At 44.0% G+C, this 60,948-nt stretch overlaps 1 long non-coding RNA gene across 1 annotated transcript; it reads left to right on the top strand.

The window, feature by feature from the left end:
- Positions 1–21,363: 21,363 nt before the first annotated feature.
- LOC308457917 lies at positions 21,364–24,746 on the top strand. The gene is made up of 3 exons (XR_013977136.1): positions 21,364–21,418; positions 21,568–21,689; positions 24,485–24,746. It is a non-coding gene; the product is annotated as an uncharacterized lncRNA (long non-coding RNA).
- Positions 24,747–60,948: the final 36,202 nt, after the last annotated feature.

Here is a 60,948-nt window from a genome sequence, read left to right as displayed (position 1 = left end):
AAGGATGGGGGCAAAATCCCTGGAGAGAAGGAGCTAAAGTCTGATGGTTATGATTGCCATTATTGTTGTAGATTTGTTCATCACCTTCTAAGCCACCATTTCAAGGCAATGTTACACACAAAACAATTAGAAAAATAGCAGATGCATTTGAGCCAAAACTAGAACCTTAACAAATGGACACTTGTAGTAAAAACCCACTTATCCTGCTGGAAAAGTCTGTTTGAACAAAAATATCTCCAGCTGCTCTGTTAAGTGCCGATCGTGGGCACCTGTTGAATCTCAAGGGGGATGCTATTCCACAGAACAGGGGCAGCCACACTGAAAGCCCCAATCTGAGTTACTGTGGAGCAGGCTTCTGATATGTTTGGAACTTGCAGGACCACAGCAATCTACTGGGTGTGTAACAGATAGGGAGGGTATCTTAAGTAACCTGGTCCTGAGCTGTATAGTGACTTATAAGTTAGTGCCAACACCTTCAACTTGGCTCAGTAGCAAATTAGGAGCCAGAGCAAATCCTGCAAGCAAGGTGTTAGGGAGTGAGTCTTACAAGGATCCTGATGACCATGAAAAGAGACACGTGTGTGATTCTATGACTGCTGTGTGTAGTGTAGGGACAGAGGAGAATGCAGTTCTCCAGCCAAATAACGTGTAAAAGCATGCATATATTAGGCTAAAGTGTGCATAAAAATGCATACATTTGTGAAAATGACATACAAATATGCATTCAATTAGGGGAAATTGCTTTGCAAAAATGTGCATATTAGGCAAAAATACATACAAAAGTGTGTATAGAATATAAGATGTAAGTCACACTAAAATGTTGATGAATTTTCATGACGACTTAAAGAAATCACAAACTGATATAGCAACGTGGAGAACTGAACTCAAGACTCAAAAAATCAGAACTTGAGAGAAACTGAAAACGACAAATTTGTCAATCCCTAGCATAGCAAGGTGGGGTAAGGTTTCACCAGCAGTTCAGTTGCAATCAGGAGAAGCTAATGGTGCAAAGCTGTAGGATTAATTGATAGGTATCTCTCTGGTGACATATTACATGTCTACATGTTGGGTGCCTTCTTGTGTGTATATTTGTACAAATGATACTTGACTGTTCTTGTGTTTCTTGGGAAGCTGGTAGACAGTGAATCCTTATCTCTATAATTTGCTTGTTGTGTGCTGCCTGTGCCTTGATAATGGGACCAAACAGATACAGTTGAGCCTGTGTCCGATACATCATTTGTCACGCAACGGAGAAATTGGATAGATGCATGGGACAAGTGTCTGGTGATGGATGGACGATCTGAGATTCATCACTGCAAAGACAGCTTGTGGCTGATTTGACAACGACCAAATCATAGCTAAATGTTTCATGTAATCTGACCTTAACATATCGCTATATCATCCATAACCAAATGGTTCCTTGAGCAGAGTGCTGTGCCTTTTCAATGTGAGGTAACTGGGGGATGCCTGGGGGTGGGATCTGGGACAGAACAATTATTGGCTGCAGGTAAGAGATGAGTGACAACCCCAGGTGAGAGCTGGGAGGGTAAAGAGTGGGTAAACCCAGGTTAGGAGTGAGGGTGAGTGTAGGAGAGAGAGCATGGATGTGTGAGCAAGAGGTATTTTGTGTGAGATAGGGTGGGTGTTTATGTTGGGCTCTGTTTTGTGTTCCAAGTTGGTGGATATGTTACCCTGAGTTTGTTTATTATTTCAATGATTGATATACTAGTTTTCCTAAGAAAAGATTGAAAAGTGGTTTACGTACAAAGGAAATCAGAAAAAATGCAGTCTATAAACCAATAACCAATGGATACTGTAGTAATGATAAAACAGACGAAAACATCAAAATCCATGAAAGAGGATTGCACTGGCTCAATACCCATACAAATTCCACACAGGTTAACACACTCAAATCGCATCATCCTCCACCTACACACCTAAGGTGAGGTTGGGATGGGCTGCTTCTTGAAATCCTGGACAGCCAGATGGTATCAATAGTATTGAGCTGGACGGACCAATGGTTGCCTTTTACCTGATTCAGTACAGGTAACTCACAACTTAGGCACATTTAACTTGTGCACATTCAGCTTTAAGTGCTTGGCCATTAAAATAAAAATTAAAAAGGGGCAAAAAGAGAATGGGTGTCCAGGAGGAAAAAACTCTGACCATCCCACCTGCCATTTCACCCAAGGTGTTTTGACTATATGCAGTTTTGGCTTTACGTGTGTTTTCTGGAACGTAACCCCCCCATAAGTTGAGCATCGCCTATATGAAACAACTTCCTATTTAACTATTTTGTGGTAGTGAAGGAAACTTAGTTCGCAAATTTGACTGCATCCTCAGCCAGCTGTCTGGCAGAAAAGTAGTGAGAGTTTTCTTGCAATTTTTTCAGCAAATGGGATGTTTGAACCTCTGGAAGCTTGCTTTGAATGCCATAGTTGTGACAGGTCTGAATGAGGTGCCTGATTGTGCCCAGCCTTACCCACCAAATTGGATCTTAGCAGATGCATGGGAAATTCAAAGAGAGATTTTCCTACTGTGGACTTTTGGAGATTCGCCATGCTTGTTTAAGTTGCATTCTCTATCAAAAATTCAGACTAAAAAAAAAAAAACTCTGAAAAATTAGCAACATCCCCCACCTCACCCTTCTCCCATAAAGATGTACAGCCTTTCTGGGTGGTTAGTAAGATTCCTTGTCATGAGTGCAAAAATTATTTTATAACATGACAGCATTATTAGTGCAGGAAGGCACTAATTTCAATTAGCTAAAAGCAAACTCTCGCTGAATGCTAAAAATGAGCAAGAAAATGACTTCATTCTGAAAATAAACACTCTTTAGTGCAAAAGGGAGGGGAAGAGAGATTTATACATCATTTCTTGAAGCCAACAACAGGGAAGGTTACAATCTGACAGATGCAGCGGTTAGGTGTGAATATACATCACCTTACAGTAGTAACTGAAAAATAGCTTTCAAGTCCATTATCACTATGCTCCAAAATTTGTGTCTGAACTGGAACTTACTAATGAATCAGCAGTGTTCTGTCAGTCACACAGACTTTCTATTACAGAAGCAGATTGTGGAGGGGGAAACCATTAGCTAGAATGTCATTATTAAAAAATAGATACAATAAGGGAGCACAGAGGGAACAGGGACACGGCTGTTATTATCTCATTATAGAAATATATGAGGTATTTTGACACCCATTCAGCAAATAGATAAGCTTTGTGTTTGGCTTCCACAATACTCTCATGTTATTACACCTAGAAAATCTAATCAAGTGGAAGTGAAGATGTCATAACCCTCACTCATGTAGACATCTAAAGCCTCTTTTAAGGGTGCAGCCGGCTTAAGACATCCTTGCGTGTGGTGATATGCTAGTAATGACATCCTTTGCAGTGTGGTGCTGGTTTATGCTCATGGCGTCTTGCAGTAGCCACAAATGCAGTTCTTTCTTCAAACTGGGCTTTGAAACTAAAGATACTGACTTGGTAGAACATCTCTGAAATGTCAGTGAATCTCATCTGTGGATGAGGAAAGGAGTTCAACTGAACTTACTTTTGAACTTCTTGTTTTAAAATGTTACTGAACTATTGGCTTGTTTTCAGAGAAAGAAATGTAAGACAGGAGAGAGAGAAAAAACTTTCTGAGACATGTATTTATTCTGTAGGGCATGCAAAATTACAGGGGAGCCCTTCCCAATGGTAGCTTTCTTTAAATTATTGCTATCATGGGAATGATTGCAAATTTGATACAATAAATATATGAACCGGGGTAAAATGCACATCACTTGACAGTTATAGTCTTTTGTGAAGGCTAGAAAATAAAAAGGCAGAGCACACACAGGAAATAATCCAAAACCAACAAAATCAATGGGATTTCTGCCATTGGCTTCTTTGGGGTATGGATTCCACTTTAATATGCTGGGTGTTAAATCATCCATTATCATTTAAATCAGGAAGAAACACATCCACACTATAGGCACTGAATTTATATAATAACAATGTCAAGATATGCCAGAATGCAAATCTGGGCTGAATCAACACAGATATAAAAAATGGTGTGAAGATGCTTTTAAAAAAAAAGTTTTAAAATGTATATGGAATATGCCATTAGCTCATCAGTGCAATCTAGGGTCACATTTGAATAACACACTTAAAATGTTATATCTGCAGCTGTATAGCTGAGTCCCTGGAGTGTATTCCTATGAATTTGTCATTCACCTGCAGTTCACTACATAGAAACAACCAGAATATCCATTGCAGGAATTTCCACCAGGAAACACAGGCTAGATCTGTGTAGAATGTTGACAGCTGTGCAACAAAACAATGGAGATGTTTTGTAATGCCAGAGTGATGCAAAAAGAATAGATGCACAGAAGTATTTTATTCCATCATGAGCTGAAAGTATGCAAATAAAACTAGGCAAATAAAAAGAGTCTGGTCATCTATTCAAATCAAAATTCTAGCTGTGTCATTCTGTTAAATTGCTTTGCTTGGTTGACTATGGTTTGGGGGGTTTTTTGTCAAAAGATGTAGAGATATTGTTAGAGAGTCACAGGCTCATGGGCGAGGAAGGACTACTGACACAGGTGATCAAATCCAACTTTGTCCTTCACGGTAGGATTAGCTGCATCAGCACTGACTCTGAAGCTGTTTGAAGAGGTCAATAATAGGAAACCTATGCCAAAAGCTCTGCTTCACATAAGGGAGCCTGCAATGAAAGATAATCCCCGTATGCAGGAAAATCTCATTACAAAATGCTGCATTATTTCAATACGATCTGCTGCTTCCAATGAAAGGTGTCAGAAAAATTGTAATTGCCAACATATAGTGAAAGGCAAACCTGGCAGATGCTTATGGATGCACACCACTAGTTTGCCACGAGGTTGGATATTGATTCCCCGCCTCCAACATCTTTACTGAAAGTTCAAAAAGTACATAATTATATGTGCCCTAAATATGGTGAGTCGTAAATAAAAGAAAGAAAGAAAGAAAGAAAGAAAGAAAGAAGAAACAGCACCTGTTTAGAAGGGAAAATAAAGGGGGGAGGGGAAACCCCCCCCAACCTGTATACTTTACAAAGTTGCTATTGTACTTCACCAGATATTACGGTAACTTATTACAGTATTTGTAAGAATGGATTCCAAATATTATTGATTTTGTCCATGGCAAATCTGTGTTTATATGCAAGTTGTTCATATATTGTGAGTCTGTATAGGTTTTCAATCCAATCATAGAAGGGAGCCACGTTTTTTATTTTTCCAGTTCATTAGTATCAGTCTTTTTGCTGTGGTAAAGGCATGGAGAGTCTACTCGTATTGTCCTTTTGTAAGGTTCCATGTGCTGGGAATATAATTCAAGAGGATATTTTGCTCTGAGGTTGGATATTGATTTGATTTAATATCTGTCTGCCACTTTTCCTACAACCAAGTGGCTTGCAACACTAAACTAAGCATGTTTTCAGCTACAAATGAGCACAAATCTATGCAAATTTATTCAGGACAACCACTGTGTAGTGATTTGTAGCTGCTTCAACGCAATCTGGATAGGGTACAAATCAGCACAAATCAGCCTGATTTAGTTTGGGATTCAGCCCAATCCTATGCACAGCCCTAGCATGAACACACAGTCCTCCTCTCTCTCACCTTGGGGCAGAAACCACTTTTCTTTTCGGTCCCACTGCAGCCCACAAGCCGGCATTATCCCTATGTTATAAGAAACAGAACCTGGAGAAAAAAGAAGAAAATATTACAAACCTAGCATACAACACATGCCCATCTACTGCCTCCTTCTCAGGACGAGAAGCAAAATCAACAACATGGAACACCTTCTCTCTCTGCTACTGGCCCAGGAACAGATAAGAAACATCCCATACAACTCTGCCTAAGAACTTAGCTTACACACACACACGTCAACAAAATAAAATGAAAAAAGGAGGAGGTGATCCCAAGGGGCAACCCCCACATGACCAGCTCCTTTGGTGTTTGCTGTTCAGGATTTACCCACCAAGGTCAGTCCACCACACTGTACCAGCTAGATGGTTTATACATCCCAGTACTGACAAACCTCACAACAGTCCAGAGTGGCTTCATTGTCTTTCCAATACTTTGCTTCTGGTGTTTGTCTACAAGCCAAGCAAGGACACAGGGAGCTGGAATCAGAGCAACTGTTTTTAATAGCAAATCTTCACCTTATAGCCAGCAAGCCTAAACCGGGCACAGGCTTTCCAGAAAACCACCACATGCCCAGATGAGCAGGTCTATTGTGTTCACAGGAAGAAGCCATCGACCTCCAGGCCTTAATGGCTGGTCTCACAAAATATTATCAGCTTTTTATTTGTAGCGGCTTTCACAAATGTTGGCAAGTGAGGGAAGAGCATCAGCGGGGAAATGCTAAGAAACAAAAATCCTTGGGCTTCTGCCCTAGGAAAGAAATGCTGAGAGGAACACAAAGATCTTTCTGCAACTGTAGCTCTTCTGTCTCAAGGGAACTATTATCGAGTAATTTGACTAAACTGTAATAGTAAAAGGTATTAAGGAATGAAAATGCTTCTTTAATCTCTCTAGACTTCAGAATTCTCTTTTAAATAATATTTAAAAAACACTTTACCTAATGTTCACAAGGAAGTCAAAAGCAATAAGCAAGGAAGATCATGGAGCCTGAAACTTGGCAGATTTCAAAGGCTGATAACAGCTATTGCAGCAGCATCTGTGAGCAAAAATTTCCACTTTATTTGTGGACAGAGAAGAGTGGGGTGGAGAACCATTTAACCATATTTCTTAGGCCAGGAGAAATTATCCCAATAGTTCTTCACAGGTAAAGATCACCATTAACAGCAGTAGCAAAACTTTTTCCTTTTTTTCGAACTTTGTTGGCTGTCTGACCACCATTTTTACATCCTCCATAATGCCTCAGGCATAGTGTTATTCCAGGACCTTAGTGTGGAATGTAGGAAAGGGAATATGAGTCAAGACAAAATAATAATAATAATAATAATAATAATAATAATAATAATAATAATAAATTTATTATTTATACCCCACCCATCTGACTGGGTTTCCCCAGCCACTCTGGGCGGCTTCCAACAGAATATTTAAATACAATAGTCTATTAAACATTAAAAGCTTCCCTAAAATAATTGGTGGGGAAATTTCTGAGAATATTCTGCAAAGGGAAGGTAGAAAAAAGAAAATCTCAGAATAATGTTTGGGAAATTTGGGTCACCTCAAAAATTTCTTCCAATGTCACATGATGTCATGTATCTGAGGTTGGCTTTGAGATTTGTTCTGTTTTTCGCATTTCTGCATATGCATCATGAGGTTTCCTTGGAGTGTCTCCTCTCAGCGGCGTAGCTGGCCGCTTGGGTGCCAGGTGAGGCGTGCGTGTCCTACAGCCAGGGGCAGGGCAAGCCCACCCATGGGGGTGGGGCGCGCTGCATGGAGCCTCTCCGCCGTCTCCCCCTCAGCTGTGGGGCAGCTGAGGGAGAGGCAATGGGCAGACGCAAGTCCCATGCTGCTGTTTCAGGCAGCACGGAGCCTGCAGGCACCCAAGCCACCACGTTATTCCCACCCAGGAGAGATGCGTGGTTCGGGCATGCTGCAGGCCCAGTGCCAGCCACGTGTCGTTACGTTTGTTGACTGAACTAAAAAGTTTCGTGAACTTTTTAAAAAAACACACCCTCATATTTATGTCATTTTGTCACCCCACTCAGTGATGGCACCTGGGGCAGCCTGCACCCCCTTCCCCCGCCACTGTTTCCTCTGAGGAATCTGCCACTTAGACTCCTTTTGGGATCATTTCTGGTGCAAAGACAGTGTTGCAACATAAAGTAGTTCTAAGACTACTAGGTATATTGAATCAGTATCAGCTCAGACAGATATACAGGCTGCTGAGTTAGATTAGATAACCATTTACAGGACCTATCCTTCATCTGGATTCTCCAAGGCAAATAAAAGGGGTATATCTGTGAGCCCAGGAGCCAAAAATATCTTAGTAGTGCTTATGCCTGAAGTTTTGATCTAAGGCTTTGCTGCGGGTCCCAAAGGCATTGCTGTTTTCTTCTAATCTTTGCCTAATCTTTCACAATTCAGACCATCTTTTCTTTTCCAGTCTCGAAAGTTTACTGGCTATTGAGCAAGAGACAAACTTTTAGACCGTGATCTTCCTTTTGAGAAAAATGCATTACCAGTCTCCCAACAGAATGCTGTCAGCTTAACTTAGACATTCTGTCTAGTTCCTTTCTTGTAAACAGGAAATGTAGATGCAATAAAGAAGCCATAGGAAGTTCACGTGAACAGTATCTAAAGCCAAGGATTTAAGGAACTTTATTTATTTTAAAGCATTTCTAAACTATTTAATACTTCAGAACTCTCTAAGCAGTAGAAGAAAAAAAACACAACATCCATTAAAACAACACTGGGAACTAATTCTTTGAGAGGAATAGAGTCTCCTAACTACTCTCAGCACCTTTAACAAACTGCTGTTCCTAAGATTCTTTGGGAAAAGTCATGACTGTTTACAAATAGTATACAGTGGTACCTTGGGTTAAGAACTCAATTTGTTTTGGTGGTCCGTTCTTAACCTGAAACTGTTCTTAACCTGAGGTACCACTTTAGCTAATGGGGCTTCCTGCTGCCACCGCGCGATTTCTATTCTCATCCTGAAGCAAAGTTCTTAACCCGAGGTACTATTTCTGGGTTAGCAAAGTCTGTAACCTGAAGCGTCTGTAATACCTGAGGTACCACTGTAATACTATACCCCGCATGAGTCCCGGAAAAATCAGGACTTCCTGTTTTCCCCCATGAGAGCATGATGGCCTTTTTGGTCGCCATAATGTCATGCAATTTTGCACCTAGATCTCACTTTCTTTAAGGCCATGATCTCATGCGGCATCCCAAAATGCAAGCTTTTGGGTACCGTGGGAGAATGGCCCCCTAAAAGTGCATCTTTGGGGCTCTGTGATCTTGTGTGGGTCATGTGATTTGCACGGGAGCACGGACGGGAAGATGTGTGTCCCAGTTTTGGGACTCAGCATGTCGGAGGGTATGTAATACTGCTTTAAATGTATGCCACAGTTGGGGTTTTATAGCCCTTCCTCTACCAACATCACTGAGCTCTGATGTTGGTAAGGTCAAAAAAGGCATGTTATGGGGCAGATGGAGTACCTCCTGGGAAGGATCTACAAAATATGCCAACCTTGGAGCTCTATGTTTTTAAACCTGCATATTATCACAAGATACCTATTTAAATACATATCCTATAGCAAAATATAGTAAGGTGCCTATTCTAAAATAAAATATGCCCAAAAATTCATACCTTGAGATGTTCATTTAACCAGAACTATAGAATAAATTTTGGGAAATTGTGAAACCAGACCAAATGAAATTCTTAGCCATCTCGAGATCTGAGAAAAGAACATTAGTGTTTCTTATTGGCTGAGGCTCTTCATGAATGAAAAAAATAAATTCATCTGAGGGAATGGAACAAAGTCCACTGACCATGAGGGGAGATAGTGTGCCATGGACTGGTTGGATTCCAAGGAATGGTGGGAAGAACCATCTTGGGAACCACCAATGGAAGAAGGTTCAGAGCCCAGGGAGTGGTGGCGTGAGGGAGAAGAGGGAGAAGTGGGAGAAGAGGGAGGAGTGAGCAGAGGGAGAAGAAGGACAAAACTAGGAAGAGGACGTGTCAGAAGCTGAGGAGATAACAGGGCTTAGTGAGCTGTGAGAGTCTGTGGCAGACAGAAGTCCAGAATCAGAGGCAGAATCTGAAGTCAGAGGAGGGAAGCCAAGAGGAAGAGATGAGTCAGGCTGGTGAAGAGTCACAGGTGTCTCTCCACCCCCCCCCCACTGCAGGAAGCTCCCCTCTCTCCTTTTCTCCCAGAACCAGAAAATGTATGAAGAGGTTGGCTACATGCAGGAGCTTTCTCCAATTGCTTGGGGAAAACTCTGGAGAGGAGGGGGCTTAGACGGCTGTGGGGACTTTCAGTCTCGGCAACTGACCCATGGGACAAGACCTACCTAGTACTGTGCTCATTAGATCTGACACTCCACTAAGTCTGTGCAGATTGTGTTTTTCCTAATACAGTCGTTCCGGAAGTCCAGTTGACCTCCAAAGCATTCGAAAACCAAAGCACAGCTTCTAACTGGCTGCAGGAAGGTCCTGCAGCCAATTGGAAGCCATGGAAGCCCCATCAGATGTTCGGCTTCCAAAAGAACGTTTGAAAATCGGAACAGTCACTTCTGGGTTTCGATCGTTCAGAAGCCAAAATGTTTGAGAACTAGGCTGTTTGAAAACCAAGGTATGACTGTAAAGAGTTAACTCCAGCTTGCACAGTTTGATTTACTTCTGGCTCCCTCCTGACATAGTGTGTTGGTAGGAGCTGGCAGTTTTAAGGACAAGCTGCAAGTTGATTTGGGGGTGTGAGGCTTACTTGACGTCAACACAAAACAGAGCTTTTAGTGTCATTGGCCCAGTCCTGTGCTTTGTTTGTAGAGACTCAACAGTCTTGTTTCAAACTTTAAATCTTACATTGGCAATTAATAATACATATTTCCATAATGGTTAGCTGATAGTCTCTGTTCTCAAAATTTCATCTGTTTTTATATATAGATATAATTTCAAACCCCTTTCATATGTTAAATGATATAGCAGCATGTATATATTGTTATAATTAAATACATAATAAACAAATAAATTAAAATATTTGTAAATAAGGCAAGCATTAGAAAGGTGCCACAAGTTGCCGGTGCTCTTTCACCAAAGGGATGCTGAACCCAGAATGCCTCCCAGGACAGGGAAATGGGAGCTGGGCATGCAACAATTTCCCTTCAAAGGCTTTGAGTTCTCTGCATTTCCCCAACCCAGTAGGAAAGCAGCATGACAATTCTAGGCTTCTAGTCAACTTACAACATCAAAGCCAGTCTGTTCAGCTTTAATTGGCAGGTAAAACCTTAGGCAGGTGACAACACCTTTGAAGATAAAGATGAAAATCACATATTTCTGGATTCATGCAGAGCTCCCCCTCTTCACCTCAGAAGAATCATAGAATTGTAGGATTGTAAGGTTGTCTGGTCCAACCTCCTTCAATGCAGGGATCTTTTTGCACAATGTGGGGCTCAAACCCACAACCCTGAGATGAAGAGTTGCGTGCTGTACCAACTGAGCTAGCTTGCATTGGAACTGGAACTGTGTCAGCTTGGAGGAGCTTTCTGATGGCTGCAGGATTGAAGGCACACCATGAACCCCCCATGCTCCCTGTTCTGCAACAACAAACACATTTTTTCATATGTATTTGTATTTCACTGTGCTCTGTGCTAAAGCTGAAAATGCTTCTAGATTTGGGTAGGTAGCCATGTTGGTATGACGCAGTTGAAATATATGAAAAAATAAAAAAAATGTTCAGTAGCACATGTGTGCTCTAAGACCCAAGTAGGACTAAGAGGACCATACTCCAATCAAAACATGGCAAGACAAAACCTACAACAGTTGCCTTTATCACTGCTGGACTGTGATGGAAGATACCAGTGTGGTGTAGTGGTTAAGAGAGCCAGTGTGGTGTAGTGGTTAAGAGCAGTAGACTCGTAATCTGGTGAACCGGGTTTGCGTCTCCGCTCCTCCACATGCAGCTGCTAAATGACCTTGGGCCAGTCACACTTCTCTGAAGTCTCTCAGCCCCACTCACCTCACAGAGTGTTGTTGTGGGGGAGGAAGGGAAAGGAGAATGTTAGCCGCTTTGAGACTCCTTTGGGTAGTGATAAAGCGGGATATCAAATCCAAACTACTCTTCTTCTTCTTCTTCTTCTTCTTCTTCTTCTTCTTCTTCTTCTTCTTCAATACCAGTACAGTCCGCCTCAAAAGATGCAAGAAGTGCCATCTTCAGTTGCAGGTATAGATACATGGAGGTGGGGAGGGGCGTGTAAGATTGTAAGAGGGAATGACCTCACTGCAGCTGAGAATAACACTTCAAGCATCTGATGAAGCAGACTCCCAATAAAATTTATCGTTGTTGTTTCTTAAATTTGTACGCCAACCTTCACCCACAGATTTCAGGACGGTTCACAACATAAAAATACAACATAAAAGCACAAAATACATGAAAAAAGCAGGAACAAAAAACCCTACAAATCAGTAACTTCTCTTCCCGCCACACCCTGCCACGGACACATTTAAAAGGGGTATAAGTTGTTAATTAGCCAAAGGCCTGGTTGAAGAGGAATGTTTTCGCATGGCACCTAAAGGTGTATAATGAAGGTGCCGGCCCGACTTCCCTGGGGAGAGCATTCCACAGATGGGGAGTCACTGCAGAAAAGGCCCGTCTCATGTTGCCACCTTCTAGATCTCTTGTGGAGGAGGCACACAAAGAAGGGCCTCAGAAGATGATATCAGGGTCTAAGCTGGTTCCTATGGATAGAGGTAGTGTCCTAAGACAGGGTCCTAACACTGTGCCTAAGTCTGTGCTGCAGTAAAAACAACAAACATGTCTGGCCCTCTGGAAATCATATCTGTTAGCTGACACATTAACAGAGGCACACAGCACAAGTCGGTGCTTATTAGCCTAATGATTTCACTATTCAGAAAAAGATTGTACAATATTTTTCTAAGATGGTGTATGCATGTTTTAAACCCAGTGGTTTAGCGCAGCATGCGGGGACTTGCCGAGCAGGCATCTCGGTTTGGGGGCTGCCCTTGGGCCAGTTAAACAACCCCCATGGGCTGCTTGTGGCCCATGGGCCTTAGGTTGCTGACCCCCGTGCTATGTGTTTGAAGTCCAGTTCTACAGCCATATGGTAAACATGAGCACAGATGGCACTTACTGCTGTCCTATAACCAGCAGACAGCCACCATAGTGATTATTGACAAGTTGGCATCAGTATTTGTGGTGGGCCCCCTGGACATGCAACCCAAACCACATAGCAAGTGGAGGTTTGCTATTATCCAGAATTGGGGTATCCACAATTATGGGAACCCGTATTCAATTATCACTTTGGTGCTGCAATTTGAGTATCAACCTTCACTTAAGAGACATCTTCCATCTATCAAACTGTCTTCAAACCCCAAGGGGAAAAGATATAGATAGAACTCTGGAGTGTCTCTTTATAATCTGCTGTTTTCAGAATTCTCCTTTGAAAGAAGGTCATTAATATCACTGATACAATTAGCCATTGACTTCAAGAGAATTAATAATCAATAAGGGGAAGGGAAGCCTTTAAAGTTAATGCTTGTTATTTACTGCACGTTTCATCTTTGCTCTTGAAAGTTCACTAGACGTTCTTGGGCCCTGTGTAAGTATTCAGTTTCAGCTTTCCTTGGCAGTCTAGACTGTTATGACTGGCAGAGAAGTTTTCAATCACAACTGCACACCTTAATCAAGGCTAATCCCCTGAAGTAGACTTGTTTCAGTAACTAGAACAGCTTATCATGAAAAGAGACATCAGAGAGAAAGGGACAGGTATCCAAGTGTCCCAGCTTAACTAGTGGTACTTAAAAAACAAACAGATCTATGGATATATATATATATACTATTACATGCTTGCATCATTCTCCAAAGATACTTTTTTTGATTCAGGATTGCATAGATGTATTCAATTTCATCATTGCTAATGCATTGTTGGTGGGTGAATGAGCTGGTTGTAAATTATGTTCAATGCTGTTTGTCTTGTGACAAGTGGATGGCTGGGGATTAACTGTTATGGGCATGGTTGGGGGGAATAGTTATGGGAGAGGTCTGTATGTAGAAGGACCGCTAAGGATGTGCTTTGGAAATGTTACTGTGGAAGTAAGTGCAAAGCTGCTAATGATGCTTTAACATGTGGGATTTCTATTGTACTTTTGTGTTCGATTTTTATTTGTAATGTCTTTGATGTTTCTGTTTTTGCAGCTAATTATGCTGCTTTGAAATGTGGGTTTTTATTTCTGTATTTTATTCTATTCTCTAATATTCAGTTCTGATATGTTGCAATGTTGCATTTGTATTTTGTGGTGTTTTAAGATATGCTGTAAACCTCTTAGATTTTTATTTTTTTTAATGTAATAGAATTTTAAAGTTGGAAGGGAACCCAAGGGTCAGGAATGTCAACTAGATCACCTATGATAACCTCTGCTTAAAAGCTTCCAATGAAGGATAGTCCACTGCTTTCTGAGGGATTCAGTTCCACTGTTGAACAGCTCTTACTGTCAGAAAGTTCTTCCTGGTGTTTAGTTGGAATCTACTTTCTTGTAACTTAAAGCAATTGGTTTGGGTCCTGTCCTCGAAAACAATCTTGCTTCACCCTCCATGTAAACAGCCTGTTAGATATTTGAAGATGGTCATCATATTTCCGCTCAGTCTCCTCTTTACCAGGCTAAACATACCCAATTCCTTCAACTGTTCCTCATAAGGCTTGGTTTCCAGACCCTTGATCATCTTGGTCACCCTCCTCTGCACACGTTCCAGCTTATCCTTCTTAAATTGTGTTGCCCAAAACTGAACACAGAAATCCAGTGCTGCACTTCTGGGGGAACAAGCTCCTCTTGAGATGTAATGCTCCGAAGTTTCTACAAAGTAGACCCAGGTGTAAATATGTGTTAATAAGCCATTCTTAAAGACACAACAGTCTCTGCTGCATCCTGATTCCCTATGGAAACACAACCCCGGTAAGCTCCTGGAACCCCCTGGAAACTTGCTGCCGCTCAGCAGAGATTGTAACTTGTGTGCAACCTTCATAACAATATTAAAGATGGCCTTCCCTCATATGGTTCTTTCACACTTCCTTCAGTCACCGTAAAAGGCACCTTGCCTGAGGATTTTGTGTTGGTAATAAATATTGTAATTGATTAATCAGCTAAAAGGTCTTTTATCACAGACAATGGCAAGGAAAGCTGCAGTCCCAAACAGATTTGCTAGGAAGTCCCACTGGACTCAAATGGCCCCATCGTTCAGAGTAAACATCCTAAGGATTGCAGTTCAAGTCCTCTGTATACTTTAAAGGCAGGCAGAGCAATCCTAACCTCTGATATCCCTTGCTGGAGGGAGTTTGGACCTGGCAAATGTTTTCGGCTGCTTGGATGCACAGGTAGCGGGGAGGTGGCTGTCGCTGCAAACATCCCCACTGCACCTGCCAGTGGTGTGGTCTGTTAACAGGCTACCACCAACGGTATGTGGCATAAGGTCCCAGAACAGGGTGGGGGCAGCCAAGGATCCACTGGATCCTAAACTTGTCCAGCAGCTGGAAAGGGACTTGCTGCAATAGTCTGGAGGTGGCACACCAAACATTCAGAAAAACACTGCCCCCCAGCTTCTACCCCAGCTGGCATGAACAGCAGGGCTCTGATTCAGAAGCAGTAGTGGTGGTCCTGCTGCTGCGTTCACCCTTACTTACTCCTCCCAAACTGGGAGCTGGGATTGTTCTCCCACTGACACCTTTACAGAGATTGTGGGAAACATACCTACAAGATCTCTCTGTTGGTTTGAAAGAAATTCTCATAAGCCACCTGATCAACAAACGGATGGAATTGTCCATGGCTTCTATACCCAAGTCTGCACAAAGTTGCGCCCATGAACTTGTCTTTTTCAGCTAGTAATTTCCACAGTCCAATCCTCTGCATGTTTACTCATAATCTGTTTTCCCACTGGCAAAACATACCAGTACCATGGCGGGCAGGCAGGTCTAGCATCCCCAACCTTCATTTATTGCACCTTATTAACATGGCCTCAGCGTGGAAACTTGTTGCTGTGACATTAGCTTTCTTTGGTGGAAATCCCTTACTTTTCACATTTATTTGGTTTCTGATCTACTAGTACAATAGAACAGGCTATAGATAGTATCTGCCCTCAAGGTGGCCTAGAGCAAGGGAATCAAGAGGGAGTCAGCAGGATCCTGGCAGAAACTCATCCGAGACCAATTATCGTGAAACTTGATTGGTCCTGCTGGAGACACAGTGACTCATACCCTGCCTTGCTTCCTCTCATAACTCTGCAAACTTCATAAATGTCAGTTAGCCCTGCAGATGTTTGCCTGTGGCTGTGGTCCTTACTTGGGAATAGCTTCCCCTGAAATCAGTGGAACATTTTCTTCTAAGCATGCGTTATATATTGCTTTGCAACAAAGGTAGTAGCTATATAGTAGTGCTGGCTTACCTGGTAATACTGGGTGCCTGCATCCACCATTTTAACTTCCCACAATGCACCTACACACTGTTATTACTGTTATTATTATTATTGACTAGATTTATATACAGTACTGCTGTTCATCAAAAGATCTCAGAGTGGTTCACAAGAGAAAAATACAGCACCATAGCACAAATAAATAGTTAAAACAGAAACAACAAGACAATAGCCCTGCCTCCCACAAATACATTTAAAAGGTTACAGAATATTAATCAGCCAAATGCCTGGAGGCATTGTGGGAAATTAAGTGTTGGTTTCCCAGACCCAGCTGCCCTGCATTAAGGGGAACAGGGCAGGTCTTAGCAGTGAGTCCTGTGGGGTCCCTAGCACCTGTCTGAGAATGCTGCCTTTTTTGCTTAAATTGATTTAAGCAAAGAAATGTATCTGAAAGAGGGCATGAATGGAATTTTTAAAGCTTTGAGAACATCTAGGAGAAAGAAACAAGTTTTACTGCGAGAGCTGTTTTTGCAACATTTGCTAATGTAGCTGCTACCAGCATGACTGTAATAATGCTTCTTTATGCAACCTTGCAATTTCTACAAATCCTTTTGAATTTCCACTGAAAGGGGAGAAAAGGGAGGGTTGAACACTGAAAAGGTAGAGTTGGTGGAAATCACCCCCTCCCCTCACACGAATGGAGCAGCAATTAGGACCCAAGCTGCTATTTCTACATGTTTTGTTTGACTCAGTCAAGAGTTAAGTGGTACACAACTGTTCACCCAGGATGCAAAGACAATCAGTAAATATGAGACAAAACTATTTTCCGTTTTTAAAAAGTAAGATATGCAAAGCGGAAAGCTGTTCCACTCCCCAACCCCCTTCCCCTGCCTGACTCGATGAAAGCCATTCTGGTAAAAATATAGCAGGAAGAAGTCAATCTTATTAGTTGAGTGGCTTTGGGTCTCCATTAAGATGACAGTCCTCTCTTTAAAGACCTCAGTTTTAAAGTGTTGTTCATTTGAAGTGCTGCCTGGTCCCAGTCTGCTTTAAAGGAAAAGAGCCATGAGAAGGGGAGGCCTTGAAGTTGCCCATCAATGGTCAGAAGCACATGGGCACCCAACTGAGAAGCCACATCTGATCACCATCTCCCCCACTTGGGTGAGATGTAGTTCTATTTAAATTATAGCAATTATTTCTAAATTTGAATCTATACACATAATTAACACATTCAATTTTTATGCAAATCTGCCAACTCTTTTGTCCACTTTCATGGCAATGCCTAAGTGGCCATTCTACTTATTAGATATTCAGGAAGGTGTAATTTGCGGGGAGACCATGCAATGTGCAGATGGCAGCTGGAAGGGCCCTGCCATACAAACTATTATTATTATTTAGTGGACTTTTCAGTTGCTTTTTAATGAACAGTAAACTCAAAGTGACTAGCAATATAATACAAAAAAATTAAAATACAAAGCAAAAACAAAGTAAAAGTGAAAAGCACTGATATACATTTTTTAAAAAAACAATTCTGACATATTCCATCCACTAAAAGAGGGCACAATATCTAACACTCTCCAAATTAAAAACCTAGTTGAAAAGAAATCTGTTGTTAGTAACTCAGTGAAGGTTTGGGAACCTTCAAGCTTCCAAGAGATCCCAAGTTTAACCACAGAGGATGCTGAGCCATGGTTAGATGCCATGAAGGCTGAACTTGATTCCTTAGAGAGGAACAAGACATGGGAACTAGTTCCAGGCCTGCTCAGGCCACAAAAGGTTTACTAAGTTCAGTTATTGCATAAGTTTTTCAGTGTTGATTTTATGCATTTTAAAAAACCACCATGGTATTTAACAATAATATCTCATGTCGTTTAGGGAGAAATTGTGAATTGTAGAATTTTAAATACCCGTCATCATCCTTGGCTTCACTCAATTTTGTTTATAACACTCTTCCATTTTCTTCTAGTCGTGAGGGTGGGGGATGGGGAGGGGCCTCACAAGTGGAGTAGCCTAGGGCCTCTCTTCATCTAAATCCGGCCCTAGTCTAGCCTCTCTAGGAAGGGAGTTCCAAAGCCTGGGAGCAGCTACTGAAAAGGCCCTCTCCCATGTCCCCATCAAACATGCCTGTGAGGGTGGTGGACCGAGAAAAGGGCCTCCCCTGAAGATCTCAGAAACCAGGCAGATTCATATGGGAGAATATGGTCCTTCAAATTGCCTGTACCTGAACCGTATTGGGCTTTATAGGTGATAACCAGTTTCTGCCCAGAAACAGACCGGTAGGCAGTGGAGCTGCTGTAACATGGGAGTTGTGTTGTTTAAAGAGCTGGCTTTCTACCCAGTTAAAGTATTAGCCAACCTTCATTTTTGAATTGGTGGATATCTGTAGGGCTGTGTCCAGGTTTTTTCCCCCTTTTTGAAATATGGCAACCCGTAATATCTGTCATGCATGTGTTGTTAAAACTAAAGCAACAGGCTGTCTTTGTGAGAACAATAGCAGCAGATGGATAAAACAAAGTCTGGATTTCTTGTTTTTTGATGGTTTGAATTTATTTTATTTGTTTGGCCATAAGCCATACAATGCAACACCAAACACATGGCAAATAAAAACAATAAAAGCACAGCATTAGAAATCCAATTATCATTCAATTAAACTCCATAATATTTGTATTTATGTATAAACACAAAAACAGATCTTCTCATCCCGACAACAGTCAGTACAACAGTTTCAAAATACAATTGATTCTCACTGAACGTCATAAAGGCAATAATGCCTGCTTGGAGTGTTAAATTCTTATTATCACAGTTAGCAAGCAGGTTTGGGGTTTTGCAAATTATACCATTGTCCCCACTCTTTGAATAAGAGAAGAATATATTTTCAAATGATGAGACAATTAATTGTGGATCTTCCAGTCCTCCCACGCTGAAGCTAGACAGGAGACTGCGGAACCTTCAAAGAGCATCTGATGCTGCTATCATATATGATGCAGAAATAAACTCCACTAAACCCTGTGGGACTTCCTGCCAGGTATGTGCGTGTAGGATTGTAGCTTTAAAAATAGCTCCTCCAGATTTGCTGGAAGGGGAGTTATGAAACTCATCCCTGGTTGTGTCTCAAAAGATGCCTGGTAGATGCAGGGCTTTTTTCAGCCAGAACTCACCAGAATTTAGTTTCTCTACCTCTTTGGTGAGTTCTGGCACCTCTCTGTTTTTTGTTTTATTGTTGTTAGCCAACCTGAGCCTGGCTTCGGCTGGGGAGGGTGGGATATAAATAAAATGTATTATTATTATAATTTGTAGTGTACCAGCCGCTGTAAAGTGGCATGGCACCCAGAGCTGCGTGTTGGCTTGCATGCTGCTTGTGGCTTTGTGTTGGAGGCTGTGAGGCAGCAAACATTGCAGAGAAGCATTTTCCTCCTCAAAATTATTTTCAACAACTTGGGCTTTGTTTGGGGAAGAACAGCAAAATACTACTGTGTATGATTCTACACGGACTAGTGCTGGACTAGGACCTGGGAGAGCAGGGTTCAAATCCCAATCTGTCAAGAAGCCCGGAGAATGACTTTGGGCCAGTCTTCCAGCCTAGCCTACCTCACAGGGTTGTTGTGATGATACAATGGAGATGGGGAGAAGTTTGCACACCACCAACTCTGGGGAGAAAAGGTGGAATCTAAATCTATTAAAAATAAAATAAAAAATAAATGGGTGTTTTTCAACATACAACATACAGCCAGGCAATCCCACAGGTAGGAAAAAAAGTTTTAAAATTGAACACTGATCAAATTAAACATGTGATTAGATTTTTCCTGGATTTTGATGAAGGGCTCTTCCTGAGGAGCTTATAAAATTCTGTTTTCTTCTTCCTCCTCCTCCTTTTTTCTTAAATGACTCAAACCTAAACAAAGTCTGTCTTCTCAGCTAAATTTGACATGCTGAATTATTGAGACAGATGGTTAAAATAAGATTTCCTCCTCCAGTCATTTTCTGACCTCTGCAGGGGCCTGGACTTTGATAATGGATGAAGCCTTCGCCATTAATAAGCATTTGCCTTGTTATTTTCTAAAGAGTCATTCATTAGACGATAACAGTCATGTGCCCATAAAAGTACTCTTGAACTCAGCTCAGGGGATGACCAGAGATCCTTGTTAATGCCTGAGGGCAAACTGTTTGTTGACTTCACGGTGTCAAGATTGGACACAAAGACTTTGACCTCTAATTGTGCCCGAAGGTTCTCAGCCGGAACACTTATAACCTAGAAGGTTTATCCTGTTGTCTCTGCACCAGCAGATTTCCTTCCGGGATAAAGCGGGGCAAACCTATCCATTAATGTAGACATGTCATGTAGAGCTCAGAAAGATTAGCACAAGTCTGTTGCAAGCATCTGTAAGCAGTGGAATTATTACTGGTCTGAGCCTGCTTTAATATTTTATTGGTGTGGGATAGTCTATTCAGGTAGTCAGTTTGCCCCAAGCCAGCTTCACATGCACTGTGTTGTACTGAATACTGGGGCAAGTGAACAGCGTGAGGTGGGGGCCCCTGAGGATATTTCCCATTTGAACTAGGTATTATTTGAAACAATGCCACAATATGGCTCTACCCAAATCTGGAGGGTGTGAACTTGCAGGAAACAACAGGTGGCCAAGATCTGGATTTCAGCATATAGGAAGAGTTGATCTGTTGCCAACCAGGCAAAGGCAGGAGCTATTATACTTGGCCAATCTGGAAGCTGCATACTGTTTGCCAATCACAGGGGCTGATGTTGCACAGTCTCGTGTAGTTCACCACACTGCATTCCAACTTCAGGCCATGCCATTCCTGTTTCATATGTTATAATCCCTAACCCGCCATTGGACTACATTAGACTATGTTTTTCTTTCTTTGGTTATATAAAATGCAGGCACCAGGCACCAGCAGCAATAAGTCAAACTTAACTTGCTTTAAAAATAAAATAAAAAGCAGACAAGGGTTTGAGTTTATACCCCTCCTTTTGATGGTTGGATGACTTGTTAAACAGCTGCATTCTTTTCATCTACATTTTTGCAACCACTCCTTGGCTGCTTCCTTTCCCACTTTTTGTCTCTGTGAATGTGCCATGTGGCAGTCCTCTCAATTTCACAGCCTGTTGCAGTCTGGAGTTATTTTCTTTGCAACAGTGAGTTGTTGTTTTTTTAATGCCATGAAGTTCCTAGACAATCACATTTTATGTTCTATGGCCCACTGTGAAAGGAGGAGACACTGCAAATCCAAATCATAGTACATTTTCTTTAACCTCTCAAAGGTTAGCAGGATACAGCAAGGATAATTTCATCACTCTCGCTTAGCCTGACAATTATTGCGGTAAGACCGAAAGGGATCACACTTTAATAGGCTTTAAAGATTTTAGTCAATCGGGAGCCTGTACTTTACTCCCAATTTTGTTAATTAAAGTTGTGCCTCAGTAGCCACAGAGGAGATGTTCAGGATTATGGTTTATTATTGTCTTGCAGGGTCATAGATTCTTGTGCAAATGTACAGGAGGAAAGCTTGGTGTCAACTTAAATGAGCAAACAATGACATCTGTGAGAGCATGATTTTTAATTCACCATTATGTATTTATCCACAACTTCAGGTAAACTAATTTATACAAGGGGTTTTCTGTGGTTTCCACAGTAGGGCACAGATGTAGCAAAGTTGGGAACAGCATACCATTTCCAAACTGTGCCACAAACAAACAGAGTTTAAATAATTTTGTTTCAGTTCCCTGTTTATAGAAGGCTACAAGAGAGGGCATTACAGTGGTACCTCGGGTTACAAACACTTCAGGTTACAGACTCCGCTAAGCCGGAAGCAGTACCTCGGGTTAAGAACTTTACCTCAGGATGAGAACAGAAATTGTGCGGTGGAGGCGTGGCAGCAGTGGGAGGCCCCATTAGCTAAAGTGGTACCTCAGGTTAAGAATGGTTTCAGGTTAAAAACAGACCTCCAGAACGAATTAAGTTCGTAACCAGAGGTACCATTGTATTCAACTACAAGGGAGTCAAAGACTGCACTTGTGGGTTTCACTAAGACCCTGCCTTCTTATTTTGTAGTAACTAAATCACTGCACCAAACTTCAGATACAGAGAATGATGGCCAAAAGAGCCGTGTAAGACAGGATGGTGAAAACAACACAGACATTTTAATACTAGCAGGCCTAAAGCAGAGGTGGCTAATATGTGGCCCTCCAGATGTTGTTGGACTCTAATGCCCATCAACCCCAACCAGAATGGCCAGTGGTCAAGGAAGAAGCGAATTGTAGTCAATCAAAATCACCCCCACCCGCAGTCTAAAGAATCTAACCACAACATCTATCCTAGAAACATCAATCATCACTCAGGTAGACTAATATCTGTTTTACTGATATTAAAAAAATGTTTCTATTGCTATTGTTATTTCTGTACTATGTACACAGCAATTGTTGTTGTTGTTGCTGCTGCTGCTGCTGCTGCTGCTGCTACTACTACATTTTTGACAGTTTGTACCCCAAGCTACAAATATATTACAGTTCTGAAGATGAATCTCACTGCCAGCCGCTCCTGTGACCTTTCTTCTCCTTTCCTCTCTTCTCTCCCCTAAGTCTCCGGACCTAAGCAGATGAGAAGATAGAAAACTCCACTTTTCTACAGTCCCTCTTTAATGAAAGTGGAGCATATCTGAAGCCAAATGCCAGATGGTGCTTGCTGAGACTAAAACTGCAAAGGGTTCCTAATTAAACCATTAAACTAGGGGTTGAGAAACAGCAGCTCCCTATTTCTCTCCCTTCTGCTTTTTGATAGTCACATAGAAGACGCCCCAGCAGGCTGCATAAAGATCCTTTCAAGCTCACCCCTACATTGATCCTTTGGGAACCCAGAATGGCAAGAGGCAGTTAATTTAAAGCTAATTGAGAAATCTCTTTCCTGTCTTCACATCACCAAACAAGGTGTCAGGGACTCAGCTGGTCTTTGTACCCCTAACAGGAAGAAAATGTACAGAATAAGGAAAGGGAAGATGCTACCTTGTTTTCATTTCTCACGCAAAGCATCATGGCCTCTGAGCTTTTACTGCCTGAACAGCAAGTTATCTCATCACGTAGAGCTTCTGAAGCATGATAGTGGAACCAGAGGTATAATCCTAAGTCAACACAAGCTGTAAGCCTTGACGAAGTCTTCTTGGGGTCACACAGCAGTGTGGTCCAGTGAAAATGACTGCTGTGACAGAGTAAGGGCAGGTGCTATGAGAATGGGCTGAGGAAAGAAAATATTGAGGAACTACATAAGATGCAGGGAATCTAAATCATGGCTGTCAACCACTTTGAGTGACAATTGTGTCTAGAAAGAAGCCAAAAAGCCTCTTTGTTGTTGTTTAGTCATTTAGTCGTGTCCGACTCTTCGTGACCACATGGACCAGAGCACGCCAGGCACCTCTGTCTTCCACTGCCTCCCGCAGTTTAGTCAAACTCATGTTTGTAGCTTCGAGAACACTATCCAACCATCTCATCCTCTGTCGTCCCCTTCTCCTTGTGCCCTCCGTTTTTCCCAACATCAGGGTCTTTTCCAGGGAGTCTTCTCTTCTCATGAGGTGGCCAAAGTATTGGAGCCTCAGCTTCAGGATCTGTCCTTCCAGTGAGCACTCAGGGCTGATTTCCTTAAGAATGGAGAGGTTTGATCTTCTTGCAGTCCATGGGACTCTCAAGAGTCTCCTCCAGCACCTCTTAAAGAAACACAAAGAGAAAGGGAGTTATGGGGCACTGGTGATGCCATACTGAAAGCTCCACTCCTCACAGATGTGGCACAAGCACTATCTGGCACTTGCAAGTTCAGCTGAACAAAGCAGTCAACTGGGCACATAGAGAGCAAGGCAATCTCTCCAGTAACACTGATCCCAAGCTATTACGGGCTTGATATACTAATAGTAAGTCTTTAAACTTGGCTTGGTAGCATATCAGCAGTTGGTGCAGATCTTTAAGCAGAAGAGAAATGTGCTTCCAGGATCTCACCCTTGTCAGCAATTGTGCTGTAGCTTCTGGGCCAACCACACAAAAAGTCCCTGGATGTGCATTTACTTCCATCACAGTTTGGCAAGCTTAAGCTTTGGAGAGGCTCTTTTGCCTAAAATTTCATCTGCTTCTGTCAACAGTGAAAACAGCAGCAGTGTAATATGATGGGAGACAGATATATAGATATAGAGAGAGGCATAGATGGAAGCCATGTGGGAATCAGGAACAGTCATTCCCACCCCTGGCCAGAAGTTCTTCCTTAAGCATGATTCCAAAGCTTTCCCCCACCATGAATGACTTGAACATTGTTGAGGGTCTTCTTGGACCACTTGCTGATTTTTCTAACTATCATATCAGTTGTAATGTGCTATGGTAATGCTGTATGATTTTTAATTCTGTTTTTACAGATATGCCACAGACCACCTGAATGAAGCTTCTGGACTACTGGTGGCCTGTGGGCTACAGTTTGGGAGCCCCTGGCATAGATACCTAACACTAGTCATACAGAGAGCTGACTCCAAAGATGACTTATTTAGCTATCTATCACCCATAGATACTACCCATTCATTTTATCTCCACAGTAATTAGGACAGAGAGGAAAGGATTCTCAGAGATTCGTTTGCTTGCAGATTTGTATGCTGCCTTTCTGTGATAAAATCAAACTCAGGATGGCCTACAAATAAATATATAAATCATAACAAAAATTAAAAACAAACCTCCACATCAGTTTTTAAATAGAATAAGATGTACATGGAATCAAAGCAGATGTACAGCCCTGCCTATGATCCTTCTTCTAGCTTGTGTGCAGAACAGAAGACAGCAATGTTATTTAGGCAACCAAATCTGCTTTCAATGTGTTTCTGAAATGCAAATGTTGTACAAACATCTTCATGTGTGCCAGGGCAAAAAGTTCAACTTAAATCTGCGTACAGGAAGCAAATTGTAGGGAATCAGGGGCTGTACGATGGGATTACCCATCCTGTTACTTTCCTAGTACTTCCTTTCTCAATGAGTGATGCAGTCATAAAGACCACGGGTGAGGCAACACATCAGGAGAGTGGTGATCAATGAGTCCGTCCTGGACACAGGACAGAAGAGTGTTGAGGAAATGATCCAGTCTGCTTACAGGGACTGATTAATGTCAGCCTCTGCTCCCTCCAGCAGATGGAAATTACTGTAATGTACTCTATGTGCAGCTGCCCTTGAAGACAGCTAGTGCAAAATGCAGCCATGAGGGTGTTGACTAGCACGACTGTACAAGACGACACAATATCTCCAAAGTGCCTGAGCTCACTCCAAGGTGCTTATTCTGATATATGAAGACATAAACAGCTTTGGTTCCTTCTATCTCAAGGAGCACCCCCTGCCCATGTTTTGAGATCTACCATGGAGCCCTTTGATTTATATCATCACCATACAGGCCTCAGGCTGTACTCAAAACAGGGCCTTCTCAGTGGCAGTACCCTAGCTATAGGATACTTCTCTCTCTCTGCACCCCCACTCCCGTCACCTTGAGATTAGACTGGCACAGGCAATTGGTTAGTTTTGAACACCAGAGTGAAACACTTCTTTTTCACCTCGCCTTTGTATAAATGTGTGGTGTGAAAGCTGCTATAAACAGATTCACCTGGCACACTTCCGCTGTGTCAGGCATTAGCAGAGTTGAAATACAGTCCACAGCAAAGCTTGAGGAAATTGGCCCTGAGTCTTGATTGATGACTCTTCTAAGCAGATTACTTTTTGGCCTGTCATTAAGCTTAATGGTTGCTATTTACAGAGACTGCTGTGGATCCCCACAGCAGCAGATCTGCTTGCATCTCCTCGGCAGATCAAAACCGAAACTCTCTCTTAGTTACACTCACACAATGCACTGTGCATGTCCATGACTTCGCTGTCTTATCTTTGCACCTGTGTAAACAATCCAGCTTCACAGCCAGAGTTTCATCCTACGTGCAGAAACTCACAAAGACAGTTTTCTGAAAATGAATGACCAATACCCCAACAAAATGAGGGGTAACCTAATGGGACACCCTGAAGATGTTGCTGGAATACAAATCCCATTATCTCTGATGATTGGCCGTGCTGACTGGGGCTGATGGGAGTTGTAATAAAACAACATCTGGATGGCTATCCTGGAAAGCTTTAACTTTGCATTGTTTCTACATCAATAATTGTCCGAAACCTGCTATTTGCCTCATTTTTTAATATTCCAAAAAGTGCTGGGTTCTGCTCTGTAACTCTCTGACAATTTAATTCCTCCTACTGTGAAAGGACAAGGCCTCTGGGGAGACTTGCCACAGACAATGGATGACTCTCAGTTCTGGAAGCAATAGTGAGATGTGGGGAGGGCAGAGAAGGTGTCAGGAGAGGGAGAAAAGGACAAGACCAGGCCAGCTGGTTGGCTTCCATCAAGTTCCATCCAGGTGGAAAACACTTCCTCCCCTTGAAGACTTCTTGAACAAGGAAGCTGATACAGACTGGGAATGAGGAAGGTGTACTGGAAAGGAAAGTCAGTAACTGCTTTAAACTCCAACAGAGTTACCTCAGGCAGCTGAAGAGAAGTCCCAGTAATTTGTTGGGACCCTTCTCCCTACAGAGGGTGAATTCTGAGACCTTTACAGCAGCCTTTTTATTTATTGACATGCCAATTTGTAAAACTAGGAGATGATGGCAATGAGTTTCATACTGAACATCTTGCTTCACTTTAGATTTTGGCATACCCTCCAAAGTTTAACGGAGGGAGATAGGTACAGTGGTACCTCAGGTTAAGAACTTAATTCGTTCTGGAGGTCCATTCTTAACCTGAAACTCTTCTTAACCTGAGGTACCACTTTAGCTAATGGGGCCTCCCGCTGCCGCCGTGTGATTTCTGTTCTCATCCTGAAGCAAAGTTCCTAACCCCCGAGGTACTATTTCTGGGTTAGAGGAGTCTGTAACCTGAAACATCTGTAACCCGAGGTACCACTTTATAGTGGTTTCAATTAAGCAAACAAGAGCTTTGTAGCATAGTGGCCAGCAGCTTAGAGCAAGCAACTCCCATATCTTGGACTGTGATTAAATGTTCACTTCAGAGATGCTTTTCCCTGCAGGCCAGAATACCTAGTTTTTAAATAGCTGCTGCTGCTTGTTCTTTGCTGTCATACAGTTTGTTACGTTGATAACAAACTTCAGGACTCTGTGCACTAGCAAAATTGTGAATTTCAATTCTCAAGTAAGGTGAGCCAGCCAGATTGGTGAAAAAATGCCAACAAAATAAAAATAAACAAAAAATAATAATAAAGGAAAACAGCAATTTGTAACCCTGCCCCCCCAAAAAGCTCCAACATTAGGCACAGATTTGGGGTGCACACAGACATACTAGGAATGACAAGTAGCAAGTGTATTTTGACCATGGGGGTGAGGTCTGTTTCCCATGCCTTTGCTTCTCAAACCTCATTTTTTCAGCCTTAAATTCAGTTCTCTGTTTCCACTTCAGATTGCAATTTTTAGAAAGTCCTTACAAAAATCCATTAGCATTTAGTGCAGATTTATCCTAATATACACACGTTTGTATGCAATTTTGCCTACTATACAAATCTTTGCAAAGCAAGTTTCACTAACACAATGCATTTCTGTATGTTATCTTTTACAAATATGTGCATTCTTTGCACACTTTGCCCCGCTATATGTATTTTTGTACACATTGGTTGGCTGGGGAGCTGCATCACAAAATTCAGAGAAGTGCGAATTTTGAAGGGTAGCAGTGTTTTTGTTCTCATATAGTTTTGGGAATTGTAAATTATTGCTGACATTATGTGTGCAACCACAGTGGCTCGTGCCCACGGTGAACATGAGTACTTTTGCCTATTAAATAGGCGGAGAGGAGTGTTACGAGCTCCGCTGACTGATAATTGTGAATGGGTCTAATCGTGATGGGTTTGCCTTAAAGGGATGCCTGATTAGTGTCTGGGATTTGACAAAAGAATGTTAATATTTCTTAATGGCTGTGGATAGTTCCCTGAATGGGCTATTCACTTACAGGGGTGGGGTACCAGACATGGCTTGGCAGAATATGAAAAGCAGCAGTTTCAAAACAGCATTAGCCCTATTCAGTTATTCAGGCAAATGCACCCCTCCCGCAATTATAAATATTCAATATCCAGGATACGTAGACAGCTGTCTTAGACCAAGTCAAAAGATGGATGCTTAACCATGGGGATTGTCTACACCAACCCAACTGGCAGTGGTTCAACAGAGCTGTAGGCTAGAATATTTCCCAATCCTACCTGACAATGCCAGGACTTGAACCTGGGTCATCCATGTGCTCTACCACTGAGCCACAGCCCTCCCAACTGTCTCCACTTGGTTATTGCATGTATGGAAGAGGGAGCGGGCTCATGCAGCCAGCAACAGCCCCATTTCTGATGTGCCCAGTGGCCATGTTTTGCAGAGGCCACATGGTTGGCGATAGTCTAAAAGGGGACGCTATGCATACACAAATGGATGTTCAAGGAAGTTTTTAGTGTCTGATGTTTTATTGTATAGTGGTACCTCTGGATGTGAAGGGGATCCGTTTCGGAGCCCCGTTCGCATCCTGAAACGGGTCGCGATTCATTGTTTCTGCGCATGTGTGTGACGTCATTTTGAGCATCTGCGCATGCGCGAGCGGCGAAACCTGGAAGTAACGTGTTCCGTTACTTCCAGGCTGCTGCAGAGTGCAACCTGAAAAAGCTCAACCTGAAGCAACTTCAACCCAAGGTATGACTGTATTTTTAATATTTTGTTGGAAGCTGCCTAGAGTGGCTGGAGAAACCCAACCTGATGGATGGGGTATGTATGTATGTATGTATGTATGTAAGTATGTATGTATGTATGTATGTATGAATAAATAAATAAATAAATAAATAAATGTCTTGATTAGTGAATGGGAACTCTGATTGGTTATGCTTTCTGCTCATGTGACCAGGAGTCTTAATTTGGCCTGTGAGGTCATTTGCTCCCAGACATGCCTACCTGCCCCACCTCTGACATCACACCTGATATCTGGTGTGGGGCAGGTAAAGCTGTGCCTGCAAAAGAAAGGGAGCATTATAGGAAGCCCCTGACTGCTGCTCCAGCAGTGGGGCTTTCATTCAGCGCTTTTCAAATTTGGCTGAATTTAAATTCAGGGCCAAATGCCTCCCCTGCTTGTGGCAAAGCTCTTCCTTTGCAGACACGGTTCGCTTCAAGATTAAGAATCAATACTCCCTTCAGGACCACTTAGACATTAAGTTGTTGAAATAAATAAGAAGAAATGAAAGAACTGAGAGTGCACTCCTGATTCTTTCCTTTTCCGTCACCTTATGTTGTGGTGATGATAGATGATTGGCAGCCGGATGGCCCCGCCCACCTGTCCAAGTAGCCCACGAGGGTAGGAGGGAGCTTAGAGGCACATCCCACCCCCTGTTTCATGTGCACAGCCAATAGGTGGAGGGGGGAGTGCCTCTAGCTCCACCCCTCATGCCAGCATTGAACTGAATGACCAGAAGGGCAGATGGCAGACATGGAGTATGGGATCCTCTGCCTTGTAAGAGGGCCCACTTGCTTCCACTTGTTGTCTGCTTCTATGTTTGTAAATGAAGCCAACATCACAAAGGCACCTGGAGTGCAGGGTTTTGCCCAACATTGTGGGGCCCTGGTGTGTGATGTCACACGGTGTCAGGCTTCAGGGAATCTGATCCCTCCCATGGTGGGCAACCAAGAATTAGGTAAACGAGAAGAGTTCTTACCAAGTCTTTTATTCAGTATTCACAGAGAGAGGGTTTGAAAAGTTTCTCTATTGCAGTAATGGCGTTACTCCAAGTAAAGCCCTGCCCCCTCCATCTCTCCTATTATACATCATCCCTTCATTGGCTGATCTGTGCTTTCTCCCTCTGAGCTTTCTGTTCTCCTATTTTAAATGCCCACTGGGACCTGGGAGCACTGGCAGAGGAAGAGGGATGCGAGGGGAGCGCACCGCCCCTGGCAGCGTGACCCCAATGGGGTGCCATCGTGGCTGCCCCCCGCCTGCACTGGGTGCCACACCCCTGCAGGTGGGGTCCCATGCCCCCAGGGCACACACCAGCCACGTCCCCGCCTGCTCTCTGCCCCCTGGTGTCGGAGCATGAAGCTTCGCCAGTTCCTGGAAGGGGGGGGGGTCTGGAATGCTTTCTAAAGACACTGTCTATCAGCTGTCTCTCTCCTGGGGCTTCTTCTTCCTCCTGCTCCTCTCCCAATATTTCCCAGCTTCTCCCCTTTGCAGCCTCTGAACTGTGACCTTCTGCAAACCACTGTTCTAAATCTATACTGTCTCCCTCTTCTCCAGGAAGTGTAGGAGGGGGCGGCGGTCTCCACCATTCCTCCTCAGTCCAGTCCCTGACACACAGTAGAAAGAGACCTGACGGGGCCCATCTTGCCCTCCGAAATGCATGATGGGGCCTAGTTGCAGCTGTGGGAGGGCCCCCACAGTGAAAAGAGGGGCGCTTGGCTCCCACGGCCCCACATAGATGGCATGCCTTTGGAGTATCTGTGTACTCTCTCAGCCCAAGGAAATGAAACCTGGCAGTTTTGCCCACAGAATATCTGCCTGTCCAGGAATTGATGAAGGCTTGTGTCAGTACCTTTCGTCAGACCGGGGGCAGAAGGGGGCACTGCAAATGAAACACAGAGACCACTCTTAAAATGGAGCATGTGGGCTAGACTGAAAACAATACCTAGCAATAATTGTTTTAAATATTAGCTTCTTAAAACACACACACCAAAAAACACTTGGGAAACAGGGAGCAGGACACTCCCGCAGGCAGTTATTAAGCTGATGGGTTAAGACACCATGTGTCAAGTGCAGCAGGGAATGCAAAATGGGAATAGAATGAGAGCGTCAAGCTCTGGAAAAGAGAATCTGGGTTTTTCTGCCTCGTGGGCACAGACTGTCCAGAGGGACTTGGAAGCTGCTGCTCCTGCTGCCCGTATGCCCTGTATGAGCCACCAACCATGCTGGTGACTGGCATCATGCCCAACAGCAAGCTTACAGAGAAGCAGGAGGTGCAAGGAGAAGCCAAATTGTCTTTGGGTCATTAATAATAATAATAATAGTACCCACTAGCCACCATTTGAAGAGACATCATTTGGTGTTGAAATCGCCTTCTCTCTACCCTCCCTTTTCCCTTTTGCATTCATTTGTTCTCCTTGTGCCACAGTGCCTTCCAGGCCTCAGCCTCCTCGTGCGCATATAAAAACAACATCCCTCTCCAAATGAATTCCATGTCTGCAGTGCTGCTGGCTTGCACACTTGGAGCCGCTCGAATTTTTTTGGCAGCCTGCGTGCAGCTTTTTATGATGGTGGTGGGAGGGAAGAGGCTTCTCTGTGCAGAAGAGGATCTATTAAAGATTCATGGCTGATGAATAATAGAAAATTCAGTCCTTTGATTGTGCTGGGCACACCACGTAGACCTCGGTCCTCATGAAGCTAATTTACAGCAGCTTTTGCAGGGATTCAGAAAACCGCAGTGTGGGTTTTTGATTAAAACAAACACACACACACACACACACACACACACACACACACGGCAGGGTTATGGTCCAGCCCTCTGGATGGTTCGCACATGTCAACTTTGATTTGATAGGGAGCTAAACTTTGGCCCATTGACTCCCCCCCACAATTTTAGCCACACCGTAGCCCCCTGCCTCCAACCTTCGAAGGTCAGTGACTAAGGGGACAACACAAAAGGTAAGGAAACAGGGCTCTCCTTTGATGCCTAGCCCACTGCAGTTCAAGCAATGCCTTTCACAATTTGTAATCGGCTGGGGCAGGTTCAAAAGCCATTCCTGCCCTGAATATAGAGGTGTCACAAACAAATTTCTCCTTTCATCTGCAAAATGTCAGAAGGGGATGGGAAGGGCTATGGCCCAGGGGTGGAACAACTGCTTTGCATGCAGAAGGTCCCTGGTTCAATCCCTGGCATCTCTGTTGGGATGTGTCCAAGGGAACAGGGGCAGTTCGCAGGCCCCCAGCTGGCTCCATCAAACCGGCCGGCAGCCGGGTGAACTCCGGTCCTTTGGAACAGCATCAAAACAGCGGCACACAGTTTCAGAAGCCTTCAGAAGCTTGAGCACGCCTTAATCAGCAGAGTGAATAACACGCAACAGAAGTGGCGGACAGAGGCATATGTAAAGCATATTTACAAGCAGTTTATTCAGCATAATAAAGGACAAAGAAAACATGTCTGCTCTCTTTTCATGTCCAAGAGCAGGAAGCATAAGCAAAAGTTATATACAACGAAAGTTCCCAGCAGGCTGTGCTGGAAGTAAACAGACATGTGACATACAACAACTCCACATGCCTGTTCTTAAGGTGGAACAGAACATCAATACCCTAACATCCTCAAGGTAATAATAATATTAATTTTATTCCTTATACCCTGCCCATCTGGTTGGGTTGCCCCAGGTGGGGCTGGGAGAGACCTGTCTGAAATGCTCAAAAGCTGCTGCCAGCCAAGAGACAATACTAAGCTCGATGGACCAGTGAACAGACATAGGGATTTAGTTGGTAGCTCAATCCTGATAGATGTGCACAGAGAAAGTCATTCACACAAGTGAGATATATTGCTCAACTTTCCTGAAGTTCATCTCCCTTTGTGCCAGAGCCCCAACCCCAACCTTTAAATAATCAGTTTGTGAACTAGATGGAAGAAAAGGCCAATAGGCAAAGAATCCACTGGGAAGTTTTCCGGCCCACGGGCAATGCAAGAGGGTCCAAAGCCAGCTCTAGTTGCATATAGCTCTTTGTGCATAATCACCGAGGGCCGCAGAGGGCATTCCCATTTGCAGATGCATCCAGCTAGCTCAGTGGGCCCTGGGCAAGCATCACATTATAGATTCATAGTACACATTTGCATTCATAGGAAGCAGGCTTTATACTGATTCAAACCATTAATCCGGAATTTCCCAAACTTGGGTCTCCAGCTGTTTTTGGACTACAATTCCCATCACCCCTTGCTAGCTAGGGATGATGGGAGTTGTAGTCCAAAAACAGCTGGAGACCCAAGTTTGGGAAACCCTGCATCTAGCTCAGTACCATCGATACTGACTGACACTAGCTGTTCAGGGTTTCAGACAGGGGTTTGTTCAACCTGGGCTTTCCTGCATGCAAAACAGATGCTCTACCACTGAGTCACAGCCGCTTCCGCTTCCATTCCCCAAATTGGAAGCCTGTTTCCATCCACAATCAGCAGTGCTGAATTGGAACAATTATGCTTTGAAGTAAGATATTTAAAAAACAGTAGTGGCTGGTGTCCATTGTGACTGGTAGGGTGGAAGACGTGGAGGCCAACAGTAAGGTAAAGGTAAAGGGACCCCTGACCATTAGGTCCAGTCGTGACCGATTCTGGGGTTGCGGCGCTCATCTCACTTTATTGGCCGAGGGAGCCGGCGTACAGCTTCCGGGTCATGTGGCCAGCTTGACTAAGCCGCTTCTGGCGAACCAGAGCATCACACGGAAACGCCGTTTACCTTCCCGCCGGAGTGGTACCTATTTATCTACTTGCACTTTGACATGCTTTTGAACTGCTAGGTTGGCAGGAGCAGGGACCGAGCAACGGGAGCTCACCCCGTCGCGGGGATTCAAACCGCCGACCTTCTGATCGGCAAGTCCTAGGCTCAGTAGCTTAAACCACAGCGCCACCCGCATCAACAGTAGGTGGAGCCAAAGCTAAGAATACGGGGAGACAGAGCCAACGGTAAATGGAGCTAGCTTTGGGCATATTTGCACCACAGCTAAAAATGGACATTTTTATACCTTCCAAAGGCCCTGGAGATCACAGGAGCCATTTTGGGTGCTGCGCTCTCACACGCTCTTGACTGAAAAGACACTTTTCCACGACTGTGATCTTGCGCATGCTGAAAAACATGCGTTTTTGGGTGCCACGTGAACACTCCTCCCATGCTTTTTTCAGGGTGAGAGTAAGGCGTGGGTCATGTGACACTCCCAGGAGTGCATCCCAGAAATTGTGTGTCCTGGTTTTGCATCAGAAAAAGTTGGAAGATACACATTTCCCAAATCTGTTTTGTCTCCTGAAGCTCTCTGTGGTTCCACACCTATCTTGTTTATCCAATATTTCCACATACTGTTGTAGAAGAACCACACACCTCCTTTACCTTTTTGGGGGGCGGGGGGCAGATTTTTTGTGTTGTTGCCTGTTTTGCATATCTTGCTACAGGTTCTGAATCAGCAACCCATGAACTCTCCCTAGACCTTCACAAACAAACACATTTCTGCAACCAAAAAAATTAATTCAGGAATGGGAATTGCAAAGTGCACACAAAGGCACTACTCCACGGTCACGTCAGAGTGCAAGACGCCAGAGGGAACAAAATCTAGACAAGCAGAGGTACTGGAAGTGGCTGAAATTAGAGGAAGGCTCTGCCAGAAATGGACAGCAACCAAAACAAAATAAAAACAAGGAGGAGAAGGGCAGGACCTTGTGACATGGATGCACATAACAAGAACTAGGCGTGGTTTGAAGGCGGGGGCAAAAACTGTGCCAGTGGAAGAACCGTGAAATGGCAAATACGTGCTGCCTGGAAAATTGGTTCTAAAACCTGACTGTATCGCTGATGGACTAAAGAGGAGGAAGTTCACAGCCAGGGCCACCCCACCCCCAGGTTGGTTGTAAGAAGGCAGGCAGGTAGGTGGGAGCTGACAGGCAGCAGACGGAGGTTGGCAGAGCAGTGCCCCATTCACCATAATAAAGGAGCCTCAGCTGAAAAAAAACCTTTCCATTTTTATGTGGTTACAACCATCTTGTTCTGCTTCTATTACAATATATTCAAAGTAACTTCATAACTCAAAATACATGTCAATCACAGAGTAATTAATTAAGCCATACTTGCATTTGGCAGGGTTAAAAATGATAATTGAATGCCCTTTAGAATTAACTGCATGCTGTACAACTGCTTAGTTATAGAGTTTTAGCTTTCACGTCTAATTTCCTCATTTTTAAAAAGATTTCCTTAAGGCTTCCCTCCCCCCCTTCACTTGTGTTGATGGAAGAATACACAGATAAGTGCTGTATGCTTGAATGACAGTTTATATCTTGGATGTCATTCAAACATTGCCTCTGAGATGTTATCCTGGAATTAATTATATCCAATGCAAAATGCCCTTTATGTTTGTTTTTGTCGTGATGACTGTCTTCCTAATTGGATATTGAGCGACTCTTTATGTGAGTTTCACTTGGTATCAGTCTGGTTCCATTGGAACGGCTTTTGCTCTGCACTTGCTGCCAATCTCAGTGACAGCGGGCTCTACAAAAGGTCAAAATTAACAAAGGCCAATTGACAGAATATCACTTGCAACTGAACTGGGGGTCAATCCACAACATACATTTCAAGCATTCTTATGGTACTTTAACAGTTGTGGCTTCCACCAAAAGAATACTGAGAAACTTAGTTTGTTAAGGATGCTGGAATTGTGATCTCCTAAAAACTCCCAGCACCCTTAACAGACTACAGTCGTACCTTGGATCCCGAACGCCTTGGTACTTGGATGTTTTGGCTCCCAAAGGCCACAAACCCAGAAGTGAGTGTTCTGGTTTGCAAACGTTCTTTGGAATCTGAACATCCGCCAGGGCTTCTGCAGCTTCCGATTGGCTGCAGGAGCTTCCTGCAGCCAATCCGAAGCTGCGCTTTGGTTTCCGAACGTTTTGGAAGTTGAATGGACTTCCGGAACGGATTCCGTTCAGCTTCCAAGGTACGACTGTACAGTGCTACAGAAGGGGAGGGGTAAAGAAACTGCTTCCTCCCTTCCTCCATAACAGCTGCCTCTCAAGTTAGGTCAATCATATTCAAAGCTCTGTAGGCTGCCACCACTTCCCTCAGAACCCTTTACCACCGGCTGTAATCCCTGAATTTCTGTGGGGACAGACAGCATAGTAGGTCTGCAGGGTCACTTTCATTAACAACGAATCCCATCCTTATATCTCGGGGGTAGTTTTCACTAGCAATGCTCTGTGGATTATTCTGTAGTTAATACCTCTTGTCTTGTCAGGCTGATTAAACGGATAAGTAGCTGTGCCATTTGTATGTTGTTTGGCCCTCTTGATTTTTCATTACCAGCGTGAGAATTTTTAAAGCCTCCTTTCTAAGACTTCTTATGAACAAGTAGAAAGCCACAGTTAACTTAAAATAAATCTAAAAACAGATGCCTGCTTAATTATACAGTCATCGGAACAAAGGTTAATTATGAAAAAAGACCTTGCTCAGCTATAGTTCAAATTGGCCAGAAGGCTCCCTGCTAAATCTGTAGATAAGCTGATTTTTTGAGTCTCAGAACAATCTGCAGTCAGAGCTGCAATGTGACCAGTTAGGTTATACTGTAGTTGTTCTATGTATACACGTGTTGACGCTTCCAAGAGCCATTGTAATGTTGAGGCATTGCCTTTTCCAATATTATAGCTGGTTTAGAGAGCTGTAGAATAGGGCTGCCATACATCCGGATTTCCCCAGACATTATCAGGATTTCAAAGGCGGAATTGACATCCAGGGGGAATTTCTCAAAGGCGGCGCTTTGTCCTGGATCTTAGGCAAGTCAATCCATTTTCAGTGGTTACTTTTTGAAATATGTCCACCCTATGTAGAATTAGGTTGCTTCAGTCTTGTTTCTTCATGGGCCCATTCTACCTTTAATCCTGTTGACCCTCACCATCTGAGTTTGCTGTTAGAAAGTATATTTATATATGCATGAATATTTGTGTGCTCCTTAGTTGTTATCAGTGGCGTAGCGTGGGTTCTCAGCACCCGGGGCAAGGCAAGTAATTTGCGCCCCCTAACCCGGGGCAAGGCAAGTAATTTGCGCCCCCTAACCCGTGGATTTTAGCACTCGAGTCTCTTCCGCACCCCCTCCAGATGTTGCGCCAGGTGCAGCAGGCCCCCCTGCACCCCCCACGCTACGCCACTGCTCCCACCACAAGTCTTCAGGACAGCCATCCGAAGGCTGGCGCGGGGAGAAGGTCTCTCCGCCCGACCGCCAGGCTTCGGAGCAGCCTTCCGAAGCCTGGTGCGGGGAGAAGGTCTCTCCGCCCGACCGCCAGGCTTCGGAGCAGCCTTCCGAAGGCTGGCGCGGGGAGAAGGTCTCTCCGCCCCACCGCCAGGCTTCGGAGCAGCCTTCCGAAGGCTGGTGCGGGGAGAAGGTCTCTCCGCCCGACCGCCAGGCTTCGGAGCATCCTTCCGAAGGCTGGCGCGGGGAGAAGGTCTCTCCGCCCCACCGCCAGGCTTCGGAGCAGCCATCCGAAGGCTGGCGCGGGGAGAAGGTCTCTCTGCCCCACCGCCAGGCTTCGGAGGAGCCTTCCGAAGGCTGGCGGTGGGGCGGAGAAACCTCCTCCAGCCGCCAGGCTTCGGAGCAGCCTTCCGAAGGCTGGCGGTGGGGCGGAGAGCCCTCCTCCCGCCCCCAGCCTTCGGAGCAGCCTTCCGAAGCCTGGCGGCGGGAGGAGGTCTCTCCGCCCCACCGCCAGGCTTCGGAGCAGCCTTCCGAAGGCTGGCGCGGGGAGAAGGTCTCTCCGCCCCACCGCCAGGCTTCGGAGCAGCCTTCCGAAGGCTGGTGCGGGGAGAAGGTCTCTCCGCCCGACCGCCAGGCTTCGGAGCATCCTTCCGAAGGCTGGCGCGGGGAGAAGGTCTCTCCGCCCCACCGCCAGGCTTCGGAGCAGCCATCCGAAGGCTGGCGCGGGGAGAAGGTCTCTCTGCCCCACCGCCAGGCTTCGGAGGAGCCTTCCGAAGGCTGGCGGTGGGGCGGAGAAACCTCCTCCAGCCGCCAGGCTTCGGAGCAGCCTTCCGAAGGCTGGCGGTGGGGCGGAGAGCCCTCCTCCCGCCCCCAGCCTTCGGAGCAGCCTTCCGAAGCCTGGCGGCGGGAGGAGGTCTCTCCGCCCCACCGCCAGGCTTCGGAGCAGCCTTCCAAAGGCTGGCGCGGGGAGAAGGTCTCTCCGCCTCACCGCCAGGCTTCGGAGCAGCCTTCCGAAGGCTGGCGCGGGGAGGAGGTCTCTCCGCCCCACCGCCAGCCTTCAGAGGAGATCCGAGGACAGTGGGGTTCCTGCTTCCTCCAGGAGGGCCGGCCAAACGCGCGCCCCCCAAATGTTGCGCCCGGTGCGGCCGGCACCCCTGGCACCCCCCACGCTACGCCACTGGTTGTTATATACCTTTTCTACATCTCATTTCAAAATGGTACTTTTGACTAGTGATTGCACCCAACCAAGTTCGACTCAGAATAGACCCATGGAAATTAATGAACCTAAGTTCAATTACCTTCAGTGGGTTTGCTCTGAGTAGAACTAGCGTTGGGTACAGCCCCCAGGCACTGTTTGATTTTGGCCTGGCAAGGAGGAGTACAACGGAAAAAGCTCTGGTCAAACAAGCACACTGTGGGAACCGAGCATGTCTCGCCCTGTAAGCTGCCTGGATAGAAAACCAGCCTGGGAACCATATGCTCCCTGAGTCACTATGAGCTCCTTATACAAAGAGTATAAGATAAAGCTGCAAATACCAGGTCTATCCTTTTACTGCTGTTTTATGGATTATACCTGACAGGTTGTGCACTCCCTCACGCCAGTGCTTTAGTGTGTATTGGGCATGATGGTTTGGAAGACAAAAGAGGACAAGTGTATGGCTATTATCGCTCATGCAGGCTGCTGCCTCCTCCTCCTGCTGCTGCAGCAAGGCTGTTTGCTTCCCACACCTACCCATCGATTGTGTGGTACAGATGGAATACTGCCATTTTGGCGCTGGAAAAGGAACTTGAAGGAATATAGTCAAAGGTGGCTGAAGGAAGAACCCAGAGCCTACAGAGCCTACAGTACTGAGTGTTATGTCAAAGTTATCAAGAGCTCACAAATAAGAAGTCAAAGGTTAGGTCACCTCAAAGATCAGTGGGAGTCATCCCAAACATCTTTGAAATTGAGTAGTGATGTTACCTTCTCTCTCTCTCTCCCTCTCTCTCTCTCTCTCTCTCATTGCAGATAGATGCAGACAGGAATAAAGCAAGTGACATTTGGTGTGATGCTGTGGGAAAGAAGATGTCGTAACTATTTTAAGATATACAGTCATAGCTCATGTTACGTTTGCTTCAGGTTGTGCGTTTTCAGGTTGCGTCCCGTGGTGACCCGGAAGTACCAGAAAGGGTTACTTCCGGGTTTCGCCACTCGCACATGCGCAGACACACAAAATGACATCACGGGCATGCGCAGAAGCGGCGAATCGCAAACCACAGACGTGGGTTGCGTTCTGCTCATGTTGGAACGGGCCTCCGGAACGCATCCCGTTCGCAACCAGAGGTACCACTGTACTGCACACACACACCAGCAGCCAGTAAACAAAAATCCTACAAGGAAAGAAAAGAACATGAGAACATAAGGAGAACCTGCTGGATCATCTAGTCTGTTCTCACAGTGGCCAACCAGATGCCTGTGGGAAACCAGCAAGCAGAGTCTGAGCACAAGAGCACTCTTCCCTCCTGTGCTTTCCAGAAACTGATGTTCAGAAGCGTTACTGCCTGCAACTAGGGAGGCAGAGCACAGCCATCATGGCTAGTAGCTATTCATAGCCCTCCTCCATGAATTTGTCTAATCTTTTAAAGCCATCTAGGTTAATGGCTGCTCTGCCTCCTGTGGGAGCAGGTTCCATAGTTTGACTATATGCTGCAAAGTCAAGGAAGCATGGGAAATCAGAGGAGAAAATTAAATTTCACAATTTGTAATTTTCTGAGCAAAAGAAATCATATCCCTCACCCTGCAGTGTTCATGCATCATTAGCATACAGCTGGAATCATTAATGTAGCCTCAAACAAGTGGTCCAATATTATTTCAAGTTGCTTTTTTAAATCACAGGATTTGAAGTGTTTGTCTTTTTCAGTTCGGTAGGGTTTTAAATTGAAATCTGGATGACAGTCTGATGGCAAGCAAAATGAAATGAAGGAGGCGTATCCTTCATATATTTCATATATCGCTATCAAAGCTTTGAGAAGAATTTGTGTGGAGCTGGGATGTTTCTAGTTGGCATGTACGCAGTTTCTCAAACCAGACTAACAACATAATGACAATGTTAACTTTTTGAGTCAGGAGGAAACACCGTCCACTAGTGTGGTCAGAAAACATTCCAGCACTGCTGCTGCCAGCCAGGCGTTAGGATGCACCCTTAGTTTCTAATGCCATCTTTGGCACCATGTGTTGTTTGACTCTCAGCCCCTGCTCCTTCCCAGGACTGTGCCGTGAGGTCCATAATAAAATGCTCCCCTCCCAGCCCGCCTGGAGAATCATCCTTATTTCTTGTGTGGTCTAAGTGAACAAGGCTATTTTATCAAAGTATGTTGGCGGTATATGAATCTAGATGGTTAATCAATAGCTGAGCTGTGCTAATTGCCCAAAGGTAACAGCAGCAGTAATAGAACGGTTTCTTTAGAAAGCCCCACACAAAAGGCTTTCTGTGGGACGTGGGCCCATGTGCCGCCTGACTTTTCAGCCCCACGCTGCTCTAAATTGGCTCCTTTAGGCAAAGGTCACACTGTGGTATCAATTACTTGCTACTACCTGGAAAATTTAATTTCATGCTCCACAGTGGGTCTGCTTTCTTTTCAACAATGATTGGCAACTGTTTAGTAATAGGAATAGCCTTAAAAAAAAACTTGAAGTGATTAAAAGCTAGAAGCTCCTTGAATCATGATGGCAGCTTCAGATTGCCAGCATCATCAAGTCCTCACTGGTACAGTGAGCACCATGGCAGCCATTTTGTGCTGGCACCCACAGCACTTTATCCATATATGAGTGCCGGTATCTCAAATCTAGAGAGATAGACAGATACTGCATTGTTTCTGGCTTGCCACTGGGCCAGCATAACTCTGAGCTCCCACATAGCAGAAAGATTTCCGAGGAAGGATGTATCTCCTGGAGGTTCAAAGTGTTGATGTTGACCTTTAAAGCCCTAAACAGCTTCGGCCTTGTATACCTGAAGGAGCATCTCCACCACCATTGTTCCACCCAGACACTGAGGTCCAGCTCTGAGGGCCTTCTGGCGGATCCCTCTTGTGAAGTTACAGGGAACCAGGCAGAGGGCCTTTCTTGGCAGTGTCGCCCTCCCTGTAGAATGCCCTCCCATCAGAAGTCAAATAGATAAACAACTACACCACTTTCCAAAGACATTTGAAGGCAGCCCTGTATTGGGAAGTTTTTAATATCTGATGTTCTCCTGTGTTTTTATTATGCTGGGAAGCTGCCCAGAGGGGCTGGGGCACCCCAGTCAGATGGGTGGAATGCAAGTAATAAATGATGATGATTGAATATGATGATGATGATGATGATCAAGGAGGGAATTGCTAGGGCAGGATGTGGCCTGTCTCAAGAGACAGATAGAGTGGCCTGGAGGTCCACATTCCCCCACCCCACAGCCTGAGGTTCTCCAACCTTGTATTTGCAGAAGTGAGTGTTCATTTCTTGACAGCAGTCTGCATGGCATTCTCCTTTAACATGGTTGCGGGGCAGGGGAAGTAACTAGTCCCCCTACTATTCATGAATGGATTACAAGAATCTGGGATATGGCATTTATGACCAAATTAACAAACACAGTAAAAGTCACAGAAGGAAGGCAGCAGGACAATAAATTTATAGAGTAATGGGAGTCTATTTTATATTGGAACAATAAAATACAAGATGCATTGGATCCTTGTATTCTATTAAGAGAGTTATAAATTCTAGCTTTATCTTTCCTGCCTTATCAGCAGCCATTTTGGCTTATTTTCATCCTTTTAATGGCTGTGATATGTACCATCATAAAGATTGTTCAAGTATTGTTAAATCATTCTATTAGGGCTATCTGGAGTACAAACCATAATTTTGTTACTCATGTTTTGGCAAGAAACAACAACAGAAAACCCGTGTTGTTCTGATGAGGTGTCTTAAACCATTCTGTTTTCTCATATTTACTGGTTTCACTTCATTGTTCTCCACAATATGATAAATATCAAATTTTATCCAAAGAGGGTGGAGCTTTTACAGGGAGCTCTGCTTTGATCTTGCAGCCCAGCTCTTGCCAGCTTTCCCCTAATTGCCAATCATGGACTGTTATTTAAGTACCGTAACCTTGGTGAAAAAATGAACACTTGGTAACACTTTAAAGGACAATGCTTGAGAACAGATTCTGGTTCAAGGTGGCAGATCTGCTAGTGGTTGCAATACCATCCAAACAAGTATTACTGGAAATTCTGAACCAACATTACACCACTGATCACCTTTGTTTTCATGAATAGAGTCATTCCCTGTATTCTGCAGAAACACGACATGAAAATTAAACTTTCCATGGCTTTATGGTTTCATGCACAGTCATTTTATGTTTTTTTAAAATTACAGGCCTGATTGCAAAATGCATTCAAAAGCTCTAGAGTCCTAATCAGACCAAGTATTTAGGGACTTGCACAGTCATAGCATAGCGTGTGTGTGGTTCGTATGTGGTTTGTTTGAAGTCAATTGAGCGACATCCTTAAAAGTATGCACATGCTTATGTGTTATATCAAAGTCTTAAGGCTGGCACAAAGGAGAAACAAATCTCCTTCTTGCATTTTTTTCTCCACTCTTCTATAACAAAATTAGTAAAGTATTTGGCACATTTGTTTTTGCGCAGACTCCCCCACCCCCATATGCTGCTCAGAGCTTTTTCCAGCACCAGCCTTATTCTGGCAGATTAAATCACTGCTGTTAGGAATTGAATTACTCGCTAGTGAACTGGCACTGATGTGTTTGTTGATGTCAAATGCAACACCACTGGCATGCCAAAATTTACATCTATCGCAGCAGACGAGGGCTAACTTAATTTTCTCCATCTAGAGCAGCTGGCCCTCTTTTTTGTAATTCAAAATCCCTCTTATTCTGGACCAGTTGGTTCTTTTGGTCTCTTGTTACTTTGCTGTTTACAAAACCTTCCTGTGTTTCTGGTTCCATAGGACCAGAGAACACCCACATTCAAAAAGAAATGTAATAACATTAATTTGCCATAGCCAAAGAAAAGGGAGAGAGAGAGAGAGAGAGAGAGAGAGAGAGAGAGAGAGAGAGCGCCAGCACTTGATTAAGTTTCAAGTTCATTTTCCGCACTATAACATGTGCTGTACATTATTAGCAATAATTCTGGATTTGTTTTTCCTCCCCGTAGAATAAAATCAGGCTGATGCAAAGTATGGGCAGTTCCATGTGGAATGTTCTTGATTTCTAAAAGGGATGGACAACTTAGCCTGCAGTAAAGTGTATCCTGATAGGTTCAGAACCAGTACCTGGAATTCTAGGGCAGTGGATGGTGCTCCACTGCCTCAACAGGACAGGGACATCAACATTGGGCCATCCATGCTGGGTGGCCATCCATGCTAGGTGGCTGGGTATGCAACTTTCCATTTAATTTTTCCACAATGCCCTGGATTGATGCTGTGTTGGACACTCCAGCCAGGCTAAGGAATTTTGGTGGGTGGTGGGCAGTTCTACTTGTCTAGAAACTCATCACAAACATCTCCGTTGTTCTCTTATAATGGAAATGGCACCCACTTGAGAAGTGCCAGAACTGAGTTTTGGTGAGTTCCGGCTGAAAGAAAGCCCTGGTGGTAGGCTTTATGCTCAAGCCCCCTTCTAATTCCTGGATCCAGCACCGATTCATTTTCTGGAAAAGCCAGGCTAGCTTCCTGGTGAGGTGATGTCTCTAAGTATGGACCATTAAGTTAACAAAGGAAGTGGCTCTGTGCCAGAGAGCAAATGGGTGGGCTGCCCTTCCTGGTAGTTAGACAGGCAAAAACAGAGTTGAAAGTTGAGATATGTGTGGTAGAACCTAGAAGCTGGCTGGCTGCAGGCAGGGCAGCTGGAAGACAGAGCTATGCCTGATTTCTTTTGGAGTCCAAGGCTGTGGCTATGGGACAAGCAAGATCCTCTTGGGGTGTTAATGCTGTGATCCTCTCCATCGTAGGCTTAGGTTGTGTATATGTGTGAATAAAGCATATATCACCCGACAGTCTTTGCTGCTCCTCATTTCCGAAAGGAAACACAAATCCTGGGTAAGCACCTGGAACCCCTGGAATCTCACACTGCTCGGAGTTTGGGGTGGCATGTAACAGTATAGAAATGTGGATGTGCGATGGATGGATGGATGCAGTATGAGATGCTCAATTCCTTTTGTTCTCTTCTTCCATTATCCGTTTCTGACATGCCTTCACTGCTGCGGGATCCGTTTGTGTGTCATTCCCAAGAGTGCCGCTGCTATTTGCATGTTTGACTTGACCTAGGAATGTGCAATTTTTAAATTGCAGTTGGTCAGAGCTTGGTGCTGATAAGACCAAGGTTGCAGGTTCGATCTCCATATGGGACAGCTGCATATTCCTGCCTTGCAAGGGGTGGGACTAGATGATCCTCAGGGTCCCTTCCAACTCTACAGTTCTAGGATTCTATGACTCCGCGCACACACTTACACAAAACTCCCAAGGCAAGGTGGCTTAGGGGGTTGCAATGCCCCGTACTTCCCCCCTCCGGTGGCATGATGAGACACATGGACCAAAATGGGACCATTGTGTTGTAGAGGGCAGGTGGCAAGGCTAGCTGAGAGCAACCCTTTTGAATTATTGGTGATAAGTTTGGGGACCATGGTTGGCTGCAGTCATAGACACTTTGTGGAGCTTTGTTCAACCCATGTGTTGAGGGGAACAGGCGACAGGGTCTGTGATATCTGCCAGCTTTGGAAATTACCTGCAGGCCTTAAGAGCTGCCTGGGGACACATGTGGTCAACTCTATGGGTAGCAACTGGACACCATGGCTGGCTGCAAGGCTTTTATTAAATCTTGACGTAGAAGAAGGTGGCAGCAGGCCACCCACTGCTTCCTAGCCCAAGATAAGCAGTGCATTCCTCCACAACTAGCCTGCTTCTATCGTGGGAGCAGTAAGCCCAGCTGCTGAAAGAATCCAGCCCGCCAAAGCTAGAAGGGTGTGATTGGCATCTACTGGCTAGTGTCCATGGCACTGCAAACACACCTCTGCACTCTTAAACCCAAAGGCAGTTTTGCAACTGTTTTTAACTTGTGTTTCTTATCGGGGAAGAGGCAAAGGACAAATTATATATGATTATAAGAACATACACGTGCCACTTTAAAATATATGTAAAAATGGAAAGGCGGCCTGAGGCGCAAGAGGAAGAGAAATACTGCGAGTTTATCTAGCCCTTGATTTGCATTTATGTATGTTATGTAAAGCAGGGTGAAAAACTGTTCACACTACAGGTAGATAACCTACTGGTATCACTGTGAAGAAGGCTACATCTGTCCTCCGTACTCTGTGAAGGAGCCCTGAAACTCTAGATGCTAACAAGAGTGGAAGGACTGCATCTAACTGGTGCAGTTTGAGGGCAGTACAGTCCTCCCCTGCCCCTTTAATGTTACCAATAAAAGCTCGGCGGGGGAGGGGGAATGACTACCAAGTCATGATGGTTTTTCTCTGAGGAACTTACTTTCTCACTGAAATATTTGTCATTGGAACTCAAATGAAACATACGCTGGCTCTTTACAAAGTCACAAGCAAGAAACGATAATTGCCGCATTTGGAGAAGCAGAACGAGAGCTGTGATGTTGTGCAAATTTATTCTGGGGGCTTCTGTGGTAAATTCTTAGCCCAAAATAGTCAGCGACTGCTATTGCCATGACAGCATGAATGATGTTAACTCAACAGAGCTAAGTTGAAAAGCAAAAACAGGTTGAAGTCCTAGCTTGTACCTCTCACTCTCTTGGGGTCTAGCTCATGTCCTTCTCATTTCAGAGGGAGGCAGGCACCATTATTTCTCACCCCTCCCCTTCTGTTTCTCAGCCTCATCTTGGCAGTTTAGGCCAGAGATGCACAGCTGGAAGAAATCAAGTGTCTGCCTTGCAACACTTTAAAATAAGCATGGTACAGTTTCATCCTGAATGCAAGAGTATCTGGAAGAGATTGGGATGCAAAAGGGGGAAGGGTGGAAGCAACGGTTGCATATAAAACAGGGAAATTCCTTCTTTCTACATCTTCCCTCCGCCCAGAAACCCGTTTTCTTGCCAGTGCAGTAATGAAAGCCAATTCTATCCAATCAACATCACATTATCAAGTGGCTTTAGATTGTTCCTAATCACCTTATTATTTTACAGCTTCAAAGTTCGGGATCGATTTACTTAACAAGTCCCTCGGGGTTGGCTTTATTAGGATGTAGAGTTGGCCTCCATCTGCTGTAAGTGAAGGGACACCTAGAAGCAAAAGTTAAAGGCTAGTTGCTCTTCTGCAATGAAAGGGAGCCTGGAAACCATGGCGATTGCACCAGCAGGCTAATAAAACTTCAACCGCTATCACGCTTCCAATTGAAAGCCAGCAGAGAGGCCTGCCCTCTATTTACAACAGTACCTGGCTGGGTTCTTTTTCAAATGCAGTCCAGATACCCAGCAGAGAACTACTTCCTATTCAGATTATGAAACAATATACAGACATCTCGCCCACAGCTTGGACTCCATCACAGGCTTGCATCATGGCTGTACTTATGCAGTACAGATGTTATCTATTAGGATTAAGGCACCAGAAACCTCAGTCCAAATAATTTGTAAGTAAGAAAGAGTTCACTTAGGCCGCAAGTCTCTATGCATGCTTCCTTGGCAGAAAGCTCCATTGAACTCAGTGACTGACTTCTGAGGAAACCTTCCTATGGTGGTGCTGTTGGAAGAACAAAAGTGGAGCTGAGCCAAACCAACTCCCCATTTTTGTTGTTGTGGTTGCATACATCTTCATTAGTGCGGAAAAAAATACCACCAATGTTTGGTCATTTGTAGTGTCTGTTCCAAATAATATTTGCTTATCTCATTACATTGTTGCCATTTGCTTTAACTCTCCATTTCCCATATTTCTAGGGTTGCTTCTGAAATTCTCTTCATCTGAATTTCTCTTTGAATTCTGGGCTGCTCTAGGGCTGCAGTCCTCTACATTCTAACCTGGAAGTACCACTGAGCTCAATAAAATGTTTGACAGACAGAATGTGAACAAGTGAAGCTGAATTTCTCCCTGGCACAGTAGTTAATAAAGGCTCAAGAACCCTGTCACCCACCCACCCCAATTCCAACCCTAAACCAAAGCCTAGGCTGCCATCCTATATGTACTTACTGTACCTGGTAGTAAAATCCACTAAATACAAAGAGACTTACTTTTGAGAAGGCATGCATACTATGGTACCTGGTTTGTAGCTGCTGCTCAGCAGGAGACAGGCATAAGCCTCTTTGCAAAGTTTTCACATTTCACTTTTTTTTAGGGGGCAGATCTTTAGCACCTACCTGCGCTCACCGTTTGGTAGCATTTGGAGAAATTAAACTCTAGGGAGTACTGGATCTCAGATGAACCCACCACAGGAAATATGCATCCTGGATGTTAGGGGGTGGGGAAGAGACGCGAACTACAGAGATTCCAAGGACTAGAAAATGACGCAGGAGCAGGAAAGGGGAAAGGAAATGGCAGCTTCTTAAGACTTTAGGGATTCCTATTGCTAGTGTCTAAAACCTCAGTTGGCAGTCACAGCTCTGGCTTCACTTAGTGGCTAAAAATACTGAAATATGGGAGCAGCCAGCTTGGCTCATCTCACAGGCATCACTTAGAAGAGTGCCTGCACATTTTGCTTCATAACTTTATTTCTAGGATAGAAAGAAAAAAGCGGGGGGGAATTCAGGGTCTGAGCCTCTTGATGTCTTGTGGGCCTAGTATATCAATACGCCTAGTATATCAACAGCCCTGAAGAGATAGTAGGAAATGGGTTTGCAGTCACTACACCTGCCCCTGACATCCATGCTATTATATCTCACAATATCTTGCATGAACAGGGCTATATACACATATAAAAAGAGAAGTAATGGATGGATCTCTTCTTGCCTGACATCTTCTGTTACATATTGAGCGGTAAGTCAATATGATTCTCAGTAGCCAAGTTACAGTAGGAAACCATGACAAATGGAGAATATACTTCAGGTCAGAATTAGTTACACCATAACATGATATCCATTTTACATAACATGATATCCATTCGGCAAAATGAGAAATGATGCTAGATAAGATTCTTTCTTCCTCTCTCCCCTCTTTTCTTTGGCCTTTTTAAATGGGGCAGCTGCTTAACTGTTTGCAAAAAGTCATGATTTTTAAATAAAGAAGCTTCTGTTTACACAAATCTTTGGATAACCCCCCCCCCAAAAAAAGTCCACACAGCACGCTGTGTGTTATAGCTCACTGTTTGCCAAGTTGCAACCATCTTTTTTGAAATATAAAAATCCCCACCTGGGAAGAGAAGCTGGATGCCAAGTTTTCAGACTAATGAACTCAAAACAAATGAGACATTCTGCTGCTGTCCAAGTTTTTCAATTGAGTTTCCTGGCAATTCCATCTGTCCTTGGAGGTGCTTGTTCGATACTGATGTTTCCAGCTCTCTAGCTGCTAATTAATTGGCAGGAACTTGGAACAGGCTATCACTGTTTTTGTCCAGAACTGCTCTAAATATCTCACCTATCTTTTGTGACACATCATGTCCAGACTTCCTATCATACAAGAACAAGTTGAAAGGGCTCTCCCCACAAAAAAAAGCCCACCTGTGTTCTGCACATTGACAGTGAATTGTTTTCACAAAACAACTTGTCAATCATTAACCAGTTTCTTTTTCTTGAATTGAGCCCATGGCAGGTGTCCAGAAGTACACATGAGGGCTCAAACTGGGTAGGGGACATGGCATGGGGCTGTCGCTTCCAATACTTGATGCAGTCAGGGAATCTTGCACAATTAGAGGCCCCATCTGTACTCTACATTAAAGCAGTATCATGCAACTTTAAACAGACATGGTTTCCCCCACCAAAAAAATCCCAGGAACTGAAAACCCCTATTCCCCTCACAGAGCTGCAATTATCAGAGTGGTTTAACAGTCATAGAATCGTAGTCCAACCCCCTGTAATGCAGTAATCTTAACTAAAGCATGCATGATAGATGATCATCCAACCTCTGCTTAAAAGCCTCCAATGAATGAAAGTCCACTACTTCCCAAGGAAGTCTGCTGCACAGTTGGACAGTTCCTACTGTCAGAAAGTTATTCTGACCCACCCAAGCCAATTTCAAGGGCTCCAAGTGGTGCATGGGTAGAGGAGGGACGTGAGTCCCATTGTGCTAACAGAAGTCCATGCATGGTCTTCCACTAGTAGGACTTATTAGTCAAATCCCACCCTATAATTCTATTCTGAATAGAACTGAATAGAACTCTAACCTAAGGTTACCAGATGTCCGTGTTTCCCAGGGACAGTCCCCGGATTTACAAATCAGTCCCCATACAAAATCTGGTAACCTTAATCTAAGCCCAAGATAAGTGTACTTAAGTCCCATTGGTTTCAGTCCAACTTAAGTCATAACTAACTAGGCTAAGTTCAACTGACTTAGTCTGGATCCAATATGATGGTGATAATGCTGAATAATTATCTTAACACTCCAAACTACCAACTTACCAAGTGGTACACTCATCCTTTGATGAACAAACATTGTTTTGATTTTCCCATGTCCCTCAACTATTTGAAACTGGCTACTGCTACCAATATAATATTACTATCAAAGAAGGAAGTGCCTCATCCACTTAGGACAACCTACTGAGTAGTTATTCAAAGGCTTGCTATATTCAAAAACATAGGCCTTGCCTGCCTGCCAAAACTGGCTTGAACTCCATACTGGAGCACCATCTTATGCAATGTCTGTAGAACATCTATCTCCCAAACGGATCCTCCACAAGTATCTGGGAATTGTCGCCATCAGCTGAAGGCTCAATCAAGAAGTGAACTTTGGCTGACCTGAGTGCTGTAGTTGGTTGTAATCCCCCATTTCCTTACTTGTCCACAGAGCTGGGTGAATGCTCTGGGAAAGCCATATAAACCCCTGTAAATCATTTATTCAGTAGGTTCGGGGGATTTGGGGAACAGATTTCAGGAAGTTGCAAGAAATAATGATGTTTTGGGCTGTTTCATAATTTTCCATACACAAAAGAGAATTTACACATGTTGTCTGCTATTTCCCAGGTGGGTGGGTGTTTCCTCTTCAGACGGAATGGATCTAGCTCCATATTAAACTTCAGAGCGACATTAATCAAAATTGTATTTTTGAAATTATCAGGCTTGTTATTGTGGGAATTGCCTTTCCCCATCTTTCAGCTGAAAAGGAACAGTCTGACCATAAAAATAATAGCCCGCCTGGGTAAAGGCTAATTCAATGGATATCTTTTCCTGCTTATGTCATTTTTATGTCCTTTGATTTTAGCAGCTGGCACATATTGAATACACACAAGCACACACACAGGGTCTGATTTTTCAAAGCACTGTCACTATGGTTTGCTGCTCTGCAGATACACAATTAGCTTCTGCATGTGTTTTTGTGGTAGCAACTTTACTGCATGCAAAAACATGTGCAAGAACTGTGCATTATTTGTATACAACTGAGTTGTATTACTGTTGAAGCATGAAAGATCTTTCAAAGAAAGTTGCTCATGATATTGTTCTTGTTTGTTCCCTTTCCTACTTGCTTGTTCCAGTGATCACTGAGGCAAGGAGTCAACATCCCAAGCCTCTTCTGTAAGGAGTGTCAAATGTTGTCGAAGAAGTCTGGAAATTGACAGCACTTTGTATTGTATGTAATAGGAACTGAGACACCATGCTTCGGGATATTTGGAATCACTCCTATAGCTGATACTGAGAAGGATACTACAGTATATGAATTATCCTGTGTTTCTAAAAATGCTCTAGTCATTTGCAGGCTTGAATAGCAGTCATACAACTTTCACTTTTTGTTTTTAGCCACTTTACTAATAAAACTTTCTCCTCCTTTTCTGTTATGGTTTCCTGAGGGTTCCCCATGTAGGGCTTTGGTTTCCCATGTTTTCCTTCTTTATCAATGAGATTTAGAGAAGTGAAGATTTGATCAGCCTTGACTATGGACGGGAGAATTGGGTGATCAACTTGGGTACCTATTTCTTTCCACAATACACAAAAGCCATGCTGTATTAATCTCCCATCTCCTTCAAATCTCTGGATGTATAGCTTTATTCATTATTTCCTTGTATTAGTCATCTAACAAAGATATTCTCTAGCAGACGTAAAATGGTAATGTGAAACAAAATTAAAAACACAATACAGCAGTTCAACAAATAAACAATAAAAAAATCCAACAAATAACCAATAAAACCTAACCAGCAAATATTCAGCAATAACATCTAATCCAACACACAAGCATAAGGATAGCCCTATCTAGTCCACCATACTGTTTTCACAATGGCTTAACGGATACCTGTGGGAAGCCTGGAAGCAGGGCAACTTTTATTCAGAGGCATGCTGGAGGTAGCACATAGTCATCATAGCTAACAGCCATGGATAGCCTTAACCTCTATTGATTTATCTAAGTACCAACAGTTTGTACAACAGCAGTCTTAGGCCTTCCTATGCTCTAACAGCCCTGTCCCCAGATTCATTGAAAAAGAGCTGTCTAACACCCCCTCCACCAGTAAAGAGAATATCCATAAGTTATGAACCAGCTATAATAATACTAATAATAAATAATAATACTTTTATTATTTGTACCCCGCCCATTTGGCTGCGTTGCCCCAGCCATTCTGCCAATCTGTTACGGGATGACGCAGCTGCATATGCTTGGAAGAAGTGGTAGGAAAAGACGAGCTGTCCTAGGCTTCCTCTTCTTCTTCCTGCTCTTATCAAAAATCCAATTTGGTGGATGGTCACACATGCTTAAATTATATCCCTGTGATGTGGATAATGAAAGTGGGCTCTGTAAGCCCTCCTGGTGGAAAAGAAACTTACGCTGTAAGGCTGAAAGGCTACCCATCATCTACTACTCAGTGGTCTGAAGATCTCACTGCCCTTTCTTTGTTTGAACACATAGATTATAATCTCATTTGGATACCCATTTGGACATATGGACTACCTGTCTTAATTTATACATTTAAGTAGGAGAGATGGGTTATTTTTATTATCAAACATCAGCCAGTGATGTTTTGCTCTTTCTCCCCAGTTATATTTGCAAGAATAAAACAAAAACAAAGTAAATGAATAAATCCAAAACCACTCTCCATCTTTCAGGTTTAATTTGAAAGATCTCTTTTGTTATGGGCTTCTTCCTTAGGGCTGTCTCTAAAGCAATGTTGCCAGGAAAAATGTTCTGCAAAGACATAATTTATCTGATTTTAGCTGTATAATGAAAAGAGAGAAGAGAAAGGCAAATACTGTAGGGGGAAAGAGACAGATGATAGCAAACTGTATCAGCAGATATATTACCAAGGCACCCCTTGAGAAGTATTTATTTACCATTCTTCTTACTGAGCAATACTGCTATAGGAAACAAAGGACCTAACATGGAAGGGGTATTATTGCTGTTTACTGCAAACAGTGGTTAGTAGTAGTAGCAGAGGTAGCAGACCACACCCAAAAGACAGTTCTACAAAACAGAAACATGCCCAGTGTAGGAGACAAGTGCATTAACCCAAGAAATATAAATCCCAAAACTGTCCTCAGAAATACATAGGGTTGGATGTAAATAAACCGTGAATGGAGTTTTGCTCACAAAAGGGGTAGAAAGATGATATTCCCCATTCCACCTGCAGCCTCCTCCTCCCTTCTACCACAGGTAGAAGGACCCTGTGAAATAGCATAAGAGCAGAGACAGCAGGGTTGGAGGGGGAATTAGCCAACATTACCTCACATAGCCCTTTTGTCAGCCATCCACAAATTGATGGAGTCCATCCATTCACAAAAGGGCTACTTTGGACCCAACTCATAAGAAACAGTGAATATTAATGGTAAAGAGCTATTACCCTCACGTTCTGCTTTTTAGCTTTCCATGGGCATCTGGTGGGCCACTGTGGGAAGCAGTAGGTTTTTTTAAATAGGTACACGCAGCACCTCAGCATTCACAAGATATATATGATAGCCTGCTGATGTGCACAAAATGCATTAATATGTATAACTGTAGGATGAAGCAGCCCATCTCCTGCACTGGTAGAGGAGGCACCATGAACACCTCCTCACAAAGGAGGCTCAATCCAGATACTCTCCCCACTGGTCACAAAGTGCTCCATTGGAGGTTCCTCTTGTGAGACTGAGGCCTCTGCACAGAGATTGCAGAGGCCCTGGTTTGCAAAAGGCCCTTTTGGCATGTGTGCTACAATTAGATAAACTGCAGCCATGGTAACATGGACAGCTCCCTTCCCAGAGTTGGTAGTTCATTGGAAGAGGGCATGTAGTGTGACAGCAGGGATGGGGGAATCTCTAACCCAGGGGTCAGCAACCTTTTTCAGCCGTGGGCCAGTCCACCGTCCCTCAGACCATGTGGTGGGCTCGACTATATATTGGGGGGGGGGGGGATGAACGAATTCTTATGGCCCAGAAATAACCCAGAGATGCATTTTAAATAAAAGGACACATTCTACTCATGTAAAAACACGCTGATTCCCAGACCGCCCGTGGGCCGGATTGAGAAGGTGATTGGGCTGCATCTGGCCCACCGGGCCTTGGGTTGCCTACCCCAGCTCTAGCCCTTCAGATGTTGTTGAACTCCCATCAGCTAAGCCAATGGTCAGAGATGATGGGAGCTGAAGTTCCACAGTATCTGTAAGGCCACAGTCTGTTTATTCTTACTTGAAACTCTGTTTATTCACATTGTTACATGAGAGGTCCATTGTCAACTCTTTGCAAGGTTAGTTGTTGGACAAAGCAGAAGAAGAAGAAGAAGAGTTTGGATTTGATATCCCACCTTTCACTCCCTTTAAGGAGTCTCAAAGCGGCTAACATTCTCCTTTCCCTTCCTCCCCCACAACAAACACTCTGTGAGGTGAGTGAGGCTGAGAGACTTCAAAGAAGTGTGACTAGCCCAAGGTCACCCAGCAGCTGCATGTGGAGGAGCGGAGACGCGAACCCGGTTCCCCAGATTACGAGACTGTTAGTATCTTCGGCTCACAGGCAGAGGTACCTGGCCTCCCCCGAGGCAATTGAGCGAGATACTGTGTTTACCGTCCGTCTGCGATCCCGGCAGGCTAGGTAAACAAACCGGCGATTCTTCTCATTAGTCGTGAGAAGAACACACCCTCTGCTTCTCTGCTTCTCTCTCCCTCCCTGCATTCTCCCAGGGAGGGGAAATGAGACAGACAGGAGTCCTTTCTACATGTTTTATTCCTGTCACTCAACAGTACATAGAAATGTGACTGCACCCTTCAGTCTCCATTAGAAGAGTCACAGCTCCTCCCCTGTACTTCCAGCACAGGTCACATGACACTCTGAGCTAACATCCGGTGCTCAGTACAGAGAATAGGCTCCACCTTTTCCCCAACAGTACATCTGCAAAACATAACATCCTGTTTTGCATTCCAGCCATCTGGAGCTGGCTTTTGCCTTGGTGCTTTTTCCCAACAGAGACTACCGCTCTTAACCACTACACCACACTGGCTCTCAGAGGAAGAGGAAGAAATCCCCTCTCTTTCTCTGCTGCAGTCCTAATAAATATCAGCCTCACCAGAGGATAATGCTGACAGCTCTGCACGTTAAATGCAAGTACACATTTAACCTCATGTCAAGTCTGGCCCACATCTCCTTGAAAACAGAGTACCAGACTAGACGAACTTTTGGTCTCTAACCAACTAAGGAAATGCTTAAGACACCACATTCATGGCTGAACCACAGTGTCCCCACTTGTAAATTAAGGGTGTGTATCAAAGCAGGATGCCTTGGAGGAATATTTTGCTTGTTAGAGGTGAAGTGGACCTGCACATGATAGCATGAGTTGAAGCAGGATTTCTGAAGCTCATTGTGGTGTTTTGGCAATCCAGATGTAAAAGTCTCCAAGATTACCATAACCCCATAATGTCAGAGTGGGATTATGGAGAGAGAAAAAGGAAATCTCAGAGTGGGTAGAAGGGCAGAGAAAGCACTTTGTTGTGACTAACCAACCAAGCTTGTAATCAGAGGGAATGATTTCATCTGTAAAGTGAATCACTTTTAGCTCTCCACATTCTGAAAATCAACTTTAAAAGTGCCTAGCACAAAAGCTCCTGAATCTGTTTGTCTGCAATTTGCCCAATTTCTTATCTGAGGCACCTCTCTTGTGTTTGCAATTTTCCCATCAGCTGCCCTCAAAACACTAGGGAAATCAAGTTATTCCTTTGTTAACCATTCTAGATCTGCAACAAGGTTAGGAGCTGTGCTAAAATTGCTTTATGGGGGTACTAAAGTTAGACTTGCTTTCCTTTTCCATAGGCGCTTTCTAAGCAGGATGATGGCCACCATCTTTGATTGCATCCCAGGGCTGTATTCAGTTACATGACAAGATTCAGTAAAATGCAGTTACAGAAACTTGTAGTTGATTATCTGACAGCTACACTGCACTAAAACAAAAGCAGATGATAGCTGAATTTTGAAGGCAGTGAAAAGTTAAGAGAGATCTATGGATGTATGGATTTTAAGGAGATGTTTCAACGTACAATCATATGAAAATAATCAAATGCTCTTGCTAAGCATAAACACAGCAGGGGGATTTGAATCACTTTTAAGTAGCAACCACTGTTAAATACGCAGAGAAACTTTTATCTAAATACAATAACCTCTAATTTGTCCTTAAAAGTTGGGCTGTATCCAATGGTGTATAAATCCTTGCATCTCTAAGAAAATTGTCTCTTTAAACTGGAGTGGGCTTGTTGCAGCCTGTTGATGGCTAAGTCCAGAATAAAACATCTATAGAGACAGATTTATAGCATGGCTATATCATAGCCTAGTGATAAAGGAACATATAAAAGCAACATTTAGAAAATCCTGCTGAGTTGCATTCATTGGGAAAGACTGAGCTTGTTTGAAAAGCAACCCCTATATGAGCAACAAATTAATGACATTTTGAATAATCCGGCCCTTGGGGCTTTTTAGGATATGCCTTATGACTTACATGTGTGTCAGTAACCCAGCCCAGATCAAACATGGGAGGAAAAACTTAGTTTAGGGTGGCCATGTGTCCTACTTTACAGAGGACAGTCCTTATATGAAGAGTTCCACCATTTGAAGGGCTGCCCTGTTTAGCGATAAAGGAGGGCCTTGAATTCGTATCACTTGGACAGCAGACTGAGCAGTCATACAGTTCACCCGGTGAGCCTTCCCCACTATGGCAAGATCTGTTGCTATTTCTATTCAAATTACAGTTGGTTGGTTACCATCCGCCTGTCTCGGAAGACAATGGAAAAGGGCTCCTTCAGAGTTGAAGTCAAACTGTTGGAGAGTTACAGCACCTGCTGTGGCTTATTTGATACGGGAGAGAGGTGTTTTGTTGCAGCTGGGGAAGATGAAGGCATCCGGTTGTGATGCTGCAGATGCACAATGGCGTTTCTTCTTTCTGCGCTCCTCCCTGCAGCCATTCTCCCTATGGTCACTGCTATGGATACACAACCTGACTGTGTCAAGGCACTGAGGTCATCTGCAAGGGATTGCCCCATGGCTGAGTTAATGTTGCCAGCCTTCATGTCATGTTTGCAGACATCATTGTAACACAGAGTTGGTCTGCCAACAGGCACTGGCAGAGGAAGGGGGTGCAGTGGGTGAGGCCCGCCCTGGGTGTCATCCCTGGGGGGGTGACATCACCGCCCCGCTCCCTGGTACGCTCGCCACGGGTGGCACCCCTCTGGGATGCTTGCCCAGCTCCGGGGGCCAAAGCAGCTAGCTCCACCTCTGCCAATGGGCCTGGTGCCTGAAGCCAGCTCCTCATACAGCACATCTTTGGGGGATCTGCCATTTTCCATTCTGTGGACATGACCAAGTTAGCGTAGTCGGCACTGAGATACGAATGTAAACATGGTGGGAATGTCGGCTTGGAGGTAGCAAATCTTTGTTTGAGACTCTGTCCTGCCATGTGTTGCCCAAAATCTTCCTGGTGCATGTGGAAGGCATTGAGGTGTTGCTCCTGGTAGGTATAAATTGCCCACATCTCAGCAACATAAAGCAGTGTGCTCAACATACAAGCCTGGCAGACCTTCATGTTGGTATTGATCATTAGCATTGCATTCTCCCATACCCTTTTGGAGAGGCGAGCTGTTGCCGTAGCTGCCTCGCCAATACACTAGTCCAGGCAGTTGTTGCACTGTATTTCTTTGTTGCATAACCTTTAAACTCTGCCATTTACCAGCATGAGGGCTTTTGCACCAACAGAGAATGTTGTATATGGCCCTATACCTTTAAATTTGTACATATGATAATCACATGATTAACAGACGCACACTTTATGCAAATCTGCATTATCTTTTGTCCTCTTGTTTTATTCCCTCGTTTTTCACAGGTAGGCAGCCATTGATTTTGTCATCATATATCATGGCAAACAAACTACCAATTACTAAGGCGCAATAGGGGTAGCCCGAGCTCACTGCAATCAAGTTGCAAATGGAGGAAAGGGCCAACCCCTTTATAGAGGGCAATGGGTTTGGTCATATCTGGTGGGATTGTTGTATAAAAAGTATAAGAAAAGGGGGGGAAATAACAAACCCACAGGATGCAAATTTTAATAACACGTTGTGTTATATCGTTGTGGAAATAAACTGATGAGTTGCCAAAATTTTAAGAAAAAATGATAGGAAATGTGTCAGTTGCAGCTAGAGTAATATTCTGGTTGTAGCTAGAATATTAATGGCTAAGTATTGGAAAAACCACAACATGTAGGAACAAGCCATCTGGCATAGAATACTAATGCACAAAATAAGATAGTACAAGAGATTGTGGGATAGCAAAGCAATAAAGAAAAAGAAGCATTGGAACACTGTTATAAATTTGTTGAATATTGGAAATATAAAGCTCAGTATAATAGCATTGGGAAGGCTGTACTAGAAATAATGTGGAACTGCTTTACATATTAAGATAAATGATAGCAAAGCATTATAAAATACTAAGCTCTTTTCTTTGTACTTTCAGTTCCTTTTATTATTGCAATTTTGTTATGACAATGAAGACTCTGGCAAGATATTCAATGTTAAACGTTATTCTGAAATATAAAATAATTCTTATTTTAGTGCTTTTTTTCTTAAAAAAAATGTTTAGGGGTACTCTCATTTTCCGACTCATATTGAAATACTGCCCCTCAATGAGGCCAAACTTAGATTCACAAAATGCTTAGGGGTATGTGAACCCCTGCGTCCCCCCAGAAAAAAGCACTGCTTATAAATATTTTTTCCCCAAAGCATAAAAAGGAAAAAGGCAAGGTAAGTGGAATACACCATTATCTTTCATGTCCCCCGCCCCATTATGAGATTTACTCCTTTTACACCTTTTATAAAACCTGTTAGCTTTTGCTCACTCTCAGCTGAGAACCTGGTGAACTTTTCACTCCGGATGGAGACGTATCTGATTCTCCTTACTTTTAAAATTAGTTGGGAAGCCTCTGGGAATGACTGAGGTGGAGGGATCCTTCCCCTCCTCCTGTCAGCCCTCTTTGAGAACAGGCTGAAATTGCATGATAGCTCTTTAGAGGGTTATTACTCTGGATGAGCTCTAACAGGATTGCATATAACTACTCTCTTCTTTCCCTCTCCTCCTTTTCTTTTTCTTTTTTCTTTTGTAAAGGATGATGGCAGTAATAGCATTCAAATTGTTCTCTGAGCAGCCTGCTGCTCTCCCATGATATCCTGTAAGTCTGTTTCCCCTTCCACATCCCACAGATGGAACATCTGAAACTGATAGCCTGGCTTAGCTTGCGTCCGTCACAGTCAGCTCATCTCAGCCAAGAACTATCCTTGAGAAAGGAAAGAAACCGACTCCACAGGAAGGGGCAGAGGGTCTCCCTAAAGGATCCAGGAAAGGAAACCCTTTTCAGCTGGAGGGAGGTGCCATTTTGTAGTTTGCCTCAGGTGATAAAATGTAGTGGGCTGGCCCTGCCCATCCCACAAAACCAACCACACTGGCCATTGAATCAAACTTCCACACTGACAATGAGAGAACACTTCCTGTTGTACCTTAGAGAGACAGGAAGCTCGGGGGCAAAGGGCAATAGTTTGCCATTGCTCCATGCTGCCCATCCACCCTTCCTCTGCCTCCTCTTGTGGTAGGACTCATCCTGTGTGACTGGACTGTTTTCTGGGCAATTCTTTATGAAAAGGTGAACACTTTTGTCCCCTTTGCAGTGATAATTTATTTATTTTTTAAAATCAGTGAACAATGCTAAAAGAAACATTTGCAAGCATTGCCCCTGCTTCCTTTTTAGCTCTGTCCTACTAACATATAAAGGGCCGCGGGTGGCACTGTGGGTTAAACCACAGAGCCTAGGACTTGCCGATCAGAAGGTCGGCGGTTCGAATTCCCGTGACGGGGTGAGCTCCTGTTGCTCGGTCCCAGCTCCGGCCCACCTAGCAGTTCAAAAGCACGTCAAGTGCAAGTAGATAAATAGGTACTGCTCCGGCGGGAAGGTAAACGGCGTTTCCGTGCGCTGCTCTGGTTCGCCAGAAGCGGCTTAGTCATGCTGGCCACATGACCCGGAAGCTGTACGCTGGCTCCCTCGGCCAATAAAGCGAGATGAGTGCTGCAACCCCAGAGTCGGCCACGACTGGACCTAATGGTCAGGGGTCCCTTTACCTTTACCTTTACTAACATATAAATGTCTATTTGTGAACAAATTGCTGTCACCCAGGTTGCCCACACAATCTTCTTGTTTTAATTCACCTACTGCTCTTCATCCTCTGATTATGCTGCCAATAAACGATTTCTCTTGTTCCAGTTTTGGCACCAGTGCTCAGCATTGTCATTCAACAGCTGGGGCCTCAGCATCCTGCCAGTATTGGTGGCTGCCCTGCCTTCTCTATGCTGGGCATTTCAGCCTGGTAAGCTGCCATTTTTAATTTTCCACAGTGCTTCACACTGTTGTATATGGACATACCATGCTAGGACAATGCCACAAGTTGTGAAGCTGCTGCCACTAGGGCACTAGAAGAGCTCTGTGAGGACATGCGTATGCCCCCAGATACCTGCTAGGGTTTTAAATTTCGAGACCTATGTCTGGAATCATCCGCCAGTGAAGCTGTCATAAAATTGAAATAACATGCTCCTTTGCGGTCTGCCCAATTAGCACTCTGGCTGCCACAGTCAATTGTCATTTCCAAACACTTTCTGTTTCTTTTGTTATTAGAAAATGATTTATAACTTACAAACCAAGGAACAACCAGTTTTTCTTCATATTTCAACAGATTAAAAAGGCTCAAAATCAACCATAAATTATAGTCCCCAAATGGGCATTCCCTTTCGCTACAAAATAAGTTTTTGTGTTATATAAAAGTAGTTGTCCATCTGTGCATTATTTTGGTGGGGTCCATCTAGTTAAGAAACAGGAGATACTTTTCTCAAAAGTCATGCAGCAGAAAGCACACTTCTCCTCTCTCCTCCTCCTCCTCCCAAATTCTGCATTGCTTTAATCCCTAAAGCATATTATTAGATCCAAATGGTCAGCACAAAAGATGGTGTCCAGATCTTTTCAGCAAACTCAATCATACTGCTAAAGACCAGGCCTGCATTTGAATTGAAACTACAAATCTCCCTTCGGACCTCATTCTACATCAATAGGCAGGAAAAGGGGCCCTTGCTTCTCCCTAACAGCCTTAATTACCAGAGTGCTGCAGCTTTTAAGCATAGCAGACCTGACAATAATTGACCTCTTCCTCCAGTCCCACAGAGAAAGCAACATGAAACAGAGAATTACTGCCACAAGTATTGAAGCAGAATGAGGAACACCGAAGTAGGAAACAAGGGAGTCCCACTGTAGAAGCCATGCTCTGGTCAGAAGTAAGCAAGTGTTGGAATGGTTCAAGTTT

The sequence above is a fragment of the Podarcis pityusensis genome (assembly GCF_964106645.2).
Source record: "Podarcis pityusensis genome assembly, chromosome: 11".
Taxonomy (NCBI): domain Eukaryota; kingdom Metazoa; phylum Chordata; class Lepidosauria; order Squamata; family Lacertidae; genus Podarcis; species Podarcis pityusensis.
The sequence above is the reverse complement of the archived record's forward strand: the minus strand, read 5'-3'. Positions and strand labels throughout refer to the sequence as shown.